The sequence below is a fragment of the Dermochelys coriacea genome, chromosome 2, assembly GCF_009764565.3.
Source record: "Dermochelys coriacea isolate rDerCor1 chromosome 2, rDerCor1.pri.v4, whole genome shotgun sequence".
Classification (NCBI taxonomy): Eukaryota; Metazoa; Chordata; order Testudines; family Dermochelyidae; genus Dermochelys; species Dermochelys coriacea.
The window spans coordinates 244,603,265-244,675,353 of record NC_050069.1 but is presented as its reverse complement, the minus strand read 5'-3'; the positions used below and the strand labels follow the sequence as shown (position 1 = coordinate 244,675,353).

General features: G+C 42.1%; 1 long non-coding RNA gene across 1 annotated transcript; it reads right to left on the bottom strand.

Annotated features, from left to right (window-relative positions):
* Nucleotides 1-16,096: 16,096 nt before the first annotated feature.
* Nucleotides 16,097-36,908, bottom strand: LOC122459042. The gene is made up of 4 exons (XR_006279473.1): nucleotides 36,784-36,908; nucleotides 33,783-33,786; nucleotides 29,166-29,172; nucleotides 16,097-16,107 (listed from the first exon to the last, which is right to left on the bottom strand). It is a non-coding gene; the product is annotated as an uncharacterized LOC122459042 (long non-coding RNA).
* Between the last annotated feature and the right edge of the window lie 35,181 nt (nucleotides 36,909-72,089).

Here is a 72,089-nt window from a genome sequence, read left to right as displayed (position 1 = left end):
AACATTCAAAAACCAGTTGGAGAACACTTCAATCTCTCTGGTCACTCGATTACAGACCTGAGAGTGGCTATCCTTCAACAAAAAAACTTCAAAAACAGACTCCAACGAGAGACTGCTGAATTGGAATTAATTTGCAAACTGGATACAATTAATTTAGGCTTGAATAGAAACTGGGAATGGATGAGTCATTACACAAAGTAAAACTATTTCCCCATGTTATTTCTCCTCCCCCCCCACCCCACCCCCCACTGTTCCTCAGATGTTCTTGTTAACTGCTGGAAATAGCCTACCTTGCTTGTCACCATGAAAGGTTTTCCTCCTTCTCCCCCCCGCCGCTGCTGGCTCATCTTAAGTGATCACTCTCCTTACAGTGTGTATGATAAACCCATTGTTTCATCTTCTCTGTGTGTGTATATAAATCTCCCCTCTGTATTTTCCACCAAATGCATCCGATGAAGTGAGCTGTAGCTCACGAAAGCTTATGCTCAAATAAATTTGTTAGTCTCTAAGGTGCCACACGTACTCCTTGCGAATACAGACTAACATGGCTGCTACTCTGAAATCTGGTTTCTTTGTGATCAATGCTTAATATGATGCCCATAAAACACAGAATTGAGAGATGGGGAAGAACAACTTCTACTTCATTCAACTAATTCATCACCTTGCCAGCTAGCACAGCATTTGTCGTACTGTCTATTTTGTAGCCTTGTGGCAAAGTCCTGTAAGAATTTAGTAGAAAATTATAACATTTCTATAGATTTCTTAAACTTCCTATAGAATATAATAGAGTATCATATTCATGCTATAGAATTCTGCAGGATGGTTCAAAATATTATACAGCCAATATCATTCTCTACTAAATCCTGTAGAATGTTATTGTAATTTTTAGAAAAAAGAAAAGGAGTACTTGTGGCTCCTTAGAGAATAACAAATTTATTAGAGCATAAGCTTTCGTGAGCTACAGCTCACTTCATCGAATGCATTTGGTGGAAAAAACAGAGGAGAGATTTATATACACACACACAGAGAACATGAAACAATGGGTTTATCATACACACTGTAAGGAGAGTGATCACTTAAGATAAGCCATCACCAGCAGCAGGGGGGGAGAAAGGAAAACCTTTCATGGTGACAAGCAAGGTAGGCTAATTCCAGCAGTTAACAAGAATATCAGAGGAACAGTGAGGGGTGGGGTGGAAGGGAGAAATACCATGGGGAAATAGTTTTACTTTGTGTAATGACTCATCCATTCCCAGTCTCTATTCAAGCCTAAGTTAATTGTATCCAGTTTGCAAATTAATTCCAATTCAGCAGTCTCTCGTTGGAGTCTGTTTTTGAAGCTTTTTTGTTGAAGTATAGCCACTCTTAGGTCTGTGATCGAGTGACCAGAGAGATTGAAGTGTTCTCCAACTGGTTTTTGAATGTTATAATTCTTGACATCTGATTTGTGTCCATTCATTCTTTTACGTAGAGACTGTCCAGTTTGGCCAATGTACATGGCAGAGGGGCATTGCTGGCACATGATGGCATATATCACATTGGTAGATGCGCAGGTGAATGAACCTCTGATAGTGTGGCTGATGTGATTAGGCCCTATGATGGTATCCCCTGAATATATATGTGGACAGAGTTGGCAACGGGCTTTGTTGCAAGGATAGGTTCCTGGGTTAGTGGTTCTGTTGTGTGGTGTGTGGTTGCTGGTGAGTATTTGCTTCAGATTGGGGGGCTGTCTGTAAGCAAGGACTGGTCTGTCTCCCAAGATCTGTGAGAGTGATGGGTCATCCTTCAGGATAGGTTGTAGATCCTTGATGATGCGATGGCTCATCTTAAGTGATCACTCTCCTTACAGTGTGTATGATAAAACCCATTGTTTCATGTTCTCAGTGTGTGTGTATATAAATCTCTCCTCTGTTTTTTCCACCAAATGCATCCGATGAAGTGAGCTGTAGCTCACGAAAGCTTATGCTCTAATAAATTTGTTAGTCTCTAAGGTGCCACAAGTACTCCTTTTCTTTTTGCGAATACAGACTAACACGGCTGCTACTCTGAAACCTGTAATTTTTAGGGAATTCTGTTGGGTTCACCCTCTTACACCACATAGATCTTCACACAAGGTTAGTGCCTTCCTTAGACAATCACACAAGTTCTTGTTAGAACTTCTTCTTTACTGAAATTCACCCAAATATTCATTTTTTCTCTCTCTCCCTGGTGTTTAAACATATCAAATATGTAGAGACAGTTATGTTCCCTTTTATGCATCTCTTAAATAATCTACGGTATACATATTTTGCTCTTTTACTCTTTCTTCATAAATCAGTTTCTCCATCCCCCTCATCGTTATTGTTGCTGCTCTCTGAACTCCCTCCAGTATCAGAAATCTTTCTTTTATTCTTTCATTTTGCCGTCAGAGCCTGTCCTCAAAAGAATGCATCACTTTAAAGCTATGGGTAGGGCTCAAGGGGGCAATGCCAAAATAGGGTGAACACTCATCATGCCAAGTGTCTAATGTGGTCATAAAACTATCTTAAATTCTATCAAATATACCTTATATAAGACAATACAATATAAGCAAGTCATTCCCATTTTTAACCTTTATATTTATTTCTTCTTTGGATTTTGCTAGCATAACACCCATAATCCTGCATTAGTAGCGCTCACTATCTTCCTCATGCTACATTATTTAAAGCAGCTGTGAAGGCCAGAGTGTGATTTTTTCTGCATAGTGTACCATAGTTCTTCCCTCCAGCCAGGTGACCAACTGTATTTTATTTATTTTCAGGATCTCCAATATGTGTATGGTAGGATGCAGTTTTCTGCCTGACTTCTCAGTCTGACAATGCAGAGATGTGAAAGTCCTCAGAAATCAGATATCAAGACCCCAAAGCATTAAATCATTCTTTCAAGGAACAGAGTGCTTGAAATATTAGTATCATAGTCAAAATTCACACAGAGAGACACATACTCACAATATAATTAGAAGATTAAGATGAAATTAAGACACTGCCTTTGGGAAAGTCTGTCTCCTAATTGGGAGAATGATGATTAATCCTCCTATGACAGAGACCTTTCGTAAATTTTAAGATTTTAAGGAAACTCTCTCTTATTCTACTTCTCATCTTAAATTCCTATAAAAGACAACCAATTTCTTGTCAAAATCTTGTGATCTAATACTAAATTGTTTTTATTCTACCAGAAAAAAAATCTGATTCAGGGTAGGGCTTTCTTTCAAAGGCTGTCTCTTGGAGAAATATTTACTTCCCGGCAGCTTCTGTCAAATATTCAATTCCCAACCAATGAACATTAAACCTTTTAATTGAAAGTGATCTAAGAACCCTTCACAAAATCCTTGTAATAAGTGAATAGCCGTTAGTAGTAATGAATGTAGCCACCTTTTTCTGACCTCAACTGTTTAAAAGCATTGCTGCTGATGTGGCTGGGGCAGGGCAGTGAACTTCAGCTGTTAACCATATAATGCCACTCTGAAGAGTAGATTTTAACTGTTTGTAACCAGATCTTATCATGACTGAAAGCGAACCTGGCTTTCATCCATAGAAGCAATGTCTACTCTGAAAATCTGGCCCTCAGTTTTCTAAACTGCCAATTTAGGTGCTTAAGTCTAACATTTAGGATCCAGTGGGTATGCCTAAACTTCAAGTAGACACCCATGGCTGACACCGGCCAGCTGACTTGGGCTCACAGGGCTCAGGCTAAGACGCTGATTAGTTGTAATGTAGATGTTTGTGCTCAGGCTGATGAGCAGACTCTAGGGTCCTGCATAGATGCCTGACCCTGAACATCTACACTGCAATTAAACTACCCCTTAACCCGAGCCTCGAGCCAGGGGCCAGATGAGGGTGTCTAATTGCAGTGAAGACATATCCAGTGACAGCCTCAAACCACTCACTCAGCTGCCACTCATCCCTGTAGGCCTACTTTTCTACTGGCAAAGATCCTAGTGCCTAAGTGTCCATGGGTGGCATGGGCAAAACCAGGGGCGCTGGAACAATTTTTATAGTGGGGATGCTAAGAGCCATTGAACCAAACTATAGACTCTGAATACACTGGAAACCACTTCAAGCCAAGGGGTGTGGCAGCACCACGAGCATCCCTAGTTCCTGTACCTATGGGCAAAACCATCTACATCCTGATACCACTGAGCTGCTCAGCACCCTTGTTCATGCCAATCCCTGGCAGAATTTTCAAACTAGGCATTGTACACCTGCTTCAAATCAGGCAGAGTGGGGATTAGAAAGCAGATGGCTACCCTAATGCCTGGCTATAAAGGGGTGGGTCTCTCTGTTGTGGAGGGAGGAGTCTCCCTCTGACCTGGAGTTAGACACCTAACTACCTTTGAGGGGAAGGCCTTAGCATTCCTACTGGCTAGCTTAGCGGATTCCATGCTCAGCTTCCTGGCTTCTATGAATCCCATTCTTAGGCTCTGTCTACAGTACACACCTCTAGTGATGCCGCTACAGGCATGCAGTATAGCTGCTGTTTGTCTGCAGGAAAGAGCTCTCCTGCCAACAAAAAACTTCCACCCCAAAGTGTGGCAGCAGCTTTGTCAGCAGAACACACAAACACACACACAAACACTTTTTCCAGTAGTCCCACTGAAGGAGGAGGAAGGAGATAAAAAAAAGAGGAGCAGAAAAAAGAGTCTATATTTTTTATTTCCAAGAGTTTCAAAAAAACTATTTTTTTCACAAAACATTCCAAATTCTGTAGGACATTTTTAATGGATGAATATTTTGTTCCAAAAACGTCAACCAGTTCTACTTACTAGTACCTAATATGACTACTTGTCTCCCTCTCTTACATAATTGCAACATACATTTATTTCCTTAGGTTAATTATATTTATTAAATCTTTCCTCATAAATTGTATTTTCAAAACACTTTCCCAAATTTTTCAACAGGTGTGGTTTTTGGGTGCCCTTAATTTTGTGATTCCTTAATAGGACCTGAAAGAAAAGGAGTACTTGTGGCACCTTAGAGACTAACAAATTTATTTGAGCATAAGCTTTCGTGAGCTACAGCTCACTTCATCGGATGCATTTGGTTTTTGGTTTTTTTTTTTCCCACCAAATGCATCCGATGAAGTGAGCTGTAGCTCACGAAAGCTTATGCTCAAATAAATTTGTTAGTCTCTAAGGTGCCACAAGTACTCCTCTTCTTTTTGCGAATACAGACTAACACGGCTGCTACTCTGAAACCTGTCATTAATAGGACCTGATTTTCCTTCTTTATTTTGTCATCAGTTTTCATTGTTATAGTTTAAATGTGGTGACCAGACTTGTGTACTGTATTTGTTATTTATGAAAGAGGATAAATTGGCCCCCCAGGTCAGTCAATTGTTTTCTGTTTTGCTTTCTGGTGAGAACATGGCTGGAGATGGATGTGGAGAAGGACCAAGCATTTAAGTAGTGACATATCCTTCTTAAGTTTGTAATTAGGATTGACATGAGGCCAAAAAAAGAAAAATAAATACAGGCATTAAATATTAGCAGACCACATTTTGGCAAACTGTGGTAGATAGTGGATGAAACTGGGATATAGCAATGAAGGGAAAACATGTAGAAGAAATGGAATGGAGTTAAAAAAAATTAACGTATATCCAAGAGTAGTGCATTCCACCTAACAATACATGTTTAGGAATAGCAAATGTCCTATATGGATGAACAGAGAAGTGCAAAGAAGCAACTAAGTGTAAGAAAAAGGAATATGAAAGGGAAAAATTAAAAAAAAAGTACAGAAGAGAACTGTGGACATAGAATAAACTAGAGTTGACTATAAAAAAGATAAGGAAACCAAAGAGGGAGAATTAAAGATTTCACTAGAGATTATGATAATCACCAAGTTTAAAAAAAAATACATAAGAACAAAAGGTCACTAAAGGACACAGTAAGACCCTGAAGAGGGTCATTTATCAAAAGAGGAGGCAGAGATTGCTGGAAAATTTAAATGAATTCTTTGCATCCGTGTTCACAAAGGAAAATGGATGACAGATGGCAGAGCAGGTATGTGTTTCCTTGGGGAGGGAGAAGAAGAAACATTAGAAGAAATCAGGACCATGCCAGACAGATTAAAGGTGACATTTAAAACATCCAAAACCAGACAAGACTCCAGGATCAGGCAATATCTATTTTGGAACTAACAGAAGGACCAAATGCAGCATGCTTTCTCACACAAGTAGTTCCATTTACTTCAGTGGGCCAAATTATGCTTGCCTTCCACAAGAAGTTCCAATGAAGTCAATGTCACTTCTCACATGAATGGGGCTAGGGGATTTGTCCCTTAAAATGTCTGGAAGCAACAGATGTCCTCATAGATTTAAGAGAAGCTAGTGGAATAGTAACATGAAAGAAGACACATACAGAAGGAGCAGGAGACAAGTTTAATTTTCTTGCCATACATCACCATAAATCTACATTGGAGCTAAAAGGTATGAACTCTTCACATTAAAGCTGATCTAGTGATCATGTTAAAAACAGAAGTGTAGTTGTGGCATCGCAAGTAGTAGGAGGGGCTAGCCACTCTGAGTACATGCCTGTACTCTCAGATATGATTGCATTGAAGGTGGCTAGCCTCCCGCTGCTTGTGCTATTGTAAGTGGGGGAATAGTCCCGCTATTGTGGGGAACTTTCCTGGCTTCTGCACTACCCCGGTGAAGTGGGCTAGTGAAAGGATCTGAGTCCTCGCTCCCACTTCCTTTACCCAGTGGCCTTCCTGCCCTTGAGGACTCACTTTCCACTCTCCTGTCTGGCAGAGTCCTCGTAACCCCAACAAGGCTGGGCCCAGGATTACTGTGGGGCTCGACCCCCAACCCTGCTGTGGTCACCTAGGACAGGGGCTAGGGTGTCCCCACTCTGGGATACTCTCTCTGCACTGGGCACTTCTCTGACCCACTGATCATTACATAGAATTTGAAGCAAATGCAAATTATTTAATCAACAATTAATTTTAAAAAGAATAAAGGAAAATGGGAAAGGTTAAAGGAAACACATCAGCCCGCTCTGTGGCAGGGAACATCCCAAACAGTGTCTCTGGAACGTCCGGGCAGTTCACAGTCTGTTCCTTGCAAGTCCCAGGCCTTCTTCTCAGGCCCTGGCTGTGCTGCAGGGATGCTGCGGGTTGGACACTCGCTCTGGTGGTGGCCACACGCTCTCGGGCTCTAAGTGGCAAGACCCTTCTGCCCAGCGTTGCCCCCGCCCTGTCAGGGTTACCAATCCCCCTCCGAGTCTGGCCTGCAGAATTTCCTGGCTGAGGCGTCTCCCTGTGTAGGGTCCGCTGCCCAGGGTCCCCCCTTGCTCTCCCCAGCTGCTCACCACACTTGGCTCTGGACTGCTCCAGCCCTAGCTCACCACTTTGCCTCAGCACGGCTGCTGTTCTGCCTCCAGCTCCCTGGGCTGTTTCTTTGGCCCCTCTGCCTCTGGTTGCTACAGCTCTGCTCCCAGGGCAAGTCTGCTCTCTCTGGGCTGCTTATCTGGTCCCTCTGAATCTGGCACAGCTCTGCTCCCCAGCTCAGCTTGGGCCCCTGCTTTCTCCTTAGCTTAGCCCCATTCTGACTGACCCAGGCAATTCCAGCTCACACAGAGAATGGGACCTTCCTGGCCTCCTGACTCCCTGATTAGCCTACTCACCCTGTCATTCAGGCAGGCAGGCTAATCAGGGAGTCAGGAGGCCAGGGAGGTCCCATCCTCCATTGTTCCTAGGGACTATCGGTGTCAGGGTCCTGATTCCCCATCGACCCTTCCCGCTTTTAGTAGTGGGAGCTAGCAACTAGAACACCCCCACTGAATGTTAGTAAGGGGGCAACAGTCCCCTTACACTATCACAGCTACACTTCTGTTTTTTGCATACTTGCTTGATCAGAGCAAGTGTGGGTATGTCTCCTCGAGCTGGAATTTATACTTTCCAGCCACCAGGTAGACATTCCCTCACATAGAAGTTAGGGCTGGGTTCAGCTGATACAATAACACCTCTTTCTGTACATACTTTATGAACACCTTTCTTAACTTAAAAAACCCCAAATAACAAAATACAACAACAATTTTCTTCTACCCGAACCTGGAGACACATGTTCATAAGTGCTGTGCACTAGGAAAATAGAAGTGAGAACCTAGCTTACCAAACTAGTGCTTCCCACTTCACCAAGTGTTGGTCATGGGGTAAAGCGTGATCTTAAAATGAAAACCAGAGAGTTACAACTCTGAGAACAAATGTAATAAACCGAAGGGAAAGCAGTTATTACAAAGAGCTGTTACAACAGTAAGTGTACATATAGCCTTTTGGTCAGCGTGTGTTATGTATCCCCTTCTTTCCCTGAGCCACAGAGGCTGTAGGTCAGCTAAGATGTCTGGCTGTTTAGCACACAATACTGCAACTTGTGCTTCTTTTAATTCGCTCTGTTGGCCAAGATCGCAGACACAACCCACACACACGAAACAAAGCAAAATATACATTTAACTATAACTCTACAGACTCCAGCCTGCAGGGTATAACAGTTGAGAGAACCACAAAGTCATCTCAGGAAGCAAAATAGTGCCTTTGGTGCACATGAGTATTGGGTTGAGCTGGGGCCCTGAGGAGGGTAATACTGCTGCTGTTTATCTCCATAGCTCATTGGGCTGATCTAAGGAGCAGCATGGTTGGGAAAATGCTGACTGAGTCTCACTGCTGGTAGTGTAAACATAAAGTTGCAGCTCAGCACTACAACCCCTTCATCTTGGAAAGTGGAGCCAATGAGGTGCCTATTCTGTAGCTATAGATTCTCAACTACCACCAAGACCTAACGGTACCTTGCTCCTCACACTATGCCCAGATAAATCTGTTAGTCTTTAAGGTGCCACACAACTCCTCGTTGTTTCTGTGGATACAGACTAACACGGCTACCTCTCTGATACTTTGCTTCTTGCCATGCTGTTCCTCCAACCTGAGAGAAGTAGGCAAGGAGAAAGGGGTAAACAGGTGTCTCTTTCTGTGTTGTGGAAAGGGGCAACTCTGGGGCTGTGTATCTATGTAGTGTATATTATGGGGTAGCAGCAACTATGTAGCCATGCTGTGGTGTGTGTTGGTGGTGTGGAGCTGTGTCAGCTCTGTGTGTACATGTGCAGTGGCTAGTGTGTGTGTGTGTGTGTGTGTGTGTGTGTGTGTGTGTGTGTGTGTGTGTGTGAGAGAGAGAGAGAGAGAGACTGTCTATTGAGGGAACAGGCTTCAGAATAAATGGAAAAGGAAGAGATGTGGGACCATAAAGAGCATAACAGAGGAGAGAAAGCAGAGGCAATTTTAAAAAGGCAGAAAAGGGAAAGTCTTGCAATTAAGGTAATGGCCCCGTATGCAGGAGAACTGGGTTTAATACTCACCCTTCTCACAAGCTTTCTTTACGATATTGGTCAGTAAGGGATTCTGTGAGGCCACATCCATTAACATGAGTAAAGAACTTTTAGATTTCCAGGGGAAGTGGCTATAGAAATGCAAAGTAGTATCACCTGCCATACAGGAAACAGGGAAGTCTTAGATGTTTGCAAATTGTTTTGAAGATACTGTAAATGTAAAGCAATAGCCCAGCATCTGTTTCTGTATTTTATTTTTTAAAAAGAATGGAAAGAGTGTGTGTTTACCCAACAGCCACCCCCATGATTTTTTTTACCAACCATTATACCAGCAGGGTTGGCTAAGAAGATGTGTGCCTGAGATCAGACTGACCAGTGTGTTTGTATGTTGTGTCCCTTTCCTCCAGCCTTCATGTTGTTTTTTGTCTTGTTACCTTGTGGGCACAGACTGTGTTTTTAGCAATAAAAATAATAACAGCAGAGGTGATGATTTGATTAATAAACAGAGGAGCTAAATTGCTTTTCAACTCAGATGTTCTGGACATCTCTTGATGATCTCCTGAAAAGGAATGAAATATCCAAGTTAAAGGACATGTCTGGTTTCCCAGTTTGTGTAAAAAGTTCTCTCTCTACCTAACTGTAGCTATTGAGTATCCTTTTGGGACAACCACAGCACTGAATCATTGCTTTTTCCCCTAGCCAGTGGTCAGAGAGCGTGTGCACACACATGGGAGCAATGACTAGAAGTATTGTGATCCCAACACATGCTCGTTATCTGTTTTTTTCCTAAGTGTCCTAAATGTAGATCTTGATATTATGTCAATGAATATTTAATATAAAATTACAGCATTCAGTGGTAAATTACAGCTAGATCTGACCAGGAGAGGATTAAGCCCGTCACTTTGCTTAGCAGCTCAGATGGTTGGAATAATTGGATGATAGCCGGAGGGCATCCATTTGGTCTATAATTAGGTCATTTCTTTCTCATCCCCTCTGTGTATATAATTACAAATTAATTTGAAATCCCACTGTGAGAAAAGAAATTAATTTTAAAATAATAGAAGAGAAGAGCCACAGGATATTATTTTAAAAGAGATTTTCAATGTTTATGTCAAAATATGCTATTTGGCCAAAAGTCTTATCCACATTGATTGCAGTTCTTGTATTTGATTTCTCTGTTTACTTTTTAACATAGCTGGATGCATTTTCTTCCTTAATTTAAATGGGTTTTCCTATAACCGTGATGATGCCCTCAACTTTTAACACCAATCTGGTGATTCATCATTGGGAATCAACTACAAAAGATGTTTTAAGAAAATGAAAAGCAATGCTGAATCCATTGAAAGGCACCATGCCCCAGATCCTCAAAGATATTTAGGTACCTAACGCCATATTATAAAAAGGTGTATGTGCAGGTCTAAACAGGCTGATTTAGTCATCTGCTTCATTCTTTGGTGGAGTCATGCTTTAGTTACTCTTTAAAATGTACATTTCTGCCTTCACAATGAAAGTATTATATGTTACACCGCACTAGATAGAACACCAGCCCTTATATGCACTCTGATAGTTTATTCTTCAAGCTCAAGTGATATGCTGTTGTCAAATTCTGTTTGTCTTGCTTTATCACAACAGTGTGGTCAGATGCATTAGGCTTCCTGTCTTCATTGCTGACAATACAAGTAAAAAACCATGCATTTCTGACAACTAGATAACCTCTGCCAAAGCTGGTAAGACAATGTTCTGACTTGCTAAACTTCCTGTTTCACTCAAGGGATAAGTGTGATTTCATCTTTCCTCAGGAATCGTTGGAAAGGCTGGGGAGAGATCCACAGGTGATCTAAACTTTGGTGATGTGAATAGCAAGCTTGACTGAGCTGGGTATATTCATTCAAGAAGAAGAAGTGAAGAAAGGACTGTCACGAATGAGAAGGATATCTGGATCAGACTGTTTTTCTAGTGGACTGTACGGTACCAGATAACATCCCATGCTGTTTAGCATGATGAGATTAGACTTCCTAAGGAAAATGAACTGCCTAGAGGTAGATCCCAAGGTTCATTTTATAAAAAGGTTTTTTCGCACAGTGCTCTAAAACCAAAATATATGTGGGGCTAAAGGAGAATTAAGGAAACAAACAAACAAATAAAGCTAACACAATATTTTCGTGCTTCAAAAAAGGTTCACAATATTTCTGGGCTTCACATTCTAGTTTTATTTTATCCACACTGGATCATCCAGGCCTACCTGTGATTCCACATTCAGGCAGGAAAAATGGGATAATCAGAAAGGAGAGAATTTTTTAACAGAGCAATATCTTGCTAGTAATAGCACTTTGTATTTTCATAGCACCTCTCATTTGAGAATGTCAAAGCACTTTACAAATTAATAAAGCCTCACAATTCTTGGAGTATTACTCAAATGAGGCACAGATAAGTGGGAGTGAAGTGATTTACCCAAGGACTTTCAGCCACTGAAGTAAAATGTAAAAATATTGAGTCACAGAATCTTTCCAGCATTAAACACACTGCTAGACTATGAGACTATGACAATCCAAAGCCCATTGAAGTCAACAGGAGTCTTTCCACTGATTGCAATGGGTTTTAGATCAGGCCCTGGACAATCATACAGAAAGAGCATGAGAAAGTTTGATTCACTATTTGAAACTGTGACTTTTTGCCACTAACTTTTCAAACATTTCTCTTCTTCTGCAACTTTTCTGAAGTTGGAGGTTTTGAAAGTTATAGTAGACAGAGAAAAAAGGGGAAATGTGGAAGGAAAAAACCCTAGGCAACATTCAGTCTTCTGCACTCATTGCCAAGAAAAGGGGCAAACTGGAATTTTTTTTAGAAAATGCCTTTTTTTGAAACCCAAAACTAAACAGATTTCAATTTGAAACTAAACAAAAATGTAGCTTTAAAAATTTCCCATGGAAATAAAGCAATTTTTAATCAAAAATTGATGTTTTACTATAAAAAGTGTGTTTTCAATGAAACCTCATATTTTGATGGGGAAATATTTACAATTTTCAGTCACTTCCACTGTTCCCTCTAAGCTGCGTGCGCGCACACACACAGATCCTAAATCCCGCGTACACAGCAAAACATAGCGCACACAAAAATTTGCACAGAAGCACAATTTGCACACAAGAAATTTTTTGCACACACTGCCCATCAAAAATTTGCACAGAAAATTTTTTTTGTGCACACAGCCTGTCAAAAATTAGAGGGAACATTGGTCACTTCTACTACTTTCCAGTTCAGAGGATACATCTTACATGTAACGTACCTATTTATGTGGTTTAAATGAAATGTCTACTTTAAAATATTGTTATTGTGAAAAAACAATGAAAATAAGTCTTTGAAATACACATAATATATGTGGGGTTTTAGCCTCAATGTGGCTTTGATAGGTAAAAGGGGCTAACCCATTAAAGATCTACTAAATGTAGATTTTCAGTTATGTTGGTGAAGTGTTTGGAAGTAAAGCATTGCCATCAGCAAAAGCTGGAGGCTAGCAGTGAGAATTTTTTAAAGAAAAACAAATGCAAGTGCTGAAAGGGAATAATAACTATCACATAAGCTCAGTTGTTTGGGTTTAGATTTCCTACCCTCTGAAAGCCACCATGTAAAAATGGGTGGTCTCTGATTAGCTGGATCCTGGAATTTAAATTATATGAGCAGTGAGTTAACTCATTTCCCTCTATATCCTTAGAGATCTTTGTGGGCTATGTACATAATATATTAGATTTTATGTAATGACCAGTTGGAAAAAAACCCCATAAGATATCATATTTTAGTCTCCTTTCTGATTACCCTTCCTGCGTGAATGCTAACAGCATCAAATATTCTACTAACATATGCAATTATCTAAAAGCAAAAAGTTTATCCCTACTGTAAAGTTGGACTATAATCACCCCTCCTGTTCTGATATACTTAGAATATGCTCAGAGCAACTGAATTCCACTCACTGCTTCTCCATACTCCACCTCTCGGGATCTTACCCGAACTGTGCATACCATTCACCTCAAAACCACTTGAATGTAGCTTGGTTTGATGTGTTCCTGACCCTCAGCCCATGATTGCAATAGTTCATGAAAATGAGTTGAGGTTTCCTGCACATGTGGGAACACCATAATTCCCCTTGCCATGAGAGGCCTTTCCAGGTGGCATTCCTTGCTCTTGCTTCTGCCTTTTCTTGGTTCAGCTGTCTAGGGAAGGAGGGGTGAAATATACTAACATTCTCAAAAACATGCCCTGAAAATGTTCTTGTTGGGGGGAAAAGAAGGTAAGAATGCTAGAAAATAAAGCTGACTGGAGGATGAGAATTCAGTTTTGTGTCAACTTCCAAGATTTTGAAATTTGTTTTGGTTTTGCATTGGCACAAAAACAATACCTTTGAATATTTTGGCAAAAACAGATTTCTGTTGAAATGTCCTTTTCTGATTCAGGAAGAGATGTTGTCAAGGTTCCTTCTCCACTCTGAACTCTTGGGTACAGATGTGGGGACCTACATGAAAAACCCCCAAAGCTTATTTTTACCAGCTTAGGTTAAAACTTCCTCAAGGTACAAACTATTTTACCTTTTGTCCCTGGACTTTATTGCTGCCATCACCAAGCATCTAACAAATATATAACAGGGAAAGAGCCCACTTGGAAACGTCTTTCCCCCTAAAGTTCCCCCAAGCTCTACACCCCCTTTCCTGGGGAAGGCTTGATAAAAATCCTCACCAATTTGCATAGGTGAACACAGACCCAAACCCTTGGATCTTAAGAACAATGAAAAAGCAATCAGGTTCTTAAAAGAAGAATTTTAATTAAAGAAAAAGTAGAAGAATCTCCTCTGTAAAATCAGGATGGTAAATACCTTACAGGGTAATCAGATTCAAAACATAGAGAATCCCTCTAGGCAAAACCTTAAGTTACAAAAAGACACAAAAACAGGAATATACATTCCATTCAGCACTGCTTATTTTCTCAGACATTTAAACAAAACAGAATCTAACGCATATCTAACTAGATTGCTTACTGACTTTTTACAGGAGTTCTGACCTGCATTCCTGTTCTGGTCCCAACAAAAGCAACACACACACACACACACACAGAGAACCTTTTGTTCCCCCTCCCCCGCTTTGAAAGTATCTTGTCTCCTCATTGGTCATTTTGGTCAGGTACCAGCGAGGTTGTCTTAGCTTCTTAACCCTTTACAGGTGAAAGGGTTTTTCCTCTGGCCAGGAGGGATTTAAAGGTGTTTACCATTCCCTTTATATTTATGACAGATGTCAAAATGTCCAAGGGTGTGTGTGTGGGGCCAGGACACTGGTATGGGAGGTGGGAGACTCAGGTTCAAGTCCCTGCTAGGCCTGATTAACAGCAGATTCTTTTCAGATCACTCCTGGTCACTCTGATTCAGGCAGAGCAGAGACTTGCACCTAGGTCTCCCACATCCCACGCAAGGACCCTAACCACCAGACTAGAGAGCGTAACAGTCTCTCCATGCCTGCACGCCAAAACCATTTTGACAAAGTCTTTATCTAAAGCAAAACATTTAGGCTTCGACGGAAATTTCATTTAATCGAAATGTATCCAACCAGCTATACTACAGAACTAGTATATCTTTGTGATACCTCAGAGGTGCAGGGAATCACCTCCATCTACTCTGCCACCTCCCTGTGACTGAGAAGGTTGAAATGTACACTATTTCTGCCCTGAGGTTTCCAGGCAGAAGGACCCCTGTTCATAAAAATGTGGGAGATAGGCAAAGCCAAGGCACAGTTCAGCACACAGAGTGCAATGTGTCTAAAAATCCAAAGCACATCTATTAGGTGCTAATTTTAGGTCTACCACCCTTGACAGTATCCTCTTTAAGGTTTACAATTGCATTATCTGAACCTGCAGTTAACGTCAAACTTTCTAGCAAATTTTGCTTAGAGTCACTACCATACATTTATAAAAAAATAAGTGTGATCGAAGGCCAAGACCACAGCCATAGCTGCCTTGGCCAACCATAGCTTAGGAACAAGTCTGATAAAACTTGCTGGCTAGTATTTTCCAACAAGAACATTTCCGTGGCTTGTGTAATAGGATATTAGTATATTACTGGACAACAGCTTCTGTGATCTTGGCCTCATTGTAGTGGGAATTAGTAGAGTGCCTAATCATACTTGCCTTTCAACTGTAATAACATGGTTTTGAATTCAAGCTGGACTGAATTTACCTCACAGATCTTGTGGCTGCAAATGAGCACATATCAGCTGTGGTCCTGGATTAGGAGTGGCTTGAGGATGGAGTTTAAACTTAATTAAAATGTGTCTGCAGACCTGCTGCAACATAAATGTGTTGTTAAGCTCCCAAGTGCAAAACCTGCTATTAAAAGAGGGCTCAGCTGAATTGGCCAGTGTTGTTTTAATGAGTTCACTTTCATAAATTTTAAGGCTAGAAGGAACCATTATGATCATCTAGTCTGACCTCCTGAATATCACAGACCACAGAATGTTATCCAGTGATTCCTGCATCTTGCCTAGCCTAACAATTCAGAGTTAAATTAGAGCACGTCTTTTTAGAGAGACATCCAGCCGTTAGTTAAAGACTACAGGTAATGGGGAGTTTCCCTCCGTCCATTTTACTAGTAACACTAGATGTAATACTTCATACAGCATAAGATCAAATTCATAAAAATACCCCATATTAGAAGTTTAGTGCCACTACCAGGGGACAGAACTCCTGTCTAAGGCGTTATGTTTACAGCATACAAATGCAAAAGTTAGAGAAAAACAGAAAGTCTCTTGCTGCAAGGTTGCAATAACTACTTTATTTCTTAGAATTCAAAACAATAATGCATGAGAACCCCAAAACAGAAAGAACAAAGTAGGCTAAAACAGAGAGGCAAAACTTACCCCATCTTACTTTTGCTGAATTGAGTCTCGTTGCACACTTCCCTACAGAGCCCCCGGCCTGCAAGCAGGACAGATCCGGTGGAGATGTGCGGGAGGGCCAGGACCTTCTATGCAGGCCCTTTCTCCCCGGATCCAACCGGTCCTAACGCTTGCAGAGTGCTCTGGGACGAACTCCCTACAGTCAGCGCAGGCGACCGAGACTGGCTAGAGCTGCCTCTCACTCTGGCCGAGTTCTCGGAGGCCCTCCACCGCATGCCTACCAATAAATCTCCAGGCATGGATGGGCTGACCATGGAGTTCTACCGTATGTTCTGGGTGACTAGGTCTGGGCCGAGTCTTTGCAGAGCGTGGTCCTCCCTCTTTCGTGCAGGCGAGCCGTGCTAGCCTTATTGCCGAAGAAGGGTGACCTCCATGATTTACAAAATTGGCATCCTGTCTCGCTCCTCAGCACGGACTACAAAGTCGTAGCGAAAGCCATCTCGCTGCGGCTAGGGTCCATGCTGGCAGACGTGGTCCACCCAGACCAGACCTAGACCATCCTGGGCCGCACCATCTTCGACAACCTGTATCTGGTCCGGGACCTCTTGGAACTCGGGTGTAGGGACAGTCTGTCGTTCGCCCTCCTGTCCCTGGCTCAGGAGAAGGTGTTCAACAGGGTGGACCATTGGTATCTCCTGAGCACTCTACGAATGTTTGGCTTCAGACCCCAGTTTGTGGGTTTTCTCCAGGTGCTGTACGTCTCTGCAGGCTCAGCTTCGGGCGAGGAGTACGGCAGGGGTGCCCCCTCTTGGGCCAGCTGTACGCTCTGGTGATCGAGCCCTTCCTCTGTCTCCTCCAAAGGAGGTTGACGGGGTTGGTGCTGCAGGAGCCGGAGCTGCGGCTGGTCCTGTCGGCGTACGCTGATGATGTGCTCCTCGTGGTCCAGGACCCGGGCGACTTGGTGCGGGTGGAGGCTTGTCAGGCCATTTACTCGGCAGCCTCCTCCGCCCGGTCAACTGGGTCAAGGGCTCTGGCTTGGTGGTAGGGGACTGGTGGCAGGTGAGCTCCCTCCCACCCGCGCTTCAGGCCATCCGGTGGAGCACGGGTCCGCTGCTCTATCTTGGCGTTTACCTTTCTGCCACACATCCGTCTCCGCCGGAGAACTGGCATGGTTTAGAGGTCAGGGTGGTAGAGTGGCTCCGGAGATGGACAGGACTACTCCAGTGCCTCTCCCTTCGAGGGAGAGCGCTGGTGCTTAATCAACTAGTCCTGTCCGTGCTCTGGCACCGGCTCAACACCCTGGTCCCGGCCCCAGATTTCCTGGCCAACCTCCGGACATCAATTCTGGAGTTCTTCTGGTCAGGACTGCACTGGGTCTCTGCAGGGGTTCTCCATCTATCCCGGAGGAGGGAGGGCAGGGCCTGAAGTGTCTACACACTCAGGTCCATGTCTTCCGCCTCCAGGCCCTGCAGAGGCTCCTTTATGGTGCAGGTAGTCCGGCATGGAGCATACTGGCACAGGCCTTCCGGCGCTGCTTTCAATGGCTCCGATATGATCGGCAGCTCCTTTATCTGCATCCGCGATGTCTTCCACGAGACCTCTCCGGGCTGCCGGTCTTCTACCAGGACCTCCTCTGGACCTGGAAACTGTTCTCAGCGACCAGGTCCATGGCGACCAGGTCCTTGAAGAGCCCATGCTACACAACCCCCAGTTCCGTGTGCAGGTGGCAGAGTCCCGCTCGGTGCACTGGAGGTTGGTCCTGACAGAAGTCACCAGAGTCGGAGACCTCCTGGATTATGACCGGGGAGACTGGCTGGATCCCCTGACGCTCGCTCAGCGCATGGGTCTCCAGGCCTCGTACTCCCCAGTGTGTACTTCAGGAGGCGAGGGCTTTGCTGCCCATTGCTCGGGTTTACCTCGACCAGGTCCTCAGAGAGGGCATGCCTCCACCTCAGGCCCTCTGGACCTTTTCATCAGGCCCCTGCCCCATGGACCCAACCAACTCCTCATTCCCTTCACCGTGAGCTGGCTGCACGATCTGCAGCCAGTCCGCTTCCAGACCGCACCAAGGAAACATCTATACATGCTCATGCTCCACACCTTTCACATCCTCACCCTTGTGTCCCACCCTGATACAAAGTAGTGGGACCTCCTGCCACCTCTAGAGGGTGAGGAGTCCCAGTGGGCCAGCCTATACTTCACCCCGTCCCAAGGCCCACCGGAGATATCAGTTGGCAGTTCCTTCACGGGGCTGTGAGCACGGACGTGTAGTTGGCGCGGTCCACACCTATCTCAGACACCTGACCCTTTTGCGGCATGAGGGAAACCCTGGCGCACATGTACTTGGAGTGCACCAGGCTGCAGCCCCTATTCTAGCTCCTCACGAATATTTTGTTAAGATTTTGGTTGCACTATTCCCCTCACCTCCTTGTCCATGCACTCCCTATCCATGGCCCCACAGAGTCACGGGACCTCCTGGTCAGCCTCCTCCTGGCCCTGGGTAAAGTGGCCATCTATAAAACCAGGGTGAGGAAGTTGGCCGATGGAGTCTCCTGTGACTGTGGGGCCAATTTCCGATCCTCAGTCTGTTCATGAATCCAGGCAGAGTTCCTCTGGACGGCATCCACTGACTCCATTGATACCTTCGAGAAGCAGTGGGTGCTGTCCGGAGTTCTCTGCTTGTTGTCCCCGTCTCGTTCACTTCGTTTGACCCTTTGACCACACTTCTGTCCCTGTTATTTCATTATTTGTCCCCCGTAATTATTTGGTTTGCAGGTCCTGTGGACCCACTCTTAGGCTGGTGGGAGGATCCTTTAGCACTTCCTGGTAGTAAGGCAACCAGGACCAGGAAACCCTCTGAGAATTTAAAGTGACAGAGCACAATTTTCACACAGTACCAAAGAAGGGACAAATCCAACCTGACAACCATACCTCAGATTTCTTGCAGGAGCTTCATTTAGGACAATTTTGTCCATTTAGTGCACCAGCACAGCCTGGTTAGCATTTTGGCGTGGGCTTGTGAAACAATTCTACTTGCCCAAACATGAACAAACTCCATCCACCATGATCATGTCACTGTGTCTGAGTGGATGGTGGAGAGTGTTAAGGATTGTGGAGTTAGTGAAATGAGTCTTTGGGATACACACCAAACTTAGCCCTGGGGCTGCCCACTGTTTGCCTCACTCCATCCAATCCAGCCGTCTCCCTTCTTGCACCCAAAACCTGCAGACCACTCTCGATGGTGTCCTGGGTATAAGAGCTGTAGCAATGACTGACCCTTTTCCACACACAAAAGGGATGAAATCAATGTATGGCAGGGTCCCTCCATGAGCGTTATTAGTGGGCATTCTGCAGCTCATAAAAATTAGATGTGATAAAAGAGATTTAATCTTTATATTTTCTTTAATGAGACAATTCTGTGAAGACTAACATCCAAAGCAGGAAAGCACTTCCTCAGTCACTCATTTTTCTGAGGGGATATTATTTGATATTTTTTGCCCTTGATATTAATCGGTCATCCCACCTTCCTGAAGTCTAGATGTGCTACTGGTCATTATGCTGACAAGTGAGCCCACAGCATTCCTTTCTCACAAAGAAAGAGCCATTACAAAAAGTTAAATGAGTTACACATATTCACCTTTTAAATGCCTTCTGGTAAATCTGGGGCTCTTTGTTTTGGTTTGGTTTGGTTTTTTAGTCAGCAGCAGATATTCTGAACAAGCCTTTTTGAGGGTCCAAATAACTTCCCCTTAGTTTGGTGACATCATTTTGTACTTATAGTATTATGATTACAGTAGCACCTAGAGATTCCCATTGAGACTGGACCCCCATTAGACCCTGCCGCAAAGAGCTGACAATCTAAATAGACAAGACAGAGGACACATGAAAGGTAAAGCAAGCACAGAAAGGGGAAAGAACTCCTCTAAGGTCACACAGCAAGTCAGTGGCAAAGCCAGGTAGAACCCAAATCTCCTAAGTCCTACTTCAGAGCCTTGTCCACTAAACCAAGCTCTGTGTCCTATCGTTGGCCTACTTAATCATGTATAATGAAGGTGACTGTGTTTGTTACACCAGATTATTCCTGACTCTAAATGCCAGAGGAGTAGCTACTGCTTGACTTGTCACTTTGCTGTGACTGGAGCCCATGGCTAAGATGAAGGTATGGTCTCTACGGTCAGCTGGGGGGAAAGCAAAGAGCAGGAGAAATAGTCTCTGTTATAAGAAGAAGCAGAAGCAGAACTCGAGAGAGACATGGGTTTGAAAATAAAACTGGTCACAAGTTTACAGATGAAACAGAGTTTCATCGGATAATGCTGATTCTCTGAACCAGAAATATTTTTCAAAAACATATTGGGTTTGATTAACTTTCGCCAAATAGCAGGCAGAATTCTGTCGGAAACCTGCCTGATCTCCTGTCAGGTTTCAGGGGAGGACTTTCAGGGTCTGTGGCGCTGCGTGAGCAGCTGGCCAAGACAAGTATGACAGGAAGCCAGCTGGCACAGGAAACTGGAAGCCCTGGGCTCCCCAGCCCAGGGCAGTCTGCAGAGTGGAGCTGTCCCAGGGCCACAGATCCTGGAAGTCCTGGTAGCTGCTGAGTGAAATTGACATGATTCTTGTTAGCAGTACTGCTCTTATTAAGTGGTGGGCAGCAGTAAAACTGACAAGAATCAGTTTCTCTCAGAAGCTGCTGGGCACAAGGATTTCTTTTTCTTTTCTTTTTTTTTAAATTTTGGAACCACCACATGTCAGTCTTCCTGAAACAAAACATTTTCAATATCTCCCATTTTCAGGAAATTTCAAAATGTTAGACTTTCCCACGAACTGGAAATTCTGAGTTCTCCTCAGCTTTATAGAAAAGTAACCCTATCACAGTAAGCTTAACTGAATTAAAATCCTTCTGAATCTGACTCTTACTCACTTATTCCAGGTAATACATGAGCACCATACCTACTGAGCAAAAAAGAGGGATCGTGGGGCTCCCCCACTGCCAATAACCTGAAACTCTAGCGTAGCAGGGCAGTTAGTGAAATGTACACAACTCCTAGAAAAGAGGCTGGGCTGACTGGGGAAGCAGCCACAGATGGAGCCATGCCCCAATCAGGCCACACCTGGCCCTGTTATAAGGGCTCAGGGAGGAGCTGGGTGAGTCTCTCTCTAGCTGTGGAGAGAGAAGAATCTAGCTGCAGGGGAGAAAAGGTACCTGGGGCAGGGCTAGGCAAAGGCACAGGCACTAGGAAGCTCTAGCCTGGCAACTCCCCAGGCTGAGGCCATGGTAAAGGCCTATGCAGGTACTGGGGCTGAGAGATGCAGCCCAGAGATTGGACCAGCTGCCTCTGCCTATCTCTTTGCCAATGATGAGTGGCCATGACAGACTGCAGTTTGCACCAGTGAGCAGGGGCTAGATGATGACTGGCAGTAGCCACTGAGGCAAGTTGGGTTTAGAGGGTTGGGAATCCCCTGGGAGGGAAAACTCAGAGTGTGGGGTACTGCTGGAGCAGCACCCCTAGGTAAGGGGCACTGGGGTCTGGGAAGGATATGGGGTCAGTGACAGGTGAGACACTGGCCAGTAGGAGATGCTCTATATGCTGGAGAACTAATTCCTGAGATGACTAGCAGGAGGTGCTGTGCCGGTGAGTCTTGACTTTGCTACATCTAGATAGACTAGAGATTGGAATTAGTTCTTTTTTTATGTAAGGATGATCCATTGCATAGGCCGGTAGGAAAAAGTTTGAGATTTTGGGGGGTAATCAGTCAGACATTCCCTTGAGGTGCTGCTATATTTTGATTACAGGGGAACTCAGCACTACAGTGCTGCTGCTCAGGTTGAGCCTGCTGTGTCTATTATTGTATGTGATTAGATGTAGATTTTGTATTTTAATGTCACAGTATTTTCCACTTTTTGGAAATCATCTCTTTAAATTGACATTAGGTGAGGGCTTTTAGACCCACACTCTAAAAAGCTTCTGGCCCCCTCATCTGTCAGAGAGGCCCTGATTAAGTTCCTATCTGACAGATTCCTCAAACTTGATAAGAATGGCCTACAGCTGCTAGACTGCCAGCCTCAAATATCACGAGTCCAGATAAAAAAATTTTAAATTGTTTTTCTATTTGTCTTCCAGTTTTAGAATCTTTAGCATTCATATTTTTAAGCCTTTTTCTGCAACAATGATAGCTAGAAGCTTATTCTTAAATAATAATTTTTTAAAAAAATCTGGGAGTCTCCCTTAATCATATGACTCCAGAATCTGAGGCTTTAAGAAAACCACCAAGTGTCACAAGATAAAAATCACAAGAGATGGCAACACTGCAGCTGCCAACTCAACACATCACACCAGCTTTCTTGTGGTGATTGAGTAAGCCCCTTGGCATCAATGACTATTTCTCCTTTGACCCAAACTCAGACTCTCACTGGCCAGATGGCAGGGCCACAATGGATAGCAGCAAAAAGTAGTTTAGCTGAGATTACCTCTGCTCCACTGGACATCTGGCTGGCTGATATTCCACCATTCCACTGAACCCCAGCTCTGGAGCTTGTTACCATCCTCCGCAATCTTGTGTGTGTGGCTGGCCAGCCTGCTTTCCCCTTCTAGACCTTCAGGATGGCCAGATGATTCACTCGCTTACCTTATGTCCTGTAGGGGGATCAAGCCATAAGCCTATTCTTCTCCACCTTTCTGGTGACCTGTCTGCCTGCCTGCCATCCATCCTATCTGCAGTAGCCTCTGAGTCTGGACATATCCTGTTCAGTCCCATTATGGCAGGCCTTTCAGCACTGAAAAACATGCTGGGTCTGAATTGCCTCAGCTCACTTAACACTAACGAGCCAAAAACCATAGTTACAGCCTGACTGTACAGCTTCTGAGTCACACCAATGAATATCGGGCAGGTTACCCATCATAAGAAAGATTCTACTACCTTGGATTGGGAGTGATCCTATAAGCTCTTGCCTCTCCCCAGAAAGGGAGAGAATAGGCCAAGCAGGAGCCCTCAGAAGACTGCGCTGAGTCTCTGTGCAAAAAGACCACACCAGGCAGAGTAAGAGCACACATCTAGTGGAGAGTGGTGGGAGGAAGGTTATGTGGCCTCTGGAGATGTGCCCAGTCAATCCTTCTTCACAAAGTTCACAGAAGCATTCAATTTAGGAACATTTACAGCACAGTAGACCTTTTAGAAGTTCTAACTTTGCCTTCTGGCTCCTACTCTTTTGAGAACCCCTTGAAGCATTGTTGCAACTTGCTTCCTAACATATCACAGAAAGCTGCAAGACTTACTCACCATTCACTCAAGGTGCAAGAGCTAGCCAGCATGTTAAATGCTGATTCCAAGCCCCCTTATTCTGGTTTACATTTGCTTCCCTCAGCCCCCCTCCTGACACTAACTTGGGTCACACAAGTTTCTGACACATTAAAATCCTTACACAGTGCTGGGTCTCTTTCTCCCGCTAGAAGCTTGAGTTCTGTCTCTCAACATTTATTTTCTTAAATCACAGGTTTCAGAGTAGCAGCCGTGTTAGTCTGTATTCGCAAAAAGAAAAGGAGTACTTGTGGCACCTTAGAGACTAACAAATTTATTAGAGCATAAGCTTTCGTGAGCTACAGCTCACTTCATCGGATGCATTTGGTGGAAAAAACAGAGGAGAGATTTATATACCCACACACAGAGAACATGAAACAATGGGTTTATCATACACACTGTAAGGAGAGTGATCACTTAAGATAAGCCATCACCAACAGCAGGGGGGGGAAGGAGGAAAATCTTTCATGGTGACAAGCAGGTATACCTTCAAATCAGCGGCACTGCGATGGGTACCCGCATGGCCCCACAGTATGCCAACATTTTTATGGCTGACTTAGAACAACGCTTCCTCAGCTCTCGTCTCCTAATGCCCCTACTCTACTTGCGCTACATTGATGACATCTTCATCATCTGGACCCATGGAAAAGAAGCTCTTGAGGAATTCCACCATGATTTCAACAATTTCCATCCCACCATCAACCTCAGCCTGGACCAGTCCACACAAGAGATCCACTTCCTGGACACTACGGTGCTAATAAGCGATGGTCACATAAACACCACCCTATATCGGAAACCTACTGACCGCTATTCCTACCTACATGCCTCTAGCTTTCATCCAGATCATACCACTCGATCCATTGTCTACAGCCAAGCGCTACGATATAACCGCATTTGCTCCAACCCCTCAGACAGAGACAAACACCTACAAGATCTCTATCATGCATTCCTACAACTACAATACCCACCTGCTGAAGTGAAGAAACAGATTGACAGAGCCAGAAGAGTACCCAGAAGTCACCTACTACAGGACAGGCCCAACAAAGAAAACAACAGAACGCCGCTAGCCATCACCTTCAGCCCCCAACTAAAACCTCTCCAACGCATCATCAAGGATCTACAACCTATCCTGAAGGACGAGCCATCGCTCTCTCAGATCTTGGGAGACAGACCAGTCCTTGCTTACAGACAGCCCCCCAATCTGAAGCAAATACTCACCAGCAACCACACACCACACAACAGAACCACTAACCCAGGAACCTATCCTTGCAACAAAGCCCGTTGCCAACTCTGTCCACATATCTATTCAGGGGATACCATCATAGGGCCTAATCACATCAGCCACACTATCAGAGGCTCGTTCACCTGCGCATCTACCAATGTGATATATGCCATCATGTGCCAGCAATGCCCCTCTGCCATGTACATTGGCCAAACTGGACAGTCTCTACGTAAAAGAATGAATGGACACAAATCAGACGTCAAGAATTATAACATTCAAAAACCAGTTGGAGAACACTTCAATCTCTCTGGTCACTCGATCACAGACCTAAGAGTGGCTATACTTCAACAAAAAAGCTTCAAAAACAGACTCCAACGAGAGACTGCTGAATTGGAATTAATTTGCAAACTGGATACAATTAACTTAGGCTTGAATAGAGACTGGGAATGGATGAGTCATTACACAAAGTAAAACCATTTCCCCATGGTATTTCTCCCTTCCACCCCACCCCACCCCCCACTGTTCCTCTGATATTCTTGTTAACTGCTGGAATTAGCCTACCTGCTTGTCACCATGAAAGGTTTTCCTCCTTCCCCCCCCCTGCTGTTGGTGATGGCTTATCTTAAGTGATCACTCTCCTTACAATGTTCTCTGTGTGTGGGTATATAAATCTCTCCTCTGTTTTTTCCACCAAATGCATCCGATGAAGTGAGCTGTAGCTCACGAAAGCTTATGCTCTAATAAATTTGTTAGTCTCTAAGGTGCCACAAGTACTCCTTTTCTATTTTCTTAAATGTTATTGGCATACCCAAGGAAAGTTCTAATTTGAGAAATGGTAATGAACATTAGAGGCTGAAGTTTCATTTTTGATTAACAGCTGAAATCTTCACAGTCCCTCCCACCATCGTGTCTCAGTATAATGAGCTCACTAGGGATGTATTCTTAAATCCAAAGAAATCTGGACACCATATATGGGTTTGTGAACTCCAGAAAAAACACCTCCAAATCAAACCCATTCTAAGAAGTGTGGTGTCTATTTTGACATGTGACAATTGTCACATGTATGTCACAGTATTTCAGAAGATTAAACCTGTCATCCAGCAGACTGGATAACATAATAATCCACCACATTTTGAGATTTTAGTGATAGGACATCTCAGAATATGGACATTTTTTTAAGCAGTTTGTCCGAAATTGGTATTCTCAGTTGTGGCCCACTGAGGCACAGTGACAGGCTATAAAGCAGATATCTGTTGGTTTGCAGGGCTCTAACTAATAGTCCCTTCGGGTCCTTTTTTTTTAAAAAAAAAATCTCTGATCCTTAACATCTAAAAATCTATTAATCTTAATGGGTAAATTTCACAGTAGTCACCCATTACTACTGAATGAAATATTCATTTGTGTGGAAATTGTAGGTGACTCAATACTGTATGTAGAGTCCCATTATGAAATTTGACATTAGAGTTTTAAATCTTAGAGTGGAAATGTAGCCCATTGCATAGCTGGATAACCTTTCAGCAGCTGTATGCAGTTCCCTCCATAGGGAGAGGAAGAGGATGAATACTAGTAAGGGATGGTACAAATGGATGATGAAATTGGTCACCTTAAATGGTAACTTGGTAAGCGTTCCTGAACTCCATTTTGTTTTACCAATCTGAATAGGAGAAAAATGTTAGTGTAGTTGAAAGGTGTCAGATTGACAGTGCTGGAGATTTTTTTTTTTTTTTATCTACAAAGCAAGTGTAGCAGAGGCAGTCATGGTGCAGGATACCTCACAAGACACCCCCAAAACCAAAGGTGCTTTAAAATCTGGGTCCAGCTCTGATCTTTGCAGTTTGAACCCATCTCTGCATTCAGATGCAATTCAAATAAACCTAAAATTTTCCAAAGTGAGTAATAATTTTGGGTGCCCACTTGATATTCACTATAAAGGGGCCTGATTTTCAGATGTGGGTGCTCAGCATTTTCTGAATATCCAGACCCTTTAAAGTGTCATAAATTGAGCACCCAAAAATGGAGACACATACAGTCACTGGTTATTTCTGAAGATGTAAGCATATGTTAATTCATATCCATTGATATTTCTGTATCATTTTAATGAGTTCATACCATTCTGATCCTTGTATTTAGGCCAAAGTTTAATGCGAGGGATGGATTTGAAAACCTCTCTTTCAATTTTGTAAAGCACATTTTGTGTAGAACAGAACAAAAGTGTCCCATTATTGCTGGAGTTTCTAGTGGTGAGGATTTTTTGCAAATTGTTACCACTCTAATTATTTAGCGTTTCTGACATTAGGAGAAAAAGTATAATACAAGGATTGGAACTAAAGATCAGAATCTCCCCTTGAAGGCCCAGTAGACATTTAATGTAATAGTTTGGGGAACAATATGGAGGTAGGATTAGCCTATTTATAATGAAAGCTTTCTTTATTTAATAAGCACCTAATGAAGAGCTCAGGTATTCAGTTCATCACCTCTAGAAATGCCATTCCAAGCTTATTAAAACACACTATGGTTTGAAACTTTAGACATGTAAGTAGTGGAAAACTTGAAGCACACTGGGCCCTGAAAGGTAGTTTTCCTTTAGCAAAGGCAAAAACAATATAAAGGTGGGGGGGGGGGAGTTGTGAAACATTGTTTATGAGTAGTGCTAATAGAATGCACCTTTTACTTTACATTCCCTGGATTTAGTTAGTCCTCATTTGCCAGCCTTTTCTGGTGTAAATGTGAGTGGTATATGACCTATTTTCCCCCTAAGTTTCTAAAACTCTGCCAAAGTTATCTAATACCTCTTTTTTTAAAAAAAATCTTGTCTGGGCAGCTGTTAATATCCATCTACATAAAAATCACATCCAAAAGCAGCCAAAATGTCCCTGCCGAGACATCTGATAAGGACTAGCTTTTGTTAGTAGAAAGTGTAAGCACATTTAAATTTTTATGCTGTTCTCCTCCTCTCTGATGTGTGCACACATGCGCGCGCGCACACACACACACACACACACACAGATACACATGGAAAGTTTTACAATTATTATTGGTGTGCAAGGTCTTAGGGCCAGATTGTGAACAATTTAGTCAAACCAGTGAGCACTTACTCACACAAGTAGAACTATTGGCTTAGTGGGATTATAACCATGTATCGTGGTGAGTAAGAGGTTCAGAATATGGCCATTAAATAGCTGCAGTTACCTCATGGAAATATTTAAACCCATTCAATTTGAAAATTTTAATGACATGTTATTCCTTCCCAGGCTCCAGTTTAATTTAACAGTGGTTATTTAGGACTGACATTAATTGGGGCTGGCTGGCATGTAGCGACACCTACTTGTCTGTTTGCAAGAAGTGGTGGTGGTGAGTCAGCCTGATGTCTGATATGTGCCAAGTGGTATTCACTGCCATAAAAATGGAAGTCGTGGTAACATCTGAAGCATTGATTTAGAATGGACGAGACAGCAGTAGTCTGGAGGTACAGCAACAAATGGCAGTGTTAGAGGGGGAGACCTGCAAAGAGGTGGGGGGAGAGAGACTGAGACAAAGATTGATCCCTTTTGTCCAAGAAATCACATAGGGGACCATTTAGAGAAGGGAACAATGTGTGCAAATAAATTCACAGGAAGAGGTCTTAGAGTACAAATGGCCGTCCTGTCAATAAGCATGACAACTATGCAATATGCAGCAAGGACTATGCAGAGGGTCACCAGTGCACACCTTGCTTAAAGGTGTTAGCACTTCCAGAAAAGGCCAAGCACGCACAGTGATACACAGCAGATGGACTAGGAAATGAGTGGGAAGCAGATTACCAACATCCACTCCTAGAAAGGAAGGATCAGCCCCGAGGGACATGAGTGATGCACAGGTGTCCAGTCTAGCCATAGGAGAGAAACATGACTCACCAGGAAGAGTGGGAAAATAAATATCAGCAAGCCCTGGAGGTTGTAGGGTCATCTCACTGCTATGGTTAGTCACACAAATATTGGCCCAGTGCAGTAAGATACTCAAGCAAGGGCCTAACTTCAAGATCTTAGTCTCACTAAATTCAGTAATGCACATCTGTGGTTCATAGTTAGACTCAAGTTCAAGTATCTTGCTTAGTGGAGGTCACAGAGAGACTCAATGACAGGTACTGGGCAGGCAGGCAGAATAGCAGCAAAGATGTAGACAAATAGGAAAGGAACTGGCAAAGAGTAAAACCCATGTATGTGTCCCATCGTGGTGGGCTGGCTGGTACACAGAAGCCCTGGGAAACTTACAGAATATCTATTCTAAGACACAATCCACAGCATAAGTTAAAATCAACTGGGGGTGCTTTAACATATCCTCTCCTAGCACCTTTCTGGGGGTGAAGAGGTAGAATATCATGTAGTTCTGTTTTCCCAGCCATACCTCCTGTTTCTATAACCAAGCCCATTTCTTACTAGCTATTGCTATATTGTAAGCTGCTGACGTACACAGCTGGTCTTGGTGCAAGATACACGGAAGCTTGAGTATCTTACTGAACTGGGCCAATATTTGTGTGACTAACCATAGAGGTGAGTGTGGGCTGGATAGTACCAGATGGCTCTACACCCTGCAGGGCTTGCTGATATTGTCATTTTGTCAAATATCAAAAAATGCATTAGGCTCATTGGGCATGTGTTCTTTATAAAACCAGATTGCCCAAATAATATATAGATTTATGGCCAAATCCTGCCCTGGTCAGTGCTATTAGGGGAGAGGGATGCTAGCAAGTGCATGCTTTTAGATGATATATCCTCTTCTCCAGGTGACTCTGGATGCCATGGAGTGAGCCTGTGGAATGATCTGCTGGGTACCCTTTTGCTCTGAAAAGCAGCAATACATGTCACTGGCCCATGCTTGCTGCCAACCAAATATGCAAGCTGGGTGGCTAAGGGGTGCAACCCCTATCTAGGCTCCCCTTGGGGTTGTGGTCCACAGCAGCTGATCACTCTGTCTAGCATTCATTTGAGAGTTAAAGGGGAACCTAATTTCATTCTTTGCACATCCTATTGTATATTCCCGCAACTGCCCAGTGCACCAGCAAGCAGGACATGATCCCATTTGTATGCATATGAAGAAAGAGATGAGAGAATGTTGATAGAATACTTTTTCCAGCATGACTGGTTATGCAGGAAATAGCAAATTATTTGCTAGTTATAGAATTGGTGGGGAAATTTTCAATATTTTTTTCCTTGTCTAACAATGCAGATTTATAAAAAACAAAACTTTTTGTTGGGAAAGGGTTGTCTTTTGATTTTTTTTTTAACCCAAAAAAAAAAAATGAATAAAAGTGAGTGTGACATTTTTGAAAAAAATTCAAGATTTCCAGTTTGAGCCAACTTTTAGTTTTGAAATACAAGCTAAATTTTAGAAACAAAAAATGGTCAAACTAAATTAAATATTTTGAAATGATTTGAATAAAAGGCTTTGATTGACCAAAACATTTTTAGCTCATTTTTTGAGATTTCATCTTTTCATCCCCCAATTTTGTCATGTCTTAAATTGTTGCAGGACAGGAAAGCCTTTTTTCCCCATCCAGATCAACAACAAGCCAACAAACTTTATTCACTGCCAATAAACCTTCTATTTACCATTATGCATTTGGTGTACTGCACATTGTATAGAAAATTGAGTATTAGGTTTTCAGTATTTGTTACGTTAACAATAAGCACCCACCAGGATCAGGCCCATTCTGCTAATTTGTTAGAAACACAAGAAAATACAGCCTACCTGAAAGAACTTGTATCTTGCCATCTGTAAGCCAAGCATCCTTAGTTCCATAAGTCCAATTGTATAAACTCAAAGGAGCAGGAACATTATTTCTAACTATTAGAATTATTAACTATTATTCTAAGAATAAATGTTAGTAACCTCTAAATATGACTTAACTTTTCTTTATGTAACATCTTGGCTTTAAAGTCAAATATCTCAGCACCTTCCATGGCTAGAGGAAACAGCTGTCTCCCCCCACTGGAAGACTGAATCTTTTACCAACAATATAATGCTCCCATTCCTAACTCTCCAATTTAAAGTCAATAGGACTCGTGACTAAAGTTGTGCACATATCTAAGTGTCTGCATGATCAGTGTTACTGGGTCCTTAAACTTAGTTTATATAGCTTAGCTATACTGTTTATATAGCTTCTATAACTTAAACCTGCATAGCTTTGGGGAAAAGTGTCCTCATTTTGGGAGAAAGGCAAACACACTTATGTGACAAGTTATTTCTACAAAGAAAATGTAGTGGCTGTTAGAAACTGCCCAGAGTTTGATTGTTAAGTTGTTGGGGCTATTGGAGATAAATTAGTGGGAAAGGCTGTTAAAGATGAATGATATGGCTCTGCAATTTATTACATGGCTCTCACCACCCCATGTGATATATAGATGGATGCTTGAAAAGTCTGAGGCTGCTAAAAGTGGATTAAGTTTGAAGGTTAAAAACAAGAGATTTGAATAATGCCATGTAAATTCAAACTCACTTATCATGCACACAGTTAAAGACATGCAGTTTTTAAAAATAAGGAAAATTAAGAATGCAACATTGCAACACATTTACAAGCAGGTTAGTCATCTCTCCCCCTCCCTCCTCACATCTTCAAATGTAGCTCAGAATACAGTTAAATCAGCCAAGAATACTTAATCTTTTCTTTTCTCTCTGACAGCTTTTTACTCTCCTTACTGAAGGAAACTGAACTCAGGGAACTTTACAGGCTTCTCTATTGACTCTGTGAATAATCTTGACTCTACGGATTATCCTCAAGCAGCTGTGGGGAACACAAAAGCTTTCCCTAGAACATGGGGGGAGGGGGGAAAATACTGAGGCAGTCTGGGGAAGATTTTTTTCCTAGCTCTCAAGTGATTTTTAAGAGCCAGCCGGTCTGGAAATCATTGAATTTGTTTGTAGGAAAGGTAAACACTGCCAAAATCAACAAGTTCCTTCCTAAGGGGACTGTAGAGTAAATTGGTCAGCAGATTAAGACAGTTCAGTCAAGTCATGTTGAAGCTGATGTGAAACCCTCAGGCTCTCCAGTTTTTACCCAGGAAAATATACAAAATCTGTGATAAATCTCTTCTGGGGGAATTATGTATTGTGCACTTGAGTGGTGAAGTAAATTAACATTGATCTCCCCTATAAATATCCTGACTAACTGATATTTTTTTAAAAATGAGAGGGCTGGTCTAGGTTTACCAGTGGTTTCCTCTGTTCTGGGTCAAATTGGTCTGTCTTAACTAGCTAGACCTGTACTGGTGACAGCTTCAGTGGTGATTAGACTAGTGTGTAAATGTCACATGTTGTCACCTACTAAAAAAAGTGCAGTGGGTAAAGTTTAACCCTATTCAAAAGTCAGCCTCATATCCCAGCCTAGAAACATGTTAAACAAACATACCCATAGTGTTTTACAGGGGTTCATTTAATCATCAATATGTGTAAGAGTTAGAGAGATGTGGGAAACAGCATTTTTATTAATAGCACTTTGCACTTCTGTAGCCCTTTTCATCTTGATCTCAGACTTGCTACCGATAACGAATTAAGCCTCACAGTGTACTTGTGAGGTAAGGAAATATTTGTCATTAGATAGACAGGGAAAATGAGAGAGAGAGAGGTCCCATTCTGACTTCACTTTTATTTGTATAAAGCAGGAGACACTAATATCAGAATTAGTCCCATAGGAGATTAAAGCCCAAAATTATCTACTAAACTGAGGCTGCCAAAAATATAGCAGGCAGTTCTGACTGGCTGAAAGTGACTTGCCCCAGGTCACACACAGTTCAGTGACATCTTCACACAGTCACATGAAACCAATGACACAGCTGGGAGAGACCATCAGTTCTGTGTACTAATGACCATACTCTGCTTCCTACAGATTTACATACTCAATGCATTTTTCAAACATTAACTAATGCATCAGCAGGGCTGATTTGTGATGCAGATGTATCAAGCAATAAAAACCATACAGCACACCATTTAATGGGAAAGGTGAGTTGATGCAAATGAAACCCCATAGAATCTGTCACATTCTGAAATCACCACATTTTAAAACTTGAGCATAACATCTCTTGAAATGCTGAGGCTAATTGTTCTAAGATTTAAATTTTTGTGCTGGAAATATGCATGGTACGGGTTTATATGCTGTTAAATAATCTTTGAAAGATGGGCTAAGAAACTCATTTATTAATATCTAAATCCTAACACCAAAAGGGGACTTGTATTGCACCCAAATATTGTATCGCAAATCTGGATCTGTCATGTGGCAGTGATAGAGAATCACTTTCCTTATTATTTACTGAACATAAATACACTTGATAGGGAACAGATGTATGTGAATATGTGATTCACATCCTTAAGGTGCTTTCCATTTAGTTCCAGCATAGAGAAAAATAAGAGTTCAAGCACATTTGGTACAGGGCAACTATACAAGTTTGAGACAGCGCAGAAACTTTAGAGTTCATTGCAAGAATGTTTTTGGGAAGGTTTGCCAAATGGGCAACTGATGGAGCAGCATTGCTAGAGGGATACATAAATAATGGATGAAGAAATAAAGTTAGATTAATCAAGTAATGAGAGGTAAAGAGAAATCTACACCCAACCAGCTTCAGTCAAAGAAGAACTCGTGCTAGCTGCCATTAGAAGGGGGAAAAAAAAAAACAGTACATGTTATCAATGCACAAATGCAACTCAGGTCTCTTCTCACTGAAGGGTGAATTCCCTGCATCCATCACTCTACAGTGGTAAAAAAAAAATTGAGGGTCATTATAGACAATTAGTAGCTGTAGCTCATCTCTCATATTACTGAAGAGCAATAACACATCAATGCTATCATCACCATGGGCTGGTAACAGAATTCTCTAAATATCAAAACACTCAAAATATCAGAACATGAACCTAACTCTGAAAACAAAGCCAAAGTGTAAACCCAACGAGACAGTCAAAGTACTGGACAAAGCATTGGAAAAATATCCTGCTTTGGCAGAGGGTTGGATTAGATGACCTAATACAGCTTTTCCATCTCTAATTTATATGATTTAACAAAAACAAACTGAAAAATCAAATCCTAAAGCAAGTCCCTAACTTGGCTGCCATGTGTGTGAGAGAGTGATTTGTGATAGTGATGGATATTCTCTTAAAGCATTGATCTGGCTTGCAGGCTGAAAAATGCCAGCAGATTAATGGATAAATGTAAGACTAAACCTCAGAAAAGAGACAGTCCCTAAAAGCCAAAGAAACGAAATGTGTTGAGTGCTATGGGGTAAAGCTCAAACTCCCCAACTCTGATGTATAACAATCCCATGCTAGCAAACTGTATGGGTGAAAGCTTGGCCCCATTAAGTCAATGGCAAAATTCCCATTGACTGCAGAACGCTCAGGATTATATCCTTGAATTTTAACTGCTCCTGCTGAGAACAAGCACAGGTGTTGGGTGCTGATCGTTTTTTATAATCTGGTGCTTTAAGTGTCTAAGTGGGAGCTGTAAAAATGTTTTAATAAGTCTCATATTGTACAATATCTATCCACACAGAACTCAGAGTGGGACAGTTAGGGTATGACTATGCTGTGATTTTAAAAAAAAAAAAAAACAAAAACAAACAACCTTGCAGTAGGGCTATTGCAGGGTCTCCAAGCCCAGGTTCCAGCCTGAGCATCTAAACTTCAATTTAATAGCTTGCAGCCCGAGTCCCGCAAGCCCAAGTCAGCTGACCTGGTGCTGTGAATGTTTTAATCACAGTGTAAACATACCTTTAAAGACCAAAGTCTAAAGTGCCAATAAGACCAAAGTTACCAGAAGAAATAATATATAGTTCCTCACTCTGAGGTAGGCTAAACATCATTAAATAATATGGAAGTTATGAGAGACATTTTAAAATGTGATTTTAAAAAAAAAAAAAAACAACCACCACCACCCAAAAACCCCTACTGGATGTCCAGTACCCCATACATTCAGGCTCTTAGATTAGTGTAAAAATATTCAAAGTAAGAATGTGATAAGAGGATTACCCTGTTTTCCAAGGAGGGAAATTGAGACTTTCGAGTGTGCTTCTCTATGCAAATGATCCCATGACAGAGGTTCCTGCAGTTGTAAATAATTTGGACATCTGTCTAATCCAGAGAGCCCCATGAAGTATGTCACTTTAGAAAAGGCCAATTCTCCTTATTCAGATCCTGTAGGGCATGTAGTTTTGTGGCTCATCAGTTAGCATCCAAGAAAAATGGATCTCTGTGCTGGAGAAACAGCTTGAATGCCTGTCCAAGTGGTTAAGAGCACTGTTATTCAGACTAATATTAAGATATATGAATGTTTGTGTTTACACACACACACACACACACACACACACACACACACACACACACCATTGTTTATGAAAGGAACATTTGTCAAAGAAAACATTCACCTCCTTTTAGAGAAATATTTGTTCCATCTGAAAATTACTGAGAGAATTACTTTTCATAACTGCGGGGTTCCAATTATGCAGAACCTTTTTTCCAGTACATTACATTCACTTGTTCTGAGGTCCAGAAAGAGATTAGAATCAAGCCAGCCAAAAGTCTCTGGATGAAGTTAAGGGCGGGGGGGAGGGGAAACATCATGGTAGGGATCTGCAGTAGACCACCAAATCAGGAGGAGGAAGCACATAATAGTAATGGGAAACTTCATCTACCCAGACATCTGTTGAAAAAGTAATACAGGAAAACACAAAATGTCCAATAAGTTCTTGGAATGTGTTGGGCACAATTTTTTGTTTCAGAAGGTGGAAGAAGTAACCCAGGGAGCAGCCATTTTGGACATGTGACAATGACACAAAACATTTCAGAAGATTCAACCTGTCATCCAGCAGACTGGATAACATATAATACACCATATTTTGAGATTTCAGTGATAGGACATCTCGGAATATGGACATGTGAGATAAACATCAAATAGTTGCTTTAGGAAAATAGTTCATGTGTCTATTTAAACTGACAGCAATACACAGGGTCAGATTAGATCTAATGGTTAGAGCCCTGCACAGATACAAAATTTTTATTCGCATCCATCCATGGTCTGCAAAAATGATCTATGGCTATGTGGCATGATTTAAATAGAACTATATAGATCATTGTTGCTACCACTGTTACATAATTGCAACAAATCTTGTACAAAATATGTCAAGGTGTCAATGGAAAAGTTACAGTTTCCTATTTCTAGGTATGTATCACTTTTGTATCTGAAGTTATGAATATTGACTGCATACCCTTATTTCAAATCTCCTGTGGTAACACCCACAAGGTAGTTTACATCCAGTGTAGCCAGCACATTGTGAGTGGCCTATTCAAGCTGATGGCCCATCAGCAAACACAGTGGGTCATAGAAAAAGCTTATCCCCATCTGATGGGCTTTCATGTGGACATTCCAGTCAAAATATGGGCAATGGTCCCTGCTATTACTCATGAAAGCGTGCAAGGGCACGTGACTAGATCATGTGGTACTGAACTTCATCTTGTGCCTGTACTTTTCCACAAACTGTGCTGAGGGCTTAGCTTGGAACTATGAGTTTCCCTCTACATGGCAGAAGCTATAAAAGGCCCTGAAAAAAAAAAATCTCCATTTTGCCTCTTTCTTGCTCTGATCTCTGGACTTATACTAACCATTCTAACCAAGGGACTGAGGTCCTTCCAATGATTTGGAAGCAACCAGAGATTTGACTTAAGCTAGCAGTTTATTCCATCACTGCTACACGCCTGATCCAAGAACTTTGCCATTCTTGTATATATTTGATTCTTTTAACCAATTTTAACTCACCTTTCTTTCTTTTTATGAATAAACCTTTAGATACTAAAGGATTGGCAACTGCATGATTATTGGGTAAGATGTGAGTTATATATTGACCTTGGTATGTAGCTGGTCCTTTGGGATCAGAACCCCCCTTTTTGTTTGATGAATGGTTATTTAAAACCAATTTCATCATTAAATCTAGTGTCCGAGTATTGAATCCGGGACTGGAATACCTAAGGAGGCTGCATTTCCAACTTCTTCTTAGTCAGCGTGATGCGAGAGAAGTTTTACTTTTGTTGCTATTTGGGTATGGAAGAATAACTATTCTCATGGAAGAATAACTACCAGTTTTGGTGTGTGTCTGCCCCTTTTTTCCAGCAGCTTGTCCTGAATTTGGTATTCTCAGTTGTGACCCATGGAGGCAAGAGGACACCCTCCATCCCTGATTTCTAATATAGCATTCATTCATTGAATGCTGGCCCATATTATTGTTTAAAAACCTGACAGTGTTGGTAAAAATAAGGCTATCACATGATCTTTCACTATCGATCATCTCAGAGGGTTGATCTTATGTCAAAGTAAAATTTTCAGAAGTGCCTACAGGTATGTCTATGCCACAGTTGGAGGTGTGATTGTAGCTCAGATAATCAGACCAGTATTAGCTTTATTAAAGCTAACTCACTAAAAATAGAAGTAAAGACATAGCAGGATGGACCCCAGCCCCAGGTTAGCAAGGCAAGTACACACCCAGCATTCCAGGCTGGCTTATACAACCCATGCTCAGTCCATTCAACTGCATCTTCACTGCAATTTTTAGCTAGATTAAATCAATTAAACATCAGTGGGACTACTCACAACAGTAAAGTTAAGCATATGCTTAAGTGTTTGCAAGACTGTGGTCTTGATTACATTCTAGAAAACAGGAATCTGCCAATTTTTTTTTCTTATTTGCATGTAATGTACCATATTCATGCTGTATGAATAATGCAAATAAAAAGTGTCATTTTACAATTCAGAATCCAAGATCTAAAACTTCCTCAAATGAAGCCAAGAATCATAAATAAAGAACATTTGAGCATGTTTCAAATTATTCCCTTATTTTGTTAAATTAGCAGGACAGGGATATTTTCAGTGGCTCTAAAAATTTATCATTTTTCATAATAAGGAGCATTACCAGATAAATATATTGGAGTATTGCTGCTTGTTATATCAAATAATTGTACAATTCCTTCAAGATTTTATTTTTTTTTCCTCCAAGATACTTGGGGAACTGGCAATTTTTCTTCATCATTTTCAGGCTAACAACAACTGTTTATAAAAGGAACTTTAAATGTAGACCCTGTGGTGGTGTTAGCATTGCTCTTGCATGTAGAGTGTAGCTCAGTACTGTAGGCATCCTAGCACTCCTGGAAGATGCGAAGACAATATTGCTGTTCAGAAAATGAAATTTCTATCTCTCAGGAAATTGATATTTCAACATTTGTTTTCATTCTGAAATAGGACAAAATTGTCATATCAGAATTTTGCAGAGTAGAAACTTTCCAAAAAAATTCAATTTAGAAATTTTGAAAAATTGCATTTTTTCATATCAGAATGAAGTGTTTTATTTTAAAATGTCAAGATTTTCAACATTTCAAAATGTTGATTTTCAAACAAACATTTTGTTCTGAAATTTTACCACTGAAAAAATTACATCAGAATCAACATTTCCCACCCAAAAAAAAAAATTCTACAAACCTTATCTTTCAGGAGAATTTTTTTCTGTCAGCAAGTTGTCACTGGCTCTAGTGCCGAGCCAGAACATTAGCTCTCAGCACACAGTATTTGCAGAAGCGTCTCTGCACAATGTGAACAAAGTGTGAAGAACTATACACAGCGCTCAGCAATATGAGCAGAGGTTCACTCCTGCACTGAACTGAGCACAGCAGAGTGGGAAAAGCAGGAGGAATGGGAAGGAGGCAAGTACTTATGTCCTGACTGGGCTCAGGGCAATCCAGTGAATGTGAATCATTTGCATTGCAGCAATTTTTAGTTACATCTGCTACCAAGCAAGAGCAACCGCTTACACGAGCGTATCTTAAAGCTGAATTGATCAGAAAGCGAAAGCCAGAGCAACCATGAAGGCCACAGGCCAGCCACTGATATAAATGCTTCTAGAAGTCCCCACGAAAGTAGTCCCCACAAAATTAGTCCCAGCCGTTCGATACCTGATGTGTTAGGCTGGGAAGAATACTGTGCCTACTAGAATGCACAACCCACACACCTCAGCTTATTTTATCTTGTTCTATTAGATTAGGAATTTAAAAATATTTTGCTCATTGCTCAGCAAACAGATGCCCTACCAGTGACTCAGCGCTGCTCTGTCTTTATGCTCACTCCTGCAGTACTCAGACTGTAATTTGTCCCAATATGTCAAGCTGCCAGGTACCTTTAAAAGTAGTCTGATCCTTTAAATCCTAATAGATACACTTTCTTCTTGGGAAAGGTGTGTTCCTAGGTAACTAGATAGTGGATAACTTCCAGAGCTGACAAAGCTACCTTGTCCCAAATCTGGTCTGAAATTTCATTAGAATAGGAGAGTCTTCATGAAAACTTTCCATTCTGTGACATCCTGATTGTCAGTGATTTAAAAACCAGAAATGGAAAAGTAACCATGGATGATCCCTTATAGGCAAAGGAAAGTAATCGTTGATTTGATAATAGAGACCTGAAAAAGAAAAAACTTTAAACAGAATTCAGGCTATAGCAGTTCTTGGCAAAATAGATTAATCCCATCAGTTTCAGGGCTAGCTGCATCCCTGTCTGTGTTCTGGTCACTGAGCGTACCCCTCACATATCAGGCCTTGTGACTTTACCTATCCTGGGATACAAGCCCACGATTCTCCCACTCCTAGACCAAGCCCTTGGCTACAGTGCCCAGTGTATTCACTGTGCTTACCCAACAAGTCCAACTGAGCTTGGAGACCCAGCAGTTCTTCCCTTCGGCAGTCTGCGATCAAGGCTACATTCTTAAAACCAAAGCATTATGTGACAAAGCTCTGTCCTTGTTTCCGTGGGTCCTGCATTTCCTGGCAGATTTCACTAGCCTCAGAGGCTCACTGAGACCCCTCCACATAGCCCTTCTCTCTCTAGGGGCAAGGGTCACAGCTTACTGAGCCATTTTCATCATAAGCCAGCAAGGGAGGTGAGGAAGCGACCCTCTCTCACACAGTCTCTGTCTCCCAGTCTCAGTGATTAATCAGGGAAGGGAAGGGGGAACCCAGGCCTGCACTCTACTCCAGGCTCCAGCCCAGGGACTGTACTAGTAGCAGCTATGGTAGCTGACTTTTGGAAATAGGATGTGTACAATTCCCTGGGCCATAGCCCCCACTCAATATCTCCTTCACCGTTACCGCAGGGCCTCCTTCTTTACACCTGATATGGCTCTGTCCTGCTTAGTTCCTCACACAGTACAGCTTCCTCCTACAACTCCTGACACACACCTTGCTGACTAACTGGGAGGCTTTTAATTAGGTCCAACCAGCCCTTGATTGGCTTCAGGTGTCCCAATCAACCTAGCTATCTCCACTGTTTTCTAGAAGGATCTTAATTGGCCCAAGGTGTCTTGATTAACCTGGAGCAACTGCCATTTGGTTACCATGGTACCAGGGATTTGTTTAGCCTGGGGCTAACATACCTGTTCCTCACTGCTTTACTAAAGCCATCTTGCCTTGCCCTGTCACAATTGTTTATTTTTAGCAGTAGAAACAAAGGACTTAAAGGAGAAAATTTTTAAAGCAGTCTACACGCATGTGCACCTTAATAACTAAGCCCCTGGACCTCTCATGATTCCAGAAGAAGTGGAAAGTGGAAATGCAGACTGATGCACCCCCACAGTTTAACAGAACAGTAGAACATTCATATGATATGCTATTGTTAATGGTGAAAATGAAATTGAGCATCTGATCCTCAGAAATGCTGAGCAGTAGGAGCCCCCATTGATTCAGTTGTGCCTGCTCACCACCTCTCAGGGGCATAAAAAAGTCTTCATTTCAGCAGAGGCTTCAGTGGATATTTTGAAGACATGTTTTTTATCAGCCTCACAACATAAATCAAATCATTAACCAAAGGATGAGACCTAATGAAAGACAGGAAGATCAGGTTAGGGTCAGAGTAGCATGATCTTCCCCTGGCTTTCCACTCATTAGAAGAATATTTTGTCTTTATGTTAATTAGTTGTTCAAAGTGAATTTCAGGAGAGCCTAAATTAGTCTCAGCTTTCAGGCAACAGAAAAGGTGTGGTGGTTGAGTGGTTAAGCTGATCAATTACAATCTTGAAGGTTGTGGGTTTGCATCTCACACTAAAAGGCCATATGCAGTTCACCCAGCTGCAAAATGGGTACCTGATCCAGTGGATTAGGGAAGTCAATGGTTTTGGTGGTTGACTGTGATGCTGGCCACATTACTCCCTTATGTACCATGGGCTTGAAACTAACATGCTTTAACTATGTCAGTCAAATGAGCCATTGGCTTGGGAGAACTTTGATTTCAGGCAATAGGATCTGTGCTTGTTGAGTCAAATCCTGATCCCATTGAAATCCATGGGAATTTTGCCATTGATGTCAAATGGAAGTAGTATCCCACTCTTAGTTGGCAGATGGAACAGTATCTCCATGAATGAATCTGCCCTTTGATAAAAATGGAGTGGAGACAGATTAAAGTTACATGACATCATACAATTTCTTTTGTCTTTTATTTATAAAATTAATCTCTTTCCTAAAGAACAGACAGATTGCCAGAATCAGATTGCCGTGGTATGTTAAATGCCACCCTTGCTCTCAGTAAGGTAAAGGACAAAACTTATACTGGCTTCAGTGGGTCAAGTATCAGGCCTTTAGTGAGTTTTCTTTTTATGAGTCTAAAGTATTTTCTCCTCATGGCTCCATTACCCTCAGGCGGTTTACAAATTTCTTTATATCCCTCATTATTCTTTATACCTCTCATTATGTTCCATAAAAATTAATGGATTTTTTTCTTTTTTGAAAAAAGGCGCTATTTTTGCTTCCCTGCCTCCCACCTCTGCCATCCTCTGGTACCTCCATTATTTCTCAGAAATAGTTAATGAACTTACTAGCAATTAAGTCCCTAAGACTCTGGAATGAGTATCATCCTGGACCTTTTGTTTTTTTACATATTCAGTTTTCACAAGTGTTCCCTTACCTGCCTTCTTTTAAAAATAAACAGCAAGCTCTTCATTACTTCTTAATTAAAAAGAAAATAAGTACTTGTGGCACCTGAGAGACCAACAAATTTATCTGTTGAGCATGAAAGCTTATGCTCAAATAAATGTTAGTCTCTAAGGTGCCACAAGTACTTACTTTCTTTTTGCGAATACAGACTAACACGGCTGCTACTCTGAAACCTTCCTAATTAAAGGCTTTGTTCAGCAGACCTTACTCACTCAGAGGCACTGACTATTGCAAGTAGTCCTGTTGAATCAAATACAACTATTTGTGTGAGTGTAATGGCTCTCAGAGCAAATAAGGTTCACAGAATAGGGTCCCCTAGCAGGTAATCCATTTTCTAATCATGGTTGATTTGAGCTTCCATCTTCATTTGCTAATGGACTACTTTCTCTGTAGTATTCCTCCCCCTTTCCTGATCTATTTGTAAAGATATTTCTTCTCCTTAGCTAATGTCAGTGTCATCGTTGCTCTTGTCTTTTCCCTACAACTGACTATTTTTTTTCCTGTTTTACTCTGTCCCTCCCATCTCCTGGCACCCACCTCTCTGTTTCCAGGACAGCTTCTCAAAAGTCTCAGGATTTTTAAAAAAAAAAAAAAAGTCACTCATGAATCCACACTGGTTGGATTTTTTTTCTAAGTTGAACTGTATTGCTGTATCTTTAAAAGAACAGTATTGAAGGGCAAGCTGTGCCAGCCCCCCCTTCTTAAGAGCTAAATTATGCTAAGGAACAGCGCTGAGTAGTGGCAGCACAGAAGCTTGCCATCACTCCCCAAGAGTTTGGGCTAGGTATGAGCCCCTTGTGTGCTGCTCAGGGTTCCTTACAGATGTTACAGCCTGATTCACTGGGTGCTCCCAGCCCATTGCCTGGTCATTGTGCTTCTACACGTGAGGTTAGCACACACCAAGCTCGCATGTGAATTTACAGTGCACTAGCTCCTCCACCTTAACTTTAAATGTAATAGGAGATATACCTATCCCATAGACCTGGAAAGGTCATAAAGTCCAGTTCCTGCCTTCACAGCAGGACCAAGTACCATCCCTTATTTTTGCCCCAGATCCCTAAATGGCCCCCTCAAGGTTAGAGCCTGGGTTTAGCAGGCCAATGCTCAAACCACTGAGCTATCCCTCCCCCTCTGTAGTTTCCCAATGTAGACACTCTTACTGCACACTAATAGTATCTGTGTGGTTTAGCTTAATACACTTTAATGGGTGGTTTAGATTGGGATGAGGGCCCTTTCAGTACACAGTAACAGTAGTCTTGCCCATTCCCCTACTCCACACTCTTTGGGACATTGTGCTTCCAACCTCATACATGGAGGGGTAGTCCCTACACTCTGGAGAGCAGAAAGACTGTGATTGTCCCCCCACTCCCTGACTGTTAGCATTCAGGCCCCAAATACTATTCATATAAGACAGTTATCACACAGTGCAAAAGACATGCTAGGCTATCTGTGCTGTGCAGTGGCAAAGCATCACTGCAGAAAAGCCCAATTCCTTTTAGCCTCGGATCTTAATTTTCAACCCAACCCATCTTTCTAAATAAATATCTTCATTTGGAGTGCTGATCTCATCCAACTAATACCTAAGCACTGCTGAGTTAATCAAATACAGTAGCAGCAAGAAAACTAAGACAGAGAATCGCTTAGCCACTTACACTCTTTCCAACTAGTGATGGGCAGACTCCCAGAACATTTGGAGGTCTGGTTTAGAATAAACAGCTCAAAGATTAGATCCTTAGCCAGACCAAGTGTCTGCCTCTCAGTCTCCAACATTGGGCTGAAAATCTCGAGTCAAGAGTTTTTCTAGTGGTGTTTTGGCAGTTACATCTAACCCTGCTCATCACAAGGAATGGAGAGGTGAATAAATATGAAAAATACATTTCAATTTTTTTCCCTCAAAATCCACAAGGGTTTGGTTAGAGGTTGGTTGAAGTTTAGATGAAGATTCAGTCCATTCTAACTATGAGCAAGTGTGAGTCTTCGTATTTCTTGCCCATTGTTATTCAGTCCTACACAAATCTTCAGCAAGACAAGATATAACAGAAAACCGAATATTAGATGCTGGAGTCTGATGAAATGAATAGCTGTTAAAGAAATCAGTTAGGCTTGTTAAAACAACACATTTTCCATCTATCAAACAAAAATCTATGCAATGGAGACCTAAGAAACTTAGTCTCCCATGCACAAAGAACAATGAATAAAAGAAGAACTCTGTTAAATGTATATATTTTCAGTGTACGAAACCAAAATCTATTTAATATAACATAAGACCTCTTAAATGAGCATCACTTATACAGAGGCCTGCTGAAATATTTTGGTGCAATGTGGTTAAATATTTAAGTTTTATACTTCAGACATAATAACCCTTCAGAGATTTACTATAAAAGTGTATTGCTTTAAAATTGGGGTGCAAGGTCAGAGATTACTATCAGAAAGTGCATTTTTGTCTTTTCCTGAGCAGAAGAAAAAAAAGTGATTCAATTAAAGTGCCATCCATATGCAAGTATCTTCATTTTCAGATGACTACTGACTTCAGTGTATTCCCAACAGAAAGCCAGTAGTGGTGTCACAAAAAAGACCTTTGAAGGGGAGAAGGTTATGGAAAAGAGAATTGAAATTCCCTTCAAAATGTTCATTTCTCTACCTTGTTTGAATGAATTCACTTAGGATCATTGAATAGAAACTTACTCAATGGACAGTCCTATTGATTTTGATACTGGTAATGTGACAGATTTTTCTCCAAAACACATTCCTTTCTGAAAAATATGTAGCATGCTTGAACTTAAAATTGACTATAACATTCCAAATGTAATTCCATAAAATGTGCCCATCACTTAGCCCATAGGCATGTGAATAATACTGAAAATACTACTGGATATGTAAGTCATTGATTTTAAAAAAGTTCCCATCCACAAACTAACCATGTACCTATCCTTTCTCAAGAAAAATTTTGAGAAGAGAGATGCTCTATAGGTCAACGGACTTGAGCTTTCTCACAGCAGTAGAGGGACATAATTCAGGACCTCTCTGTTGAATTATCTTTATAGATTCATAGATACTAAGGTCAGAAGGGACCATTCTGATCATCTAGTCCGACCTCCTGCACATTGCAGGCCACAGAATCTCATCCACCCTCTCCTACGAAAAACCTCACCTATGTCTGAGCTATTGAAGTCCTCAAATCATGGTTTAAAGACTTTCAGGAGCAGAGAAGCCTCCCTCAAGTCACCCATGCCCCATGTTACAGAGGAAGGCAAAAAACCTCCAGGGCCTCTCCAATCTGCCCTAGAGGAAAATTCCTTCCCGACCCCAAATATGGCGATCAGCTAAACCCTGAGCACATGGGCAAAATTCACCAGCCAGATACTACAGAAAATTCTTTCCTGGGTAACTCAGATCCCATCCATCTAATATCCCATCTCAGGGGATTAGTCCTATTTACCCTGAATATTTAAAGATCAATTACTTACGAAAATCACATTATCCCATCATACCATCTCCTCCATAAACTTATCGAGTAGAATCTTAAAACCAGATAGATCTTTTGCCCCCACTGCTTCCCTTGGAAGGCTATTCCAAAACTTCACTCCTCTGATGGTTAGAAACCTTCGTCTAATTTCAAGTCTAAACTTCCTGGTGGCCAGTTTATACCCATTTGTTCTTGTGTCCACATTGGTGCTGAGCTTAAATAATTCCTCTCCCTCTCCTGTATTTATCCCTCTGATATATTTATAGAGAGCAATCATATCTCCCCTCAACCTTCTTTTAGTTAGGCTAAACAAGCCAAGCTCCTTAAGTCTCCTTTCATAAAACAAGTTTTCCATTCCTCGGATCATCCTAGTAGCCCTTCTCTGTACCTGCTCCAGTTTGAATTCATCCTTTTTAAACATGGGAGACCAGAACTGCACACAGTATTCTAGGTGAGGTCTCACCAGTGCCTTGTATAATGGTACTAAAACCTCCTTATCCCTACTGGAAATGCCTCTCCTGATGCATCCCAAAACCGCATTCGCTTTTTTCACAGCCATATCACATTGGCAGCTCATAGTCATCCTATGATCAACCAATTCTCCAAGGTCCTTCTCCTCTTCTGTTACTTCTAATTGATGCGTCCCCAATTTATAACTAAAATTCTTGTTATTAATCCCTAAATGCATAACCTTACACTTCTCACTATTAAATTTCATCCTATTACTATTACTCCAGTTTATAAGGTCATCCAGATCTTCCTGTATAATATCCCGATCCTTCTCCGAATTGGCAATACCTCCCAGCTTTGTATCAACTGCAAACTTTATTAGCACACTCCCACTTTTTGTGCCAAGGTCAGTAATAAAAAGATTAAATAAGAGGTCCCAAAACCGATCCCTGAGGAACTCCACTGGTAACCTCCCTCCAGCCTGACAGTTCACCTTTCAGTAGGGCCCGTTGCAGTCTCCCCTTTAACCAATTCCTTATCCACCTTTTGATGTTCATATTGATCCCCATCTTCTCCAATTTAACTAATAATTCCCCATGTGGCACGGTATCAAATGCCTTACTGAAATCTAGATAAATTAGATCCACTGTTTCAGAGTAGCAGCCGTGTTAGTCTGTATTCGCAAAAAGAAAAGGAGTACTTGTGGCACCTTAGAGACTAACAAATTTATTAGAGCATAAGCTTTCGTGAGCTACAGCTCACTTCATCGGATGCATTTGGCGAAGTGAGCTGTAGCTCACGAAAGCTTATGCTCTAATAAATTTGTTAGTCTCTAAGGTGCCACAAGTACTCCTTTTCTTTTAGATCCACTGTGTTTCCTTTATCTAAAAAATCTGTTACTTTTTCAAAAAAGGAGATTAGGTTGGTTTGACACGATCTACCTTTTGTAAAACCATGTTGTATTTTGTCCCATTTACCATTGACTTCAATGTCCTTAACTAATTTCTCCTTCAAAATTTTTTCCAGGACCTTGCATACTACAGATGTCAAACTAACTGGCCTGTAGTTACCCGGATCACATTTTTTCCCTTTCTTAAAAATAGGAACTATATTAGCAATTCTCCGATCATTTGGTACTACTCCTGAGTTTACAGATTCATTAAAAATTCTTGCCAATTTCAGGTGCCAATTCCTTTAATATTCTTGGATGAAGATTATCTGGGCCCCCTGATTTAGTCCCATTAAGCTGTTTCAGTTTTGCTTCTACCTCAGATATGGTAATATCTACCTCCATATCCTCATTCCCATTTGTCATGCTACCATTATCCCTAAGATCCTCTTTAGCCTTATTAAAGACTGAGGCAAAGTATTTGTTTAGATATTGGGCCATGCCTAGATTATCTTTAACCTCCACTCCATCCTCACTGTTTAGCGGCCCCACTTCGTCTTTCTTAGTTTTCTTCTTATTTATATGGCTATAGAACCTTTTACTATTGGTTTTAATTCCCTTTGCAAGGTCCAACTCAACTCGACTTTTAGCCTCTCTCACTTTATCCCTACATGTTCTGATCTCAATTAGGTAGCTTTCCTTGCTGATTCCTCCCATCTTCCACTCCCTGTATCTCATGGATCTAGTCATTCAAATGTAAGAATTTATCAAGAAAGCTGACCTCAGTTACTAAGAGAGAACACGAGAGCGATAGTCCAGCAATTACTAGGTCTCAGATCACATAAGGTTTCCTAGGTCAATATCAATAACTTTGAATTGCACCTGAAAGCAAAGAGTGCTAGTGCAATCTTCAGAGAATTGGTACAATTTGCTTTCTGAAGCTATCACCACCAAATAGTGCCACTGCCACATTTTGCACTAGCATTTAAGTGTAATGTACCAAGCAGCAATCTGAGGTCACAATGGTGTGGAGAACAGTGGCAACATCAGAGAAATGACTGCAACTGCCTTTTCAAATGTAAATGAATCTTACCCTCATCTCAGCAAAGCATTGGCATATTAAAATCTTAGCTGGCTGGAAAACTGAAACCCCTTCATGCAAAAGAAACGTGTTTTGGGGAAAAAGTCACAAATTGGGATGAAAACACAAAAATGCAAAATTTTTACAGGAAGGTATTTCTAGAAAAATTCCATTTCAGAATGAATGTGCTAATGACCCAATGTCTCTTGCTGGACAAGCGTCCAACTTGTAAATCTCAGGTCAAAGCTTCCCCTCTTCCCTTCCTCACTCCCTATTAATACCCTAATGAGTAGAGTCATGCAGAAAACAGAAATTCTATTTCACTGAGGATTTTGACATTTCCTTTCCTTCTGATTAGGACCAAAACCTGAAAATTCCAACATTCTCTGAGAAATAAATGTTTTAACAAAAATATATTTCAGATCAATTGAAATGATTTTGACTTTATTAGATTATATCTAATACATAATTTCTAAATATTCTAAATGAAAAAAACTGTTTCAAAAGGAAAAATCAAAACATTTTGTTTTGCAAATGTCAAAATGGGACATGGGAGAAAAAAGAGAAAAATTCTGACAAAATGAAATTTCAGCAGAATTGACATGATTTCAAGAAGTGTTTAGATTTTGTCAAAACTAGTAGAAAATGGTTCTGTCAAAGTTTTTCTGACCAACTCTACTAAGAACCAAAACTGACTGCAATTCAACTCTAGATGTCTGTTTGTCTGCCCACTGCTGACATAGATCTGCCACAACAAAAGCAGATGCTGTCCAGATTTTACCTATGAATCAGATAAAAACATCACCTACTTAGAAAAGTTCCACAAGTTGGGGGAAATAACATACATTCTAGTAGAGAAGAAAGCTATCTTTGCCTCTACAACAGCTACTGATTAAAACCATTAACAATATTTTCATTTGTGGAAATCTTTGTATCTGCTCTACAGTGGTTTACTTAAAGCTATTTTTCTAATCTAGAGTATTAGAAATGTTGTATTTGATAGCTACTATAGCAGATATAACCATTCAAAATTTATCCATCCAGTTGCTGGAGCTGGGCTGTATCCCCAGCTGAGGGCATAACCAATACCCCAGTTGTGCATCTGCTTCAGTGTTTCAGATGAGACACAAAGTGGCCTCTCCCAAGATGAGCCAATAGGAGGTGTGGTAAGATCAGACGTTGCTTTTTCTGCAATTTACACCTGCACTTCCAGTAAGTGAATTTGTCATCATATTTTAACAAATTATTTGTTTTTCAGAAACCCTAAGTCATCCCTCAGGGAAGGAGAAGAGTGCAGAAATGGGAGGTGTGCAGCTGGCTGTGGCAACCCAAATGACAGACGAGACAATTATAGAGCCATTTATAGAACCACTATAAGGTGGATAGAAAGCTGGCTGGATCAACGGGTAGTGATCAACAGCTCAATGTCTAGTTGGCAGCTGGTATCTAGCAGAATGCCCCAGGAGTCAGTCCTGGGGCTGGTTTTGTTCAACATCTTTATTAATGATCTGGATGATGGGATAGATTGTACCCTCAGCAAGTTTGCAGATGACACTAAGCTGGGGGTAGAGGTAGATACACTGGAGGGTAGGGATAGGGTCCAGAGGGCCCTAGACAAATTAGAGGATTGGGCCAAAAGAAATCTGAGGTTCAACAAGGACAAGTGCAGAGTCCTGCACTTAGGATGGAAGAATCCCTTGCTCCGCTACAGACTAGGGACCAAATGGCTAGGCAGCAGTTCTGCAGAAAAGGACCTAGGGGTTACAGTGGACGAGAAGCTGGATATGAGTCAGCAGTGTGCCCTTGTTGCCAAGAAGGCTAATGGCATGCTGGGCTGCATTAGTAGGAGCACTGCCAGCAGATCGAGGGAAGTGATTATTCCCCTCTATTCGGCACTGGTGAGGCCACATCTGAAGTACTGCATCCAGTTTTGGGCCCCGCACTACACAAAGGTTGTGAAAAAATTGGAAAACGTCCCGGGGAGAGCAACAAAAATGATTAGGGGATTGGAACACATGACTTATGAGGAGAGGCTGAGGGAACTGGGATTGTTTAGTCTGCGGAAGAGAAGAATGAGGGGGGATTTGATAGCTGCTTTCAACTACCTGAAAGGGGGTTCCAAAGAGGATGGATCTAGACTGTTCTCAGTCGTAGCAGATGATAGAACGAGGAGTAATGGTCTCGAGTTGCAATGGGAGAGGTCTAGGTTGGATATTAGGAAAAACTATTTCACTAGGAGTGTGGTGAATCAGTGGAATGGGTTACCTAAGGAGGTGGTGTCATCTCCATCCCTGGAGGTTTTTAAGGCTCGGCTTGTGAAAGCCCTGGCTGGGATGATTTAGTTGGGGTTGGTCCTGCTTTGAGCTGGGAATTGGACTAGATAACCTCCTGAGATCTCTTCCAACCCTAATCTTCTATAATTCTATGATTCTAATTGCTAGGATTTAAGGATCTTTACACAAGCTGATCTTGCATTAGAATATTGCAGTCTCCTCTCTCTCCTCGACTATTCCCGCCCTCTCTCCCACGTCATATCCTCAGTTTCAGGTTTATACAGCACAGATCAATTCTTATGAATCCTGACAGAAAGCCAGACAACATTACCATCTGATTGTTCAGAAATAGCCCAAAACGCTGCATAAATCCTCCTAGGTAAGATTGCCCTAGATACGATGGAGTATTGCTACCCTAACACCACACCACAACGTCTGATTAATAAAGGTAATAATGTTCTTTACAAGGTTGTCCTGAGACATTGTGTTTTAAAAGTGCAGAGAAACTATATTTCTTCCCTTAGAAAAATAGTATGTCTCAGAATTAAAGGAGCAGTGAACGATGATAGATCAGTAATGTAAAATATGAAATTTCAGTGCTATTTTGGGAAGTCTGGGGAGATTTTCTTCTCCCTGACCCAAAGATCCCAGATTATCTCTACTCTGTTTCAAGAAGCATAGGCAGTATTCCTCCTACATAGTCCAGCTGCATTCACAATATAAAGGAGTTCTTTCTGTCTGCAGCTTTCAGAGTAGCAGCCGTGTTAGTCTGTATTCGCAAAAAGAAAAGGAGTACTTGTGGCACCTTAGAGACTAACAAATTTATTAGAGCATAAGCTTTCGTGAGCTACAGCTCACTTCATCGGATGCATTTGGTGGAAAAAACAGAGGAGAGATTTATATATACACACACAGAGAACATGAAACAATGGGTTTATCATACACACTGTAAGGAGAGTGATCACTTAAGATAAGCCATCACCAGCAGCAGGGGGGGGAAAGGAGGAAAACCTTTCATGGTGACAAGCAAGGTAGGCTAATTCCGGCAGTTAACAAGAATATCAGAGGAACAGTGGGGGGTGGGGTGGGAGGGAGAAATACCATGGGGAAATAGTTTTACTTTGTGTAATGACTCATCCATTCCCAGTCTCTATTCAAGCCTAAATTAATTGTATCCAGTTTGCAAATTAATTCCAATTCAGCAGTCTCTCGTTGGAGTCTGTTTTTGAAGGATTTTGTTGAAGTATAGCCACTCTTAGGTCTGTGATCGAGTGACCAGAGAGATTGAAGTGTTCTCCAACTGGTTTTTGAATGTTATAATTCTTGATGTCTGATTTGTGTCCATTCATTCTTTTGCGTAGAGACTGTCCAGTTTGGCCAATGTACATGGCAGAGGGGCATTGCTGGCACATGATATCACATTGGTAGATGCGCAGGTGAACGAGCCTCTGAGTGTGTGGCTGATGTGATTAGGCCCTATGATGGTATCCCCTGAATAGATATGTGGACAGAGTTGGCAACGGGCTGTAAGGAACAGTATCCCCGATACTGTCATGGCTAACCTGGTGGCTGAACTTTGTGACTTTGTCCTGACTCATAACTATTTCACATTTGGTGACAAGGTATACCTTCAAATCAGCGGCACTGCGATGGGTACCCGCATGGCCCCACAGTATGCCAACATTTTTATGGCTGACTTAGAACAACGCTTCCTCAGCTCTCGTCCCCTAATGCCCCTACTCTACTTGCGCTACATTGATGACATCTTCATCATCTGGACCCATGGAAAGGAAGCTCTTGAGGAATTCCACCATGATTTCAACAATTTCCCTCCCACCATCAACCTCAGCCTGGACCAGTCCACACAAGAGATCCACTTCCTGGACACTACGGTGCTAATAAGCGATGGTCACATAAACACCACCCTATATCGGAAACCTACTGACCGCTATTCCTACCTACATGCCTCTAGCTTTCATCCAGATCATACCACTCGATCCATTGTCTACAGCCAAGCGCTACGATATAACCGCATTTGCTTCAACCCCTCAGACAGAGACAAACACCTACAACATCTCTATCATGCATTCCTACAACTACAATACCCACCTGCTGAAGTGAAGAAACAGATTGACGGAGCCAGAAGAGTACCCAGAAGTCACCTACTACAGGACAGGCCCAACAAAGAAAACAACAGAACGCCACTAGCCATCACCTTCAGCCCCCAACTAAAACCTCTCCAACGCATCATCAAGGATCTACAACCTATCCTGAAGGACGACCCATCGCTCTCACAGATCTTGGGAGACAGACCAGTCCTTGCTTACAGACAGCCCCCCAATCTGAAGCAAATACTCACCAGCAACCACACACCACACAACAGAACCACTAACCCAGGAACCTATCCTTGCAACAAAGCCCGTTGCCAACTCTGTCCACATATCTATTCAGGGGATACTATCATAGGGCCTAATCACTTCAGCCACACAATCAGAGGCTCGTTCACCTGTGCATCTACCAATGTGATATATGCCATCATGTGCCAGCAATGCCCCTCTGCCATGTACATTGGCCAAACTGGACAGTCTCTACGCAAAAGAATGAATGGACACAAATCAGACGTCAAGAATTATAACATTCAAAAACCAGTTGGAGAACACTTCAATCTCTCTGGTCACTCGATCACAGACCTAAGAGTGGCTATACTTCAACAAAAAAGCTTCAAAAACAGACTCCAACGAGAGATTGCTGAATTGGAATTAATTTGCAAACTGGATACAATTAATTTAGGCTTGAATAGAGACTGGGAATGGATGAGTCATTACACAAAGTAAAACTATTTCCCCATGGTATTTCTCCCTCCCACCCCACCCCCCACTGTTCCTCTGATATTCTTGTTAACTGCTGGAATTAGCCTACCTTGCTTGTCACCATGAAAGGTTTTCTCCTTTCCCCCCCCCCCGCTGCTGGTGATGGCTTATCTTAAGTGATCACTCTCCTTACAGTGTGTATGATAAACCAATTGTTTCATGTTCTCTGTGTGTGTGTGTATATAAATCTCTCCTCTGTTTTTTCCACCAAATGCATCCGATGAAGTGAGCTGTAGCTCACGAAAGCTTATGCTCTAATAAATTTGTTAGTCTCTAAGGTGCCACAAGTACTCCTTTTCTGTCTGCAGCTGTTTACTATTCAACCATGATAGCCAGCTGGAATCTCAAAATAGATTTTTTTAATTTATTTTGTGCTTCCCTGAACTAAAATTCTGAATACACCCCTACCTGACAAACCTCATCCAGAGAAAAATGTTCACCATTCTATTTGTGGGGGAGTGGGTGGCTCTTGGAAGATAGGTCCAATGGCTATTAGCCAAGATGGTCAGAGATGCTAGCCCATGCTCTGAGTGTCCCCAGCCTCTGTTTGCCAGAAGCTGGGAGTGGATCACTCAGTGATTGCCTGTTTTGTTCATTCCCTCTGGGGCACCTGGCATTGGCCACTGTTAGAAGACAGGATACTGGGCTGGACGGACTATTGGTCTGACCCAGTGTGGCCTTTCTTATGAAGGAGTGATAACAGGACATGGAGCCCTTCTCATCTAGGTCACCATTTGCAATTCCACTCAGGTCAGCCGTGATTTCAAAAGTTGTCAGATGGCTATTTGTGGTCCAGCTGAACTCATTTGCTGATTTTAGTACAATTTGTAATGGACACATATCCACCTCTCATACACCTCTAGTGGCACTGATTGCACCTGAGTTGGTAGGCAGGTGAGGAATGGAATGGATATACAAGACTGCTTTACCCTCATTCTTATCGCTGACCAGTGCCTTTAGAACAAGCCAAGGTACTTAAGTGAGTCACTGTGGAAAAACTTGCACTACAATTGTATCCGATCTTTGAACAAAGAGAAATTTGGCCTACAAGGCTGAATCTCTGTCACTACTACTAATACTAAGTTCGCTTTTTAAAAAAATTAGAAAGTACTGAAATATCAGTTATTTGAGATTTAGTACATCTTACAGTTAGTGGATGCTGTGATAAGCATCGATAAACATTACAGATTATTGTTACCCTATAACAACAGTGTGGCAACTGAAGTCAGGTTCCTCTGTATATGAAAATGTCCCACACATCAGCATTTATATACTGCAGCCAAGATTATACAGCAAAGAATTTCAGTGACACTTTTTTAGCAGTTCTGGTAGGAAGACTTAATAAGAATGTGCAATTTTTTATGTCTCAGTCTCGTGCCTCTTCTCCTGATGCACCACGCAATCAGGTGAAGGGGCATAGGCCAAGCACTATTTTAGTTTCACAGTATAATATTTGTGAGATTTCTTACTCCCAGATTTCACTTTGGTTTGCAAGAACTGGATATATGGACATACTTAAGTAGTTTTTAGCCATAAAGAGGACTTTCAAACGATAACTAAATATCAGTGAAGAAGTCTGACCCAACCAAGCAAGATGCCTGTGGGGAAATATAGGGTAAATAAACAAAATTGTTACTGTTGTCCAAAAACACCTGTTATGGTTCTGAAATGGGCTAGACTGGGTTCTCAAAGGTTGTTTATTCACCCTACCAAATTGAGAAGCTCACTAACCTAGTTAAACAAACACCCTGTGTAAGGCTAACCTGCATTGCATGATCAAACAGCAGATAAAACATAATGCATGCCCTGTCTTCTCCCCTGATTAATGCAAACTTGAATCATTTATTCCATTTTGTGTTCCAAATGGGAGGAAGGGAAGAAAAAGTCAGTCTGCCAGGTAAATACTTAATATTCCTCCTGAGAAATAACTAACTGCTAAAACATATTGAGGTGTAATTGAGTTCTGTCATCTGTCTTCAATGTGGCTATTTTTCTTTTTTAATCTTGCTCTTCTGTTTTTTTGCAGAGTGAAGAGTTGGAACTTACTTTGGGACAAATTCACTTTCAAGACTTGGAATTTTTTGGGGGGCTCACCATGATCAGTGAGGCAAAATTTAGATCATTGACTATTATGGGCTGAATCCTCAAGCTGAAAACTAGTGGGAGTTTTGTGTGAGTAAAGACTGGAGAAATCAGTACATTAAATGGTTATAGTATGTGGGTTGAGAGAGAGAGGGTAACCCCACAAAACAGAACCAAAGTACTGTGTAGCTGAAATGTCACTACTTCAGCCCCAAGCTTTTAGCAATGTGAATGGCTTACTGCACACCCATGTCCAGAAGATCAGTGTAGTTTGCAGACCGTTTGGCCTTGGGCCCAAACTATGCTTTTTCATTGCTCGAGTGAGAGACAGAGTTCTATGGCACAAAGAGCCTATCTTTGACCCAGATCCTCCTCTCATGGAACCATGGTAGTTCTGTTGTTTTTTGCATTTTGCACATTTATTTAGTGGAATTTTAGGTAAAAAAAACCTACTGCTGATTTAGTTCAGGTCAGAAAGTAAATTAAACACGTTTGACCCACAGAACTCAAAAAAAAAATTCCCCCTTGGATACTAAGTCTTGAGTCATTTAAAGTCAGTACCACTTTCTTCATTTATGTACCTTGTCCCTAATCTTCAGTAGCTGCTGCCCTGGGTCTTAGGATAGAAGTTAGTAAATATCTGTCAAGTACTGTAAAGATGGAAAGTATTATCTGTCTCCACCATCATTCTCGTCATCATTGTTCTCCCCTCCCTTACAAATTTTCCTATTCAGTTTGGTCCCTTTCTCCTTCAACTTTTCTACAATCCCTTTCAGCTGTGTCCTCCATTCTTCACTCCTCTCATCCATTCTTAGTTATTTCACCGCTAATCTTTTCCTTCAGCTATGTTCTTCCCCTTACCAACACATTACTGCCACTCCTCCTCCAGCACATGATCCTTTGCCAACCCAAGGCTGGGTTATATGAAAGCACTTTATAGCACTGCAAGGGGCTGTCTGGTGATATTTCATGTGTCACATCAATAGGTCCAAATGTCAGTGGCACGATCTCACAGCTTAGAAGGAAATCTGGGTTTCCATTATGTTTATACATTTAGAACAGCCAGAGTAGGAATCACAGAGGAGGGATGAAAACAGAGAAAAAAGAGGGAACTGTAGAGTGGAAAGGCAAAGAGGGGTGAAGTGAGTAGAAGAGTATGAAAGGAATGAGCACAGAAAGACATCGAATGGGAAGGGGAGGGGAGAGGAAAAAAGCCCAAAGAGTGGAAGAAAGAAGGAAAAAGAAAAGGAGAGGAGAGGAGAGAGATATGAAGAAAAGAAGAACAGAGAAGAGGGGGCAGGAAAGTCAGCAAAGAAGAGAGAAGCAGAAGAAAGTCTAATAAGGAATATCAGGAGGATTAGTTCAGTGGGTGAAGTGAGGAAGATGTAGGGGGGAAATAAATGTTATGTAAATAAAGCTACTTGCAGGGAACCCCAGAAGCTTGGAGGTAGTGCATAGAGCTGGTGTAATGGGGAGGAGTCTGTCCTTGCATGGCACTTCAGAGGCTCCCTGCCTCAGGGTCCGCCTAAGAACTCCATACAATCCAAAAGGCTGCAAAACAATAATCTCCTATTATGGTTCTACTTCATTAAATCTAAATAAATTTGAAATAAGATTCTCTCTCCTTAGTTCACAGGTTGCACAGCCCTCCTCCAGGGCCTCTGGTTCTTAGTCCTGGCCCCTCAAGTCTGTACGCTCTCTACTCAGGCGTAGCACAGCCCTCCTCTTAGGGCCTCTGTAGCTCAATCCTGGCCTCTCCAGCCTATATTCTCGCTCTTTGGGCTCAAGGGTGCACACCCAAGGGATTCTGCTGCACACTCAGCTGCACTGACTTTTCATTAGCAAACTGCAGCCCCTGGGCTTCTGTCCTGCTGCTGCTGTCATCTCCAGGAAGCTCCTCTCTCTGGGACACACTGTCCAGGCTTACTGTGTTTCCTTCAGGCACTTCCTGTCTCTAGGAGCCAGCTGTCTCCTAGTAACAGTTTATCAGGCCCATCTCTTAAACAGCTCCCAATCAGTCACCTAGGGATTTAGTTGCTTCCAGGTGGGTCTGTGTTGGCTCCTTCTCCCTTACAGGAACCTATCACAGGTAGGCTGGCCCCGACTCCCTTTAAAGGGCCAGCTCTGTGACACACCTCTCACCACTCCCAGAGCTGACCTGGACCAAAAGGTAGGCTTAAGAATGGCTAACAGTTGGTCGGGACCTGGAGGTACTTCCTATTCAGCAGCAGCCAGTAAGTCTACTAAATTCTTGGCAGTGTTCTTCTCCTCCTCCTCCTCCTCCTCCATAAAATATATTGTGACTAGGAGTTGGGTTCTGTAAGTGCTTCATAATGTGGATATCTTCCTCCATATATTTCTGAGTATGTCACAGAATGCCTCATTCCCCAGCAACTTCTGACATGGTCTACAACACAGAGATTTAACCATGGCTGAACTGACTTACGGCTGCTGCATGGCCTTTTGGAAAGGAGTCTCTCTGGATTCAAACACAAGCACAGCCATTGGAATTAAACATGTCTCTACCCAAGTCCAACCTCTGTTCAGGCCTTCTGAACACTAAGGATTGCACCCTTTTCCCTACAGCTCTTAACACTTCACTCAGCAGCATCCATTTCTGATACTCCTGGACCCAACGTATTTTGTGGATAATGTTCTGGTCCATAGAATCACCTGGGTTTTCCTCTTTCCTTGGGGTAGACCCCTTCTTTGTAGCAAGGTTCTGGCTGTGGCTTTGCCTTACAGCTACATCATGATCCTATATTTTTAGACCCATGTCAGGTCAGCTTTTTGCTTCCACAGGCTGCTGTACCTCCTCACCCAATCCACCTTCCTTTTGTAGTGACGTCACCCTGCACAGTTCCAGCTCTTTTCATAGGGAGGCCAATTCAACCTTGAGGCTTTCCAGCTCTCTATCCTTAGCCAAGTTGAACTTTAACTCCAGCTGGACCTTAAGCAGGTTCTGGAATGTAGTCAGCTCCTCCTGCCACAACAGCAAACACTGTCATTTTCTGGTCTGCTTTTCAACTCTGAGGTGGTCAGCTCCTGCTTCCACTTTATGGCTTGCACCACAATCCTTTTCTGGGAAGAGCACATCTCTTCCAGGTCCCACCTGTATTCAGCCATCTGTGTCTACAGTTCCAGGATTTTACCCCCGTATCTGTCACAGCCTTCTCCTCCAGCCCCAGTCTGCTGAGTCGCTAGACAGGCCATTGGTTCAGTTTTAAGATAGACAGTCCTTGTTTTGTTAGATTTTTGTTGCTGACTAGTATTGATATAAAACTGGATGCGTTTTTTGTCTGGTATCATCATGCACTGTGAGTGTGAGGTCACACCGGCAGAGGAGAAGCAGCACGTTCTGCAAAATGATGTGCATGTATCTGAGTTCACACAGGTAGGGGTGGGCCTATGCTGATATGGACGTTCAATAAATTGAGGTGATGGCCTATATTCTGGAAATGCATCAGTGGTCACCCTATGTGTAGTTGAGGAGGCTGCTGTTGCCATTACTTCAGTTTCAGTTGTGCATGGGATCTTAGTGTTTGTGCCACCAGACACCCAGTCCTCTGTTTTAGACAGTCAACTGTTCCTTTTGGAAGGCCTTTTTGGAGGCCAAGTATGTCAGTCAACCTACTGGTATCATCATAAGCCTCCCCTTCTTCCTCCTCCTCTTCCCTCCCTTACAGTCTCTTCACCCAAGCTTCACTCCACACCCTCTTCTCCCTTCAATCTTTCCCTCCCCATTTCTTTCCATTTAGCCAATCCCCTCCCAACTAAGCCCACCCATAAAAGTATAGCAGAACTAACACGACATTTACCACCATCACATTGCTCACTCTGCTTATCCTCCTTCCCCCATCCTGTCTCTGCCTTTTCTTTATCTTATTTAGATTGTAGGATCTTTGAGGCTGGGATCATCTACCACTCTACCTGCACGGTGCCTAGGCCAGCCAAGAATGGGGCCTATTAGGTACTACCATAATAAATATGATGATTATTAATAATAAAAAATAATAATACCTAGAGCTGGCCTCTGGGCTAAAAGTAGTCATTGTAGGTTTTTACTGGAGACATCTTTGGACTTTTTGTTTACATTTTTCAACAAAAACATGTAAATGTACTCACTTTAAACAGCTGGAGGGCCTGATCTCCATTCCACTCACCCAGCGTTCTGCCTTTCAATTAGGCATAAATCCAGTGTAACAACTACTGAATCAGGCTCCACATTCTTGTACTACACACTTTCAAAATATGTACACAGTGGACCATTGTGTCTCCCAGAATTCTGTCTATCAAATAAATGGCCACACTTTTATAAAAATACAGATTGTATGTATTTACTAGACATAGACCTGAACAATCACCACCACCACCAAAATGCAGTGCACAAGGGGTGTTTTGGAATCCAGATCCAGAATTTTGTAGTCAGCACTTGTACTCTTTCTCAGAAGCTAAATCCAAACTCTGAATCCTAATGTATCTGAACACCACTGTGGTTTGAATTCCAAATCTAAACTTCATGGCTTAAGCTTTGTTCCGATGTTTATTCATCTTGGGGGACGCTAACACCCATTTCAAGAACTGTGTGGATACAAAAATGACTGGGAAATATCAAGAAAAAAGTAAAGTTCTGATTCAAATGCAACTCTTCTTTCTCTCTGGGAGTTATCACACAACAAAACTGCTCCCAGAGAGAAAGAAGCAATTTTATAGAAGCTCTTTTTGCAATCACTACATGTGCAAAATGATACATGATATGTAATCACTACAACTGCTTTTCTAATAAAACCAAAGAGCAATATGACAGGTTTCAGAGTAGCAGCCGTGTTAGTCTGTATTCGCAAAAAGAAAAGGAGTACTTGTGGCACCTTAGAGACTAACAAATTTATTAGAGCATAAGCTTTCGTGAGCTACAGCTGTAGCTCACGAAAGCTTATGCTCTAATAAATTTGTTAGTCTCTAAGGTGCCACAAGTACTCCTTTTCTTTTTGCAAAGAGCAAATAATAGCATTTCCATTGTTGGTGACCGTTATCCATGTGTACCAGCCAAGGTTTTCTGTTGTTGCAAACTGGTGCAACTACACTGACTTCAATTTACACCAGCAAAGAATCTGGGCAAACATGTTTAGAGATAATTGCAATAATAATAAAACCCACTCCAGCTGCTGCTCAAATATACATATTGAACATGTAAATAGGTCATAAAAAATAGTATTGCTTGTAGCCCAGCCCATAAGGAGTTAAGCCAGGAAACAAAAATCTACCCTTTGAATCACAGAAATATTTTGGGAGACAAAAAACCACTATGGAAAGGGGAAAGTTTTCCAGGGTTTTGTGCTTGTTTGTTTTTAACTAAAGTCAGTGTTGTAATGAGATGTATAGATTAAAATTTCAGTCTATTCTTCCAACCCATTTGGACACCATCCATAAATTACAAAAGAGCATCACAAACAGAAGTGCAAAAAAAAAAAAAAGAATGTTACTTTTGTACACAAATTTCTCCCTGTGGATTTATAAAGATGATCCATGTGTGTTTTTTGTGAAGATATGACAAATTTATTGCAGCAGAGAGAAGCAGTAAAATGAAAATTTATTATCATTTTTATCATTCCTGGCAGTCCTTCCAGCAGACAGTCTGGGTCCTTGAACTGTGCAGGGCTTTCCTGCAGCTTACATCTTCCACATCCCAGGAGGGTTGGGACCTGAAATTTACTGCTCTTATCAAGCTGGCCTGAAAGGAATAGGCCACCTCCCTTGGCTCGCAGGAGATTACTGTGCACATGTGGAAGCCAAGGAGTCTGGTTTTCCAGTAGCAAGGTAAACTCCTTGCTCTGATTAGCCTGATTGGAGATGGGGGAGCAGGCTGGATTAATGGTAAAAAAGCAATGCAAAATGCATTTTTTCTACGTTTATTCTTTTCTTATCAGTGTTATTAGCTCCTAGGATTTATGATTACTCAGCATCAGTGATACCAGCACTATGACTGAGGATAGGTGCTAGGAGGTGACAGCATCTTCATGAAAAGCAGCACCCTCCGTGTCAGTCAGACATCCAGAAACAGTAAGACCAATGAACACTGTTGCACACAACACTCCTACAGTATGTTTTTTGCTCTTAAAAACAAGCCAGCCAACCACTGAAAAAAAAAACATATCCAGTTCCTGGAATGATAAGGTTTGGAAAATCCATGCTTTGCGTTTGCACTTCTTTATTCCTGATTTGATTTGCAGGCACTTGAGATCACAGCCTGCTGTGTCAAATGGAAAGCATGTCAGCTCACAAACTTCATTTTTGTGCAATTCAAGAGTAAGGGGCTGCAAGAATAATGGCTAAAAATATCACGCAGTTAGCAGGGAAGATATAACGGTCTCATGTGTCTGCACTGTTTCTTTAATGAGTCACAGTGACAAAGCCTGATCCTCCAGATGCTATTCACTGAGCAATCCTATTTACTTCCTATCTCCCACTTAAGCCCCAGAGCGATTCACAAACCGGGAAAAGTAGGTGTTCAGAGTATGCCTTCTGGATCAGTCCAGTCAGACAAGTTCACACAAAACAGCAAGGGGAGGGGGACTGTCACAGGATCCACTCACCACTGTGGTACATCCCCCTGGTTGCTTGGGGGGTTAGCTCCTTCCAGGTCTGACACCCCCTTCCATTGAACATTCACATATCCCGCAGTCTCTCTCTATCTCTCTGCAACTTGGGGTGCTCCCTTTCCATGACTAGACCCTCTGACCAGGTCACGATGTGTTTTCCTCTTTCCAGGATAGCAAAGTCTGTGCATACAAACTGTTTTGGGAAGTCTTCCCATTCACTTCGCAGACTGTGATGCTTTCCTATAGCTGGTAGGGCAACCCGGGCCTACCCTCCACTCTTGATTCCAGCTCAGGGCTGTCTAATCAGCAGCCAAGGTCTGCACCATCTTAAACCTTGCAGCCCTTTCCCTGAGCCTTTTCCTACACTCTCTCCCACTAGGTTTCCTTCCATCTCTAATGTTCAGAAAGTGGCTGCAGGCTCCCTCACTGCAACATCCTTCTGCTGCCAACTACCTGGCTTTATAGGAGGCTCCACCTGCTCTTTCTCAGCTGGGTTCCATCATCATTCAGGGATTCCTTAGACCACCTAATTCCCTTCAGCTGTGGCCTGTCCAGTTAGTCGGGCCCCTTCTCAGCTTCATTAACCCCTTCTAGACTAGTGTGGGGTGAACATCCCAATACAGGGACCACACTGACCTCCCATATAGCCTTCAGCCTAGTGGATGGTGTACTCACTGAGGATGTGGGAGACCCTGAGTTCAAGGACCCCGCCTCCCCTCCCCCCCGCCTCCTGAAGAAGAGAGAGGATTTGAACAGAAATCTACCACCTCTCAGGTGAGGGCCCTGTCCAGTAGGTCATAGAGTCTTTCTAACCCTCTCTCTCTCTCTGGCCCAATTAATATTTTAGTATTCCATTGTTTAATTAAAGTGTAACAACTTCAATAGGAGAGACTGAGGAAAACCCACATCAGGATATTCCATAGCCTAGTAGTTGGAGCACTCACCCGAGAAGCAGCTGATCCCTGTTCAAATCCCTTCTCCGTGTGAGGAGGAGGGGTACTTGAATTGGAGGGGGGGTCTGCCATATCCAGGGCCAGCTCTAGTCACCAGCTAAGCAAGCTGGTGCCTGGGGCGGTGCTGCTGAAGGGGCAGCACTCCGACTGTGCTGGGGGTGGCACTCTGGCAGCAGCCCTGGAGGCAATTCGGCAGCAGCACCTCTCTGTTGTTTCCCGTGGCAGCAATTCGGCGGCAACTCTTCTGATTCGAGACTTGCTGTCGGCAGCAATTCAGCGGCAGCTCCCTCCAATGTTCCTGTTCTCTCCGCCGGCGGCGAATTCAGCAGGGTTGGGGGGGTTTTTTGTCCGCTTGGGGCGGCAAAAAACGTAGAGCCGGCCCTGCCCACATCCTGGGTCAGTACCCCATTTTCAGGGATAAAGGTTATAAGGGAGATCCTCTTCCTCATTTTTGTTCTGGATCCCACACAAAAAACTCTCATGGATGGCCAGAAGAGGTAGACACCTCCCTGAAGGCTGGACTTAGGTACCTGTGATGGCTTGGATCACAGAAACCCCCTTGGGACTGCCACCTGTTGTGCTTTGATTATCTCTGAGTCTGTTTTCCTGCCAGCTTAGGACTTCAGTGACCTACCTGGTTTGAACCAGACATGTTTGCCTGCTGCAGACACAGCCCCAGGTCTGAACCACATTTCCCAACAGCTGCAGGCTTAACTGAAAACAGCTTAAGAAGTGTTCCTGTCTCTAACCCTCAGATCCCCAGCTCCCAATGGGGTACAAACCCCAAACAAATCTGTCATACCCTGTATAAAGCTTATACAGGATAAACTCATAAATTGTTCGCCATCTATAACACTGATAGAGAGATATGCACAGCTGTTTGCCCCCCCCCCCATGGTATTAATACATACTCTGGGTTAATAAGTAAAAAGTGATTTTATTAATTATGAAAAGTAGGATTTAAGTAGTTCCAAGTAATAACGGACAGAACAAAGTGAATTACCAAGCAAAATAAAATAAAACATGCAAGTCTAAACCTAATACAGTACAAAAGTGATTACAGATGAAATCTCACCCTCAGAGATAAAGACAAAATGGAGGGGTCTCCCCGGGGCTTAAATAGACTTTCTCTTCTGGGTGGAAACCCCCTCCTCTCTCCTATCTAGAATTCAGCTCCAAGATGGAGTTTCGGAGTCACATGGGCTAGTCACATGTCCATGCATGGCTGAGTTCCTTACCAGCCAGGCTACATTCCTGGAAAAGCTCAGATGTGGATTGGCGTCTCCAAGTTCATTGTTGGATTAAGTGTTTCTTGATTGGACACTTACTGAGAAGTCTATTCTCAGAAAGCTGACCAACTGCTTCACTGAGGCTATTTAAAATTAAACTACATAGCCAATACTCATAACTTTGAATACAAAAATTATACATGTGTATATATATATTCAATAGATCATAACCTTTACAGAGATATGTTACATGGCATATGTAGCATAAAACATATTCCAGTGATGTCATATATACATTCATAAGCATATTCCCATAAAGCATTGTGGGTTGCAATGTCACAGTACCTATCTCCAAGAGAGGGACAGGGCTTAGCACATACCCCTCTGACTGCCATCTCCCATTGGCTAGCTTCGGAAGCTCCCTGCCTAGTTTACTCACTTTGTGGATCACAGTCAAAGACACCTATGTCTTCCTATTCAGTGTGGAGGAGCTCGTGTGTCTAACTCAAGCTTTGTGGATTTCACTGTTGCTCCTGTGATTTTCTAGGCACCTAAAAGCTAGGATCCATAACACTCAGTGTTGCAATGCTTAAGTACCCTTCGTAAACAAATTGATGAGTTTCTTAATTCTCTATCTGTCTCCAAGATGCCACACTGATATGTGCATTAGAAATGCACACTAATCATTATGCTGTGAGCACTTGTAGGGCTTTTTAGAACAGCTTGAGGGTCAATCTTCATTTGGAATATAGAGGAAGATGTGCCACTGATGAGTGGGTTTTTTTAAGTTAATAGTTCCTAATGGGAAGCAGAGAAACCTCTCTTAGTATTCACTGGATATATTGAGGGAGAATCCTCACTGCCTTAACTAATAGCTCTTTTTATCATACACATAGCACATCATAAATTACTGATAACATATCATCAATGAGCATTTGTAAGTGATATGGATGTAGAAAGTGTTTATGATGCTTCCAGACCAATTAACACTCCACTTCCCCCTCCACCACCCAAGTTTACTGGTATTTGAGTTATTTACATACTGAGATAGCATAACTTTAAGGGAGGAGGGGTGTTATATGGCTTTATTATAGCAAACATCTCAGAATTCAAAATTCTTCATCACTTACTGAAATTCTCCCTGAGGTTCATTGAGAACACGTCCTCTTTGATTTAGCAAATACATCATCAAACCAGTGCCTACAATTGCTGCATGGGAAGAAGTGACTCATGCCCAATTCATTCATTTAAAATGCTGTTCAGATCATAAATTTCTGACAGTCATTGGAGACGATTCTTGGGATGTCAGAAACAAACATTATTTTAAATCAGCATTTGTTATTTGTCAGGATCCACTTGGCTTGTATCTTCTCCTTCTCTCTTGTTAAATGGAGGAGTTTGGTCTCCGCTCCATTTCTCTGGTATTTTTCACAAAAGTTTAGAGAGAGGAGAAGGTGGTAATTAGAGCTGGGTTGGGAATGGTTTTACCACCCCGTGAAAATGTTGAAGTATTATAAAATGTTCATGTTCCAAATTGTGACCAAAAAAAGTCAAAATCTCAAAAACTTGAAAATCTGAAAAAAAAAAATGGTTTTGGTCAATTAAAACATAGTTTTGATTTTGACCTTTTTTTAAAAAAAATAGGCACTACAGTTAGCTAAATTTCAAAATAAAATATCGTTTTGACCCAGAAAACTAATTTTTCATTTTGAAAGTGTCAAAACAAAACACTGACCATTTTTTAAAACTTTTTTTTTATTTCAAAATTTTAAAAATAATTGAAACTGACCATTTCCTGCAAAAAAGTTTTGGTTTTTTTGCAGGAAAAAAGTCACTAGGAACATAGGGGCAGAAAGCCACCTGAAAGTTCTCTGCTAAGGATTCTCCAGGGTGGGGAAATCCCTATCAAAACAAATCCAACGGTGTTCCTTAGCCTGCTTTAATCTGAGATGGGGCAAATAAAAAAGAAAACAAGCAGGGAGTTCTAATTGGCTTGCTGACAGCCTTAGCCTCCTCCCCGGCAGAGAAACCACACTATACAGTTTTTTTTACAATATCAAAGTATTTGCTGCTTACTTGAGAACCCAAAGCACGGCAGAAAATTTTGATATTTCAACAAAAAAGTTTATAAAGTTTCCTTCAAATATTTTCATGGAAATCATTTTCATTTTTCAACTAGTTCTACTTGGGACATTCTAAAGCTAAAATAATAATGATCTCTTTTCCCCTTTAAAATAATCTTGCTCTGCATCTAGGATTTCACAGGGAATAATATAACAAAATATTCAGATCTTTCTCTTAGGACAGTCAAAATGTATGGAAAGCAGTAGCTTGCGAATTCCCAATTTTAGCATTGCCAGAATAGATAGAATTGTAATAGCAATAGAATAGAAGAGAATTGCAATAGATTGCACAGACAATCCAGGACGTTTTTGGAAAGTGTAGGGGACAATTTCCTGGTGCAAGTGCTGGAGGAACCAACTAGGGGCAGAGCTCTTGACCTGCTGCTCACAAACCGGGAAGAATTAGTAGGGGAAGGAAAGTGGATGGGAACCTGGGAGGCAGTGACCATGAGATGGTCGAGGTCAGGATCTTGACACAAGGAAGAAAGGAGAGCAGCAGAATACGGAACCTGGACTTCAAAAAAGCAGACTTTGACTCCCTCAGGGAACTGATGGGCAGGATCCCCTGGGAGAATAACATGAGGGGGAAAGGAGTCCAGGAGAGTTGGCTGTATTTTAAAGAATGCTTATTGAAGTTACAGGGACAAACCATCCCGATGTGTAGAAAGAATAGCAAATATGGCAGGCCACCAGCTTGGCTTAACAGTGAAATCCTTGCTGATCTTAAACCCAAAAAAGAAGCTTACAAGAAGTGGAAGATTGGACAAATGGCCAGGGAGGAGTATAAAAATATTGCTCAGGCATGCAGGAGTGAAATCAGGAATGCCAAATCACACCTGGAGTTGCAGCTAGCAAGAGACGTTAAGAGTAACAAGAAGAGTTTCTTCAGGTATGTTAGCAACAAGAAGAAAGTCAAGGTAAGTGTGGGCCCCTTACTGAATGAGGGACGCAACATAGTGACAGAGGATGTGGAAAAAGCTAATGTACTCAGTACTTTTTTTGCTTCTGTCTTCACGAACAAGGTCAGCTCCCAGATTACTGCACTGAGCAGTACAGCATGGGGAGGAGGTGACCAGCCCTCTGTGGAGAAAGAAGTGGTTCAGGACTATTTAGAAAAGCTGAACGAGCACAAGTCCATGGGGCCAGATGCGCTGCATCCGAGAGTGCTAAAGGAGTTGGCGGATGTGATTGCAGAGCCATTGGCCATTATCTTTGAAAACTCATGGCGATCGGGGGAGGTCCCGGACAACTTGAAAAAGGCTAATGTAGTGCCCATCTTTTAAAAAGAGGAGGAGGAGGATCCAGGGAGCTACAATCCAGTCAGCCTCACCTCAATTCCTGGAAAAATCATGGAGCAGATCCTCAAGGAATCAATTTTGAAGCACTTGGAGAGGAAAGTGATCAGGAACAGTCAACATGGATTCACCAAGGGCAAGTCATGCCTGACTAATTTAATTGCCTTGTACAATGAGATAACTGGCTCTGTGGATGAGGGGAAAGCAGTGGACGTGTTGTTCCTTGACTTTAGCAAAGCTTTTGACACGGTCTCCCACAGTATTCTTGCCAGCAAGTTAAAGAAGTATGGGCTGGATGAATGGACTATAAGTTGGATAGAAAGTTGGCTAGATTGTCGGGTAGTGACAATGGCTCCATGTCTAGTTGGCAGCCGGTATCAAGTGGAGTGCCCCAAAGGTCGGTCCTCAGGCCAATTTTGTTCAATATCTTCATAAATGATCTGGAGGATGCTGTGGATTGCACCCTCAGCAAGTTTGCAGATGACACTAAACTGGGAGGAGAGGTAGATATGCTGGAGGGTAGGGATAGGATACAGAGGGCCCTAGACAAATTAGAGGATTGGGCCAAAAGAAATCTGATGGGGGTTCAACAAGGACAAGTGCAGAGTCCTGCACTTAGAACGGAAGAATCCCATGCACCGCTACAGACTAGGGACTGAATGACTCGGCAGCAGTTCTGTAGAAAAGGACCTAGGGGTTACAGGGGACAAGAAGCTGGATATGAGTCAACAGTGTGCCGTTGTTGCCAAGAAGGCCAATGGCATTTTGGGATGTATAAGTAGGGGCATTGCCAGCAGATAGAGGGACGTGATCGTTCCCCTCTATTCGACATTGGTGAGGCCTCATCTGGAGTACTGTGTCCAGTTTTGGGCCTCACACTACAAGAAAGATGTGGAAAAATTGGAAAGAGTCCAGTGGAGGGCAACAAAAATGATTAGGGGACTGGAACACATGACTTATGAGGAGAGGCTGAGGGAACTGGGATTGTTTAGTCTGCAAAAGAGAAGAATGAGGGGGGATTTGTTAGCTGCTTTCAACTACCTGAAAGGGGGTTCCAAAGAGGATGGATCTAGACTGTTCTCAGTGGTAGCAGATGACAGAACAAGAAGTAATGGTCTCAAGTTGCAGTGGGGGAGGTTTAGGTTGACTATTAGGAAAAACTTTTTCACTAGGAGGGTAGTGAAACACTGGAATGCGTTACCTAGGGAGGTGGTGGAATCTCCTTCCTTAGAAGTTTTTAAGGTCAGGTTTGCCAAAGCCCTGCTGGGATGATTTAGTTGGGAATTGGTCCTGCTTTGAGCAGGGGGTTGGACTAGACGACCTCCTGAGATCCCTCCCAACCCTGATATTCTATGATAGAGTACTGAAGCATACAATAATAAGACCCAAAACGAGCTCTTTTGCTATGATGGGACACTTTTCCTGGATGCTCTTACAGACATTTGTGCTATAAGTGTTACCCGGGGTTTTCAGAACCCCCAACAGGGGCAACTTAACTATTTTACTCCAGGCGGTGTTAGGAATAAATCAATAGGAACTCAGCAATTCTGTCTGATGAAGGATTGAATGCAAGTAAGCATGGTCTTGTCTAACACTGCAGTTTATTAGATTTAAGCACACACGGACATAAGTAATAGGTTTAGAACATCCGAGATATTTACCTATATTCTGAGATGGTATCAAGTAATCAACAACAGGTCAGCACATGCCAAATGCTTCCCTGCCAAGGAATAAAGATGTCAGGAAAAAAACATCTCTCCCAGGATAGCTCCAGAGGACTGCTCCCAAGTAAACTCTATTATCTAAACTTTCAATAACTAACTCTACAAAACACATAGGTCATAATAACTGCTATTAAATCATCAATTTTTCCTAACTTTCAATAAACTTTTAATATCAGAGGCATCTAGACTCAAGGCTGTCCATCCACATATCATTCTCAATTATTTACTTTTTTCCTCCCCTCTTCACATTCTGATTTAGTAAGACTGCCAGTAGTTATGACCTTGCTCCCAAAAGCCTGTCTCCAAATTAACCCTTGACTATGTGGTGTTCTATTTCATTAATTCATAGTGGCTGAATGCACATCATATGTTTGCAATTAGCTTGATCATATTCTGGGGTATATACACCCTTCAAATCCAGGGCAACAAGAGCATACAGTAAAAATCACTTATCGATTGCAAAACTGCACATTGGCTGTAATGGAGCTTTGTCGGTTTTTACCAGCTGAAAATTTTGGCCCATGTACAGTAATTTCTAGAGATGAGGAAATCTCAAGATGTTGAGAATTTTGTTTCAATAAGCATCCTATAGCTCAAAAGCTTTGAGTTATCCAAACCCATGGAGGTCCTCATCATTCCACATAACTGTCTATTCCCAAGAACAACAAGCCCAGACAGCACTCCATTAGCCCTACCTGATGATGTGCTTTGCGTGGGTAGGTTTTCATCCCACCTACCCATCCCACAACTTCCTAAATATGAGTATGGCTTCCCTTGTGCAACACATCTGGGTTGGGAAATCTTCCCTTGACTAGGCCTTTAATAACCCTTCACATCCACCTTTTGGCCCAGTCTCCAACAGATCCTGGCACATCCAGGCTGGAGTAAGAGATAGCACATCTCACCTAATGATTCATCTTTGATTGTGGGGGGCAGAGCACCTCCAGGGTCCCCCGAAGATGAAGTATGAGACAGACCAACCAGGAGTTGAGGTAGTAACTAAAAGTCACCAACCATGCATCCTGTCTCCACCTCCACTCTTGCGCACACACACACACACACACACACACACATCTCTCCCTTCAGAAGACTCCTAAAGGTAAATCAATGGAGAGAGAAAGGGCAAGCTAGAGCCTTTGGGTCTAATCCTGCTCCCACTGAACTCAACAGCAAAATTTCCATTGATGTTAATGACACAAGATCAAGTCCTTTGAGGATGGATAATGGGAACTGAGGCCTGGAAAAGACATCTCAGTTTAAGCAAACAATGTGTTTTCCCATTGTGGCCATGGTATACTTCAGGCTAATTCAAAACTATCTTCCTCCTACTGTCCAATGTAGCCAAATTCCTGAACTAACCACCATGTAGCCGATCTATGATTGTTAGCAGCAAATACCTCCTACAGCCAGCAATGGGACCTAGATGAGGAGGGCTCTGCATTACTACAGAGACTTCTTTCCCAGGTATCTGCTGATGCCCACATGCTCAGGTTCTAACTGATCACCATGTCTGGGGTCAGGAAGGAATTTTCCCCTGGGTCATATTGGCAAAGATGCTGGAGGGGCGGGGGCTTCACCTTCCTTTGCAGAATGGGGCATGGATCACTTGCAGATTTAAACTAGTGTAAATGGTGGATTCTTTGTAGGTTGAAATCTTTAAACCATGATTTGAGGACTTCACTAATTCAGGCAGAGGTTAGAGATCTATTCCAGGAGTGGCAGGGTGAGGTTCTGTAGCCTGCAATGTGCAGGGGGTCAGACTAGATGATCATGATGGTCCCTTCTGACCATAAAGTCTACGAGTCCGTGAGAATCGTTTAGTTTGGAAATCTTGGAAAGAGTATCTTATCAAAAAAGTGTACCTTTAAATTTTAGCAGCCTTTGAGGCAGCTTTTCAGATCTGGGGACAAGTAATGATTTGACACTAGTTTGGATATAATAATAACATTACTAAGTCTGTGGAAAAATAGATATTCTGCAATGTTATTGTACTTATTGTTTCCCAGTGCCTCGCCTCACTCTGCTGAAGTTATTTTTTTAATGGCCCAGGAAAAAATTAAATTCAGGACTTAGATGTATTTTTTTTTTTTACAAAGCAAACTAATGACCAAATTCTGTCTAAATCTAGGGCTACATTAAAAAGTTAAGTCAAGTAAGCTATGTGGCTTGGGATGTGAAATATCCACACCCCTGAGTGACGTAGTTAAACTGACCTAACTCCCAGTGTAGACAGTGCTAGGCTAATAGAAAAATTCTTCCATTGGCCTAGCTAATGCCTCTCAGGGAGATGGATTAATTACAGTGATGGGAAACCCCCTACAATTACTGTAGTGAGTATCTACACTGAAGCACTCCAGCTGTGCTGCTGCAGAATTTCTAGTGAAGACATAGCCTTAGTTGCACTGCAGTTACTCAGAGCACAATTTGCCCCTTAATCTTTGCTTCCGGTGTAATACAAAACCCCATATTATATACCTTGGTCATGCTTGAGTGAGTCACTGATTGTTTTAAAATTTTCTTTCCCGTTTGTACTTTAAATTTAAGATCCATTAATACAGACACATCTTTACCCTAATGCATCAGAGCTTTCTGTGACATTAGTGTGCTTACGTAGTAAACTTAATGAGGAAAATAATTCCTCTCATGTACTGTTTGGCATAGGATCATAGCAACTTCTCATGAGATTAATTTAATTTTGAAAACTACAAAATATCATTTTAGCAGATGATAGAGATGTTTATAAGAGCTATCGTGAAAATTCATGTCAAGACCTGGCTACTTTTCTGCTTATTTAGATTGAAATGTTTGCAGTGCCTAATTGAAGGCAGGTGAAATGATAATAGATACTGAGCCAAGAGGATCTAATCCAGAGCATTTTTATTAAATAAATTGTAAATCCAAAAAGAGAAGAGACCTTATGCTCTGGGTGTCTCTAAACCTCCAACCATCCAACTGCTAGAAGCTGGAACCAGAACAGGGGATGGATCACTTGAAATTGCCCTGTTCAGTTCATTCCCTCTGAAGCATCTGGCACTGGCCACTGTCAGAAAGAGGATACTGGGTTATATGGACCATTGGGCTAACACACTATGGCCATTCTTCTGTTTTTATGAAAAATAGTAGATACACACACCATATATAGAGCATCCATCCATTTTTTCCCCAGCCTAACATTGAGCTGTGTTTGTGGAGGGCTGAAGGGACAACAGTTCTACTAGCCCTAATACATAGCACAGACATATTATGCATGGAGGATCACTTCTTAAAATGGATGTAAATCACATGGAGAGAAGGTTCCTTTTCTGCTGTTGCTCCACATAGGACTGTGATCATGCCCTCTTTTATTGTGCATACTATCTCAGCGCA